At 36.7% G+C, this 72,089-nt stretch overlaps 2 protein-coding genes across 2 annotated transcripts in view; one reads left to right on the top strand and one right to left on the bottom strand.

Moving 5' to 3' along the window:
- Positions 1 to 23,669, top strand: part of LOC121368070 (inter-alpha-trypsin inhibitor heavy chain H3-like) — a 28,840-nt gene extending 5,171 nt beyond the window's left edge. Inside the window, exons 5-13 of the mRNA XM_041492599.1 lie at positions 1,813 to 1,976; positions 2,554 to 2,839; positions 4,868 to 5,065; positions 6,071 to 6,579; positions 9,026 to 9,137; positions 17,643 to 17,774; positions 18,807 to 18,920; positions 21,558 to 21,917; positions 23,005 to 23,669. Coding sequence (XP_041348533.1) covers positions 1,813 to 1,976; positions 2,554 to 2,839; positions 4,868 to 5,065; positions 6,071 to 6,579; positions 9,026 to 9,137; positions 17,643 to 17,774; positions 18,807 to 18,920; positions 21,558 to 21,917; positions 23,005 to 23,261 — 2,132 coding nt within the window. The 3' untranslated portion in view covers positions 23,262 to 23,669. The remainder of the gene's footprint in view (positions 1 to 1,812; positions 1,977 to 2,553; positions 2,840 to 4,867; positions 5,066 to 6,070; positions 6,580 to 9,025; positions 9,138 to 17,642; positions 17,775 to 18,806; positions 18,921 to 21,557; positions 21,918 to 23,004) is intronic.
- A 23,220-nt stretch (positions 23,670 to 46,889) lies between these two features.
- Positions 46,890 to 66,857, bottom strand: LOC121390333 (optineurin-like). Its single transcript, XM_041522126.1, has 13 exons — positions 66,710 to 66,857; positions 63,976 to 64,208; positions 62,588 to 62,787; positions 61,861 to 61,995; positions 60,691 to 61,155; positions 56,962 to 57,114; positions 56,315 to 56,451; positions 55,593 to 55,745; positions 54,714 to 54,801; positions 53,510 to 53,677; positions 52,341 to 52,508; positions 49,382 to 49,642; positions 46,890 to 47,947 (listed from the first exon to the last, which is right to left on the bottom strand). Exons 2-13 carry the CDS (start codon positions 64,184 to 64,186, stop codon positions 47,735 to 47,737), a joined length of 2,352 nt encoding a protein of 783 aa, XP_041378060.1. The 5' UTR covers positions 64,187 to 64,208; positions 66,710 to 66,857; the 3' UTR covers positions 46,890 to 47,734.
- Positions 66,858 to 72,089: the final 5,232 nt, after the last annotated feature.

The following is a 72,089-nucleotide window of genomic DNA, read 5'->3' as shown; positions in this document are numbered from 1 at the left end:
GATATTGTATATGCATCAAAGAAAGAAATGTTTTATTTAACGACGCACTCAACACATTTTATTTACGGTTATATGGCGTCAGACATATGGTTAAGGACCACACAGATTTTGAGAGGAAACCCGCTGTCGCCACATAGGCTACTCTTTTACGACAGGCAGCAAGGGATCTTTTATTTGCGCTTCCCACAGGCAGGATAGCACAAACCATGGCCTTTGTTAAACCAGTTATGGATCACTGGTCGGTGCAAGTGGTTTACACCTACCCATTGAGCCTTGCGGAGCACTCACTCAGGGTTTGGAGTTGGTATCTGGAATAAAAAAAACCATGCCTCGACTGGGATCCGAACCCAGTACCTACTAGTCTGTAGACCGATGGTCTGCCACGACGCCACCGAGGCCGGTGTGTATATGCATCATACCACAGACATGATAGCACATACCACGGCCGTTGATATACCAGTCGTGGTGCACTGGGTAGAGCGAAAAATAGTCAAATGGCCCACCGACGGGGATCGATCGCAGACTGACCGCGCATCAAGCGAGCGCTTTACCACTGGGCTATGTCCCACCCAGCAAACTTTAGTAGTCAAAAGGGGACTAAGCTACCTTTAGAACAATCTAAGGCTTATCTTCCAGGTCTGATTTCGGACTAAGCTACCTTTAGAACAATTTAAGGCTTATCTTCTAGGTCTGATTTCGGACTAAGCTACCTTTAGAACAATCTAAGGCTTATCTTCCAGGTCTGATTTCGGACTAAGCTACCTTTAGAACAATTTAAGGTTTATCTTCTAGGTCTGATTTCGGACTAAGCTACCTTTAGAACAATTTAAGGCTCATCTTCTAGGTCTGATTTCGGACTAAGCTACCTTTAGAACAATTTAAGGCTCATCTTCTAGGTCTGATTTCGGACTAAGCTACCTTTAGAACAATTTAAGGCTCATCTTCTAGGTCTGATTTCGGACTAAGCTACCTTTAGAACAATTTAAGGCTCATCTTCTAGGTCTGATTTCGGACTAAGCTACCTTTAGAACAATTTAAGGCTCATCTTCTAGGTCTGATTTCGGACTAAGCTACCTTTAGAACAATTTAAGGCTCATCTTCTAGGTCTGATTTCGGACTAAGCAACCTTTAGAACAATTTAAGGCTCATCTTCTAGGTCTGATTTCGGAATAAGCTACCTTTAGAACAATTTAAGGCGTATCTTCTAGGTCTGATTTCGGACTAAGCAACCTTTAGAACAATTTAAGGCTTATCTTCTAGGTCTGATTTCGGAATAAGCTACCTTTAGAACAATTTAAGGCTTATCTTCTAGGTCTGATTTCGGACTAAGCTACCTTTAGAACAATTTAAGGCTTATCTTCTAGGTCTTATTTCGGACTATATTCTTTACCACTTGATCACGATGATCAGTAGTCTTTCCGCTGTTAATTAACATGTTTCATTACATTTTTCTTTTATTTCTGTCAATTGTTCTATTAAACAGAAATCTTATCTATAGTCCGTCCCATCCTTTTACAAATATATATATATATAAATATAAAAAATAAATAAAAATTCGGTTTAGTTTGACATAAGAAGAAAAGTAAAAATGTTTTGGAAATAACAAAAAACAAAACAAAAAACCCAACCCCCCACAAAAAAAAAAAAAAAAAAAAAAAAAAAAACAAAAAAAAAAACAGAACCCCCCAACTATTTTTGATGTGCAGTTTAGAAAACAATCAGCTCAGAAATAAATAACTTGTATTAAATTCCATAGTACGAAAAAAGGCTTTCACTGTGGGATATACAAAATTGAGTTTGATTTGTTTTCAGCCTCCAATGATCTGGCACACGTGCAAAGGCCAGACTCGAAGTCTGCCTATATACGATTCCACCCTTCCCTGGACGAGCAGCTGGTCCGGTGGGCTGAGGGTATATCCGGGCTCTTCACCTTGGAATATGACTTGAATCGTGGATATGATGCCGGGGATGTCTTAGTAAGAAATATATTGCACGTCCTAATTTAAATGAGTAAAATCACACCTGAAGTCTATATTTATTGTTTTCCTTTGAGACAATTTCAAAAAGAAACAATCGAAGAAAATCACTTGCACTTCATAATATCTCCAGATAAAAGAACTAACAGCCATGGTATTCGTTACGTTTTTTAATGTCTGCGTTTGTTTTGTTGTGTACGTATGTGTGTGTGTGTGTGTGTGTGTGTGTGTGTGTGTGTGTGTGTGTGTGCGTGCGCGTGTGTGCGTGCGTGCGTTTTGTTTTTAACCAAGCCAAACATAAACATAATTAACTTTATAATTTACTGGTTCAGTTTCTTATAAAAAATATCAGAATCAATATGTAGCAGACGACACTTTGAAAGCAATTTCTATAGAAGATATTTGAAAACCCCCAACCCCAAACATATTGAAGATCTTGTGATAATGATATTTATCGCAATACGCAAATAGGATAACGTCCAACTTTCAAAAAGACCTTGAAGAGTCTATATACTAAATATAAAATGTCTAGTTCCTTTTCCAAACCTTTTTATTTACAATATGCACTGTTTTATAGATAAGCAATGGGTACTTCGTTCATTTCTTCGCTCCGAATGTATCTGAACCTATCCCAAGAGATGTCTTGTTTATCCTGGACACCAGCACATCAATGTACAACACAAAAATGGATCAGATGAAGGAGGCAATGAAGAATATTCTTGATGACCTTCAAGAAGGTGACACGTTTAACATCCAGGAGTTCAACTCCAGAGCTAAGATGTGGAAGGATACTCTTCAACCCGTAAACAGAAAAACTATCAGACAGGCACTGCAGTATATACAGAAGCTACGTGCTACAGGATGTAAGAATGTTATATGGAAAAACAACCAAACTATTATTATAGAAATAAAATTCATATCTAACATGTTACCGAAAAGCGTACCCGAAAAACACTGATCTATTTTATTAACAGTGTGTTTTTTTCTTTGAATCTAAATAAATGAACAGAAGTCTCAAGTTGGTGCTGTAGGTTCTTGTATTTTCTTTGCCAACATAAAACATGATTAACTAGTTAACAGATAATATAAGTCTAATATCTTAGGTGAACGATAGAGTTGACACTGCGACTGAGAACCCCCAAGGCAATGACAGCAGAGCTGCCGTCCTTGGGTCACCACTTCTGTTCTCTATATGGGTCTGTATCTTTCTGTTTTTCTTTTATACGACACGGCTCAAATAGTTACATATTAACGTTCCTTGGGAATTTATCTCCCGCCAACAGTGTTGCCCTAGGTAACACACCAGGCTAAGACTTCTTTGTGAATTGTGTCGTTAGTCGGCACCTACCCATTATTTTGTCACATGATAAATTGTAATCGCTAACTGCTGACATAATAATTGATAGGTATGTTTGTTGGCAGAACGGGTATTAGCTGGGAACATCAATTAAAATCCGCAGTGTTTTTGAATGCTGTGATTTAGTTTTACTCTAATTGGTCTGATTGCTAGCCCCTAAGTAACTAAAGTCTAAGTTATTGCATAATTGGCAGGTAACACCATAACAATTAATTCAATCGTATATGCATAGCTAAAATATAAATTACTTTTTGAATATAGTTGTATATGTTACACTGTGACATTATCAAGACGTTACATGCTACAGAATGTAAATATTTTATACAAGAACTGTTCCAAAATTGATAGCAAACGGGACGGGAGGAGGGACAGCAATTAATATGTTCTGCCTATTGGGTCTGCTGCAGTTTTCCCTTATACAAGGTTTCGATATAATGTTAGTTTCGTGTGTTGTGGGTATTTTTTTTTTTTTAAAGTACGATACATCCCTCTTTAGTTTTTAGAAGATATTCTACTGAGTAGTACTCCTAGGGCAATTCTAAGCTAAATTTAATAAAAGCTGATATGCGAACATGTACATTCTTCCTGAAAAGTTAACAAAACACACATTTAATACAGTACAAAATGCAGAGGAACATAATATTGTAGCTGCTGGGCTGAAAGTATTTATTCTTTTTACTTTACAGGATAGCATATACTACGGCCTTTGATACACCAGTCATGGTGCACTGGGTGAAACGAGAAATAGCCCAACAGGCCCACCGACGGGGATCGATCCCAAACTGACCGCGCATCAAACGGACGCTTTACCACGGGTCTACGTCCTGTCCCCGCATTAATAAGAATTATCCACACTGCATAGCGCGGTATAGCCCAGTGGGAGAACTCTTGCCATAGATGCGATGGTGCACACTGTATAGCGCGGTATAGCCCAGTGGGAGAACTCTTACCATAGATGCGATGGTGCACACTGCATAGCGCGGTATAGCCCAGTGGGAGAACTCTTGCCATAGATGCGATGGTGCACACTGCATAGCGCGGTATAGCCCAGTGGGAGAACTCTTGCCATAGATGCCATGGTGCACACTGCATAGCGCGGTATAGCCCAGTGGGAGAACTCTTACCATAGATGCGATGGTTCACACGATCAATCCCGTTAGTTGGCCGGGATTTTCTCCCGTCTCATCTAGTACCACATGGCTGGTACATACATATTATATTGCCTATAGGAAGATGTAAGTTTGTAACTGAAAGATCCTTTGCTGCGTTTTTGGTGTAGATGTTATAATGTCAAAATTGTCCCTCTTATTTAAGTATTTACTGTCCGACGCCCAGCCACTGTCCTTGCCAAAGACTGGGCGTGGGATGGACGTGCCTGAACCTCTTTTGGATATAGGCTCGCTAATAAAGTAAAAGAAACAAACAAAGAAGATGTTGTTAAAACAAACATTCCTGTCCTTTCCTTTAGTTAAACTACCATACCGCTAAATCATGACGTTTTATTTCTTACAAGTGTACATTTATGACATTTCAGGGACAAACATAAACCAAGCCTTAACGCAAGGTCTTGATTTTCTAAACAACAATGCCAGACATCCCGACAGCGGTTTGTTAATTTTTCTAACGGACGGCAAGGCGACGAAGGGCGAACAGGACAATGGCAGGATTCTTCAGAACGTGATGACGAAGAACAAGATGGAAACCCCAATCTACAGCTTGGCGTTTGGTAGAGGTAACAATACTAATTAAAATCAGTGTCGTGCAGGGTTGTTCCCTTGTGTGTGTGTGTGTGTGTGCGCGCGCGCGCATGTGTGCTCATGTGTGTGTATGTGCTCATGTGTGTGGAAGGGGGGTGGTGAGTGGTGTTGCCAGAAATTAAAATACGAAAAATTGCCTTTTAAGTCCAGTTTCCTTTTCGTTTAAAGGGACAGACCCTAGTTTTTAAACACTAAGGTATATTTTTTACGATTGGAGCTGTTTTTAATAACTGAAATCATACATAACTTAGATTTTATTGTTTATATTATCCATTTCCGTACATCCGAAGTGTTTCTGGTCATCTTTGTGTTTTTAAAATCACAAAATGCATTTGTCATATTTTTAAAAACGCACGTGCATCGGAAAAGTGACAGTTATATAACAGATCTAGTCTATTTTTAGAGGGTATTTCACCGTTTCAACGTCACAGACCCTTGTTTCAGTCTGTCGTAACTTTATCCAAATGTTTGTAGATTAAGAAAAACTTAGTGTCCATTTTCACGGGCTGAAACTAGGGTCTGCGCCTTTAACTGATGTTCTTATATTAGTGTGCCCCCTTTTCAATACTGCCTTTCTAGTTTTTAAGGCAAGGTATTGCCCTGGCGTGTTCAGTATGGCGAGTGCATTTCATCCTTTTGTGTTCATACAACACAGCCAGTTATCTAAATCCATTTATTTATTTATTTACTTAATGCGTAATCAGTAAGGCATGATCTATATTCTGATATATATACATGTATAAGCATTTTTCAAATTAATAAGCCACGTTACTAGTATATGCCGAAATGTATGTCTTTGTACAGTGGCGTAGCATGGGTTGCCAGCGCCCTGGGCAAGGCGAGTATTGCACCCCCTAAACAAGTGGACCGTTAGCACTCCCCGAGTCCCTTCCACCAGTTCAGAATGTTGCACCCGGGGCAACCGCCCCGCTGGCCCCGCTCACGCTACGCAACTGCTTTCATCTTATATTTGGCTGCAGGTGCTGACTGGGAGTTTGTTAAGAAGGTTGGCATCCAGAACAATGGTCTTGGAAAAAGAATATATGAGGACTCGGATGCAGATCTTCAAATTAGAGATTTCTACAAGGAGATATCCACAACTCTTCTAGAAGGAATCAACTTCCTCTATCCCGAAGATCTCGTGGATACTGATTCGCTGACAAAGTCTTCTTTCAAGAATTTCTTCGAAGGGTCAGAAATGATAATTGCAGGAAAGCTGGATGACATAACCTTGCAGAGTCTGACTATGAACGTGATAGCCAATGCAGTGGAAGGTCCAGTGGATCTTCAGTTACATTCTGATGTCCCCGACTTACAAAGCCAGTTTCGGGATATGACAGGGTTGACAGACCCGCAAAACCTGGCGAAGATCACAGAAAGAATGTGGGCCTACTTAACCATCAAGGAGATTCTGGAGAAACAAGTCGGCGAAAAAGACCGTGTACAAAAAGAACTTCTGAAGCAGAAAGCTATAGAGTTGTCATTAAAGGTATCCAATAATCACTATACATAGATATAATTATTTATCATCCATTAAAAACTTTTGTAGGAGATATCGCTGGCACTATAATTTGCGATATCTCCTGCGATATCTCCGCAGCAGATATCACTTCTTATACTCTTGACTGGTCAAATTTTAATAATAAATAGACAAAACTACATATATGTGGTTTTCTGATTTCTGTATTCCACGAGTGTATTTCCTGCAGGAAACCTCGATGCCGCAGGCAGAGGGGTTTCCGGCAGGAAATACACGAGTGGAATACAGAAATAAGAAAACCACATGTATGTAGTTTTTTATTTATTACACACCCTAAATTGGAATTTTGTTCCCAAATAATAGTTAAAAAATTGTAACACTGCTAGCTAATGATGGGAATTTCTCAATTTACACAATTAGGTCAGCTTTGTTACTACGCGGACCGATGAACTACCAATTATTACACATAGGAATATAGTTCTATTTAAACAATAAACAGAAATAAGAAAGAATGAGTGAAAAATACCTATAATTTTAATGATATTGTCTGAAATGCCTTTTAAAGACAATGTAATATTTAATTTGCTCATAATACGTCACAAAACCTTCAGCGCGCCAGTTTTATCAACGAAGAAAAATGTCAAGAATTATTCAGTCAATGTCTGTGTCGTCATCGGTGTGTTTTCTTTTATTGATGTTCATGGAATTACTTGTTGCTGAAAAGTTGAAGTTTATATTAAATGTGCCTTCATAAATCATCGCTCCACTGAATAATCCGGTTGTCAGTTCATCCAAATTTTCTACGTGAGGAGATGGTGCATGCGACGTCATTGTTGCTAAAGTCGACGACAGTTACTTTTTGCACCCTTGTTTTGGCTTCGTACACAATAAATATAGCATATCTTACCGTAATTTCACTAGAAATCCATATTTCGTAAAAGATACTTTTTTTTAATCACAAGATTTTGTTCAAACACATTCAGGTGCATTAAAAATATTTAAAAAAACAAAATCAACAGCAATTTTGCATTGGAATTTTTCCTTAAAAAAGAAACGTCATGTACCCAGTTTATGGTTATTGTAAGGAGATGCAAAGTCACGTCCTTGGAATACTGACGTCATTTAAATTCAAAATTAGCTATATTATTACAATGCTTCGCCACATTAAAATAAAAACTAGTCTACTAACCTTGACCCCTGTCAAATTCCTATAACAAGCAGACAACGCTGTTTACAGGTGGGTATAATTCATAATTCATAATTTTGGACAAAATATTAATTTTAAGTTTTAAAAGATGAAAAAAATAAAAAGTACCTTTTGTCAAATATATCATATCACAAAATTACCGTTGGATATGTTTTATTTATTGTGTATGAAGCCAAAACAAGGATCCAAAAACTGACTGTCGTCGACCTTATTCGTGGATTAAAAACTCGTTGGTGAGTAGTGTTCCCGTCTAGTTTTGGTAGCGCGCCCATTAAACTGTAAATAATCGTCACCGTTAACAGTTAACCGGTTTAATAGGCAATTCAAACCAAGCACCAACTTTGTTTACATATCGCTAAGGGCATTCCCGGTAACCATGTGCTATAAATAGTAGCGTTGAATACGGCATAGTTCCGGCAGTTGAGTTGAATACGGAAAAGTGTATTTCATTTTTGTATTCAGGGCTGTATTTATATAGTAAGATTTAATGGGTATGTAATAAGACAATATTTTGTTACGTCACTGTGTTTGTTTCAGCGCTACCATTAGTGACGTCACGCCACTGCCGTTCTGCTAGTTAACGAGTCTACCGCTGACATTCAACCCACATTACTGACATTGTTTACAACTGTCGCAAATAAAAAGAATGATAATGGATGATAAAAAGAATACCCCTCCTCGTGTCTTGTGATATCATAATTTGTCAGCACTCGTTGATAAAAGTATACTTTTATCAACTCGTGCTGATGAATTATATCACAAGACACTCTGGGAGTATCCTCTATGTACCTATTATAAACGGTCTACTTGTAATTAAAATCCGCTAAGACAAACATTTTAGCAATTTGGTAAATGTCCGTAAATACAAAAAAAAACCCTCCAAAAAACCTCGCGACTTTCAAAGTGAAATCACACGCACGCACGCACGCACGCACGCACACACACACAATATATATATATATATATATATATATATATATATATATATACACAGTGAAACCTTGGGACCAAGTAAAAAGTCCGGTTTAGAGTATTGTGGGTTGAATATCACTATATTTGGCAGCGGTAGACTCGTTACTTGGCAGCGTGACGTCACTAATGATAGGTTTAGCGCTGAAACATACACAGTGACGTAACAAAATAATGTCTTGTGATTGAGAGAGACATACATACATACATACATATAATACTATATGTTTATCACCATGAGTATATATATTTACCAGTAATCTGATATTTTGTTTGTAGTATCAGTTCGTGACACCAGTTACGTCAATGATTGTTACCAAACCCGAAGAAGACGAAGTCGGAGATTTGGATGACGACTCCAGTACATTGTCAGATTCGGGTTCTTATAGCGGTATTAAAACAGTATATCGGTGTCTAATGCTAGTCTCAGACTACCAACTGTCACGACGGAGTTGGCCAACTCGATGGGTGCGCTCAGATTAACAACTAATCTGTAGTAAGAGTTATATACGACGAGAATCGAGTTGTTAGACAAGGAACTGGACAGTCGTAGAAGTAGAGAGATGGGAGAGTTGGCCAACTCCGTCGTGACAGTTGGTAGTCTGATTCTAGTATTACACTACTGTGGGACAAAATGTATATATGTAAAAACTTTCATCTAAATATTACATGATCCTTCGAAACATGCAAGTGTCACTGAATCATGTAAAATCATTACACACGCGCAAGCAAGCACGCTAGCACGTACACATACACTATTAAACAGCATCATATTTAAAGTTGCAATCTAGAATGAAGAAACTCCATGGGAGTGGTTATCCTATAGACGAGGCAGTAGACAGATTCATGGAATCAACAACTATTTTGCCAAATACTCATTCGACTCTACATTGTATAGAAATACGGTTTTGATTATGGATAACTGTTTTGTCGTTCAGATATGTTTAATATTCAAACATTTTGAATAGATTATCTTTTGTTTTCTACCCGTGATGCACGTGAAGTAAATACAGGACATTTTGTCCATATCCGTTGATATCAAAAGCACATGATATTATTAAAACTGGCCAGTGCGCCACGACTGTTATATCAAAGACCGTGGTATATGCTATACTGTCTGTGGGGTGCATATAAAATATCCTTTGCTACTAATGGAAAAATGTAGGGGGGTTCGTCTCTAAGACTACATATGTATATGTGAAAATTACCAAATATTAGACATCTAATAGCCGATGATTAATAAATAATTAAATTTCCGTTACATTCATTACCACATAATGTCATTCCATTAGTCCAGACATAGCAACGGTAGTTTGTTCATTTCTCGATTAACGTAAAAATAACGTCGTCAGGGAACGTCATATCTGATGACGTCATTTAATATGTGCAAGTTGTCTTCTTAAGCGTTATTGTTTATGGACAAAAAATAATTCGAAGTAAAGAATGAACTTTCAATGTTATTATTAGCAAGTATGATTCGAATTTAATTATAAGTATTGTCTGTTATGTATTTTACGTTCATCTGGGTATGAACAAAAAAACATCATCCGCAAACTTATGTGAGAACGGCTTCGCCGATTCACAGTTTGAGGTTGATTTTTTTTTTTAATATCCCGATGAACGCAAAATAAATAACGGACACTCCTTAAATCAATGAGCTCTAGTGGTGTCATTAAACAAAACAAACTTGATTAAAACTGAAATTGTGTTTATGTTTTGCATTAGTGAACGATGTTGTAGAACTGAGAAGCGACACAGCATATTCAACCTGTGTTATATAAACAATATTACCAGTAGTTAATATTATATAATTAAATTTTCGTTATATTCATTTGAGGATCGTCTGTTATTTATTTTACTTTCATCGGGGTATAAACAAACAAACAAAGAAATCATTAGCAAATTGTGTGAATCAAGTTGCTAATAATAACACTAAAACGTCATACGGTACTTTATTTTGAATTATTTTTGATCCATAAACAATAATGCTCAATAAATAACTTGCAATATAAAATGACGTCATCAGACATGACGTTCCCTGACGACGAAATTTTTACATTCATCGAGAATTCTAATACAACTTTCATATAAGCCTTTTTTCCATTGGTTAATTTTCGTGATAAATCGGACGATAGATGTACGCTGTCATGGGCAACCAGGATTTATCTCAATAACAAAATTCCGAGAACTCGTCCAATATGCTGTCACTTAGTATATTAATTCCACGTCTTCCATTATATTTGAGCGTCGATATAAATAATTTTCAACAAAATTACTAATTTCAGATTAAAATGATGTTATTGTTTTGTTTTCTTATTATTTCGTGCCATTGTAACTTTTAACTCTTTTAACCCAACCACCCACCCCAAGTAAGGTCCGGTCACTGATCGATCGCAGCAGTCACCACCATGTGTCTTGTGGTCTGTTCTTCTAGTTTGTCTTCTCAAAAGGGTGCAGGTTCATCAAAAATAATTATATCACAATCTGAAGTACCTTATTTTTGTTTAGAACATACTTTTTGTGACAATGAAATTGATAAAGAAGTCCAGTCATATCCATATGTCTTGCAACAGAAATTAACAGCCAACGAAAATATTTCTTTTAGTGTATCCTGTATTACAATAAATCATGTTCAAAGGACAGACTACAATGCAGATAAGTTTGCCATTTGGTTCGCTCCTAAGTCAGTGACGTCATGTGAAAAGAACGAAAAAAAATATTACGTCATACTTTTACTTACTACAAGCGTTTTCAATGAATATCGTAAATAAGGAGAATAGAATTTTTTTATTTTTTATATATATATTTGTGGGATTTCTTTAATAAAAACACAATAAAATGTCTCACAGATACTCCTAATAGGTGTAGTATCACTGTGTTTCGTTGTTAAATATATAAGGATTTATTACAAAATGTTTGGTTTTAGGGACTCGACTTCGTCTCGTCCACCCCTGCGTGTACTGTAACCTCACCGTGGTGCAGGGGTGAAACATTCTCCCCTTTTGGGGCGCCTTGTTAAAGTTGTTTGCCGTGAGGTGCGACCCGTGAAAATGGATGATGGGATCCTGGTGATTGAGTTGGGGCATAGCTGCAGGTATGACTTCTGACAATACATCACTTTGGCCCGACCTAATCAATCGGCTGGTCACGCCAAGCTCGAGAGCATACAATCTTAGTTTTGTTTACATTAGTCAAGAGCAAACATTGTTTTATATACCATATGTATTTGTTGCTCTTGTAGCGATGGTTAGGGTGATTTTGTTTTCTTAATGCCCAAGTATATCAACCATGTATCCCTGGCATGGATGTCTGCTGGTTATCCGCAGCACCATGTCCCCTTGTTGGACCCGGTGGTGGGTGGGGGCATAGTTGATGAACATTTTTTTTCAAATCTAATATGGATCAACCAAAAATTATACCAAATACAGATGGGACTCTTAAAAGGGTCCACACCGATGTTTCGGAGTTCTTGTCTTCCGACGAGGAGTCCATGAAATCGAAAAATAGTTGAAGAAATCCAAAGTGATTTCTTCACAAAACTGGCCACGGTTTCTCGTCATCAGTTCCAATGATGACGGGGCCTTGAATAAACTTTCACCCTTTGCCATTCAAAAGGCAATTGTTGGCTTGGCTGGTGAGCCAAAATCTGTCAAATTTAAACAAATAAAACTGGCCTTTTAGTTGAATGTTTAACCGAAAGGCATTTCACTTGTCTTCTCAAGTGGACAGTTTTTTGCAACATACCAATTAAGGCTGCGCATACCTCCCTTAATTCGTCAAAGGGAGTTATGAGATGCAGAGATTTGGAATGTGTTAACGAGGAAGAAATATGCCAAAATTTACATTCACAAGGAGTTACTGCTGTGAGGACAATAAAGGTTTGTTGAAACAATTATTTGTTACCGACGAATACTTGCATCCTCACCTTTAACGTCCCTACCCTTCCTCAATCTATCAAAGGCGGTTACCTTAATATTCCTCTTGAACCCTTTATTCCAAACCCCTTGCGTTGCTTCAAATGCCAGCGGTTTGGCCATGGTCAGAACACATGCCGTGGAAAACTTGCATGTGCTCGTTGTGGTCTGTTTGACCATGACAGCAAGACATGTAAGAACGATATACTTTGTCTCAACTGCAATGGCAACCACTGTGTATACTCGCGAGAAGGTCCGTAGTGGAAGTTGGAAATACGAGTTCAACAGGTAAAGGTACAAAATAAACTGCCCTTCACGGATGCCAGGAGGTTAGTGGAGACAGCAACACCGACAGTGGCTAAGTCATATGCAGCTGCAGCTGCTGCCAGTCGCCACTAAAAGTGTTGCGGTCAACACAGACCTCACCTGGCATTGTGATGAAGCCAAGTACAAGAAACTGTCCGATATTGAGAAGGCGCAAAAACAGGTGCAAAAAACAGCACAAAAACAAAAATTACACCCCAGAAAAAGGAAATTGAAACACAAGTGTCATTGGATTTTAAAAATCCACCAAATAGGTCGAGCACTAGTCTCCCTAAGACAGGAAATGACACAAAGAAACCGCCAAAGAAATCTACAGAAATACTGTCTGGTAGGCTGAAAAAGATCGAACTACGTTCGGTCCCGATCAGCAACATTTATGAAACTTTGGCTGATATCGGTGATGACGATATGGAGATTTCATCCCCAGATCATTGCCGATCACAAAGACCACCAGTAAAGCCAAAGATAAAACCAATACTTCCTCCCGATGGAAAATAAAATTATTCAGTGGAACTTAGGCCCACTTTTGATGAATTAAGTCTTCTAATTCAAAAGTAGAATCCTCTTGCAGTATGTCTTCAGGAAACCTTCCTGAAGGATACTGACAGTATTAACATCAGAGGATTTAATCTCTACCATAAATGTCAAGAAACCGAAAATAGATCGTCTGGGGGCATTTCCATTATTGTAAATATAAACATTCCCCAGAGTGAAGTCATATTAAAATCAAATTTACAAGCTGTGGCTGTAAAGATCACGGCTCATAAAACTATTACTCTATGTTCAGTTTATTTACCGCCTTGAAACAATTACAATTTTAACCCTATGGACTTTCAATGTCTTCTTGATCAACTCCCTACTCCTTTTATTATCATGGGAGATTTTAATGCTCACCACACTTTGTGGGGATGCAATGATTTAAATAATAGAGGTAAACAATTAAAAGACTTAATTCTCAAAAATGACTTAATATTACTTAATGATAAAAGTCATACATACTTTCATCCTGCAAGTGGTTCTTTCACATCCATTGATTTAACCCTTTGTAGTCCGTCACTTTGTCTTGATTTCTCCTGGAAAGTTTGTCCAGACCCTTGTGGTAGTGACCACTTTCCAATTATTTTGGAGAATGATGGACCTCCATCACTTGAAAGGGCTCAGAGATGGAGGTTGACAGGGGCAAACTGGGATCAATTTCGGGATCTATTCAGCACTCGACTGCAACAAACTGCCATGCTTGGTGCCGATGATTCCATGCCTTTGTTCACCTCCATCTTGAAAGATATTGCAGAGGAAACTATTCCTAAGACTTCGGCAGTACTGAAGCGTTTCAATAAACAAAGGTTCAATGAAACATGCAAAGATGCAATCAAAGAGCGAAACGGGACCCTCGAGAGATACAAACGCGAATCTACCGGGGATAACCTGAATAGTTATCGGTCAAAGGCTCGTAAAGCTATCAGGCAGAGTAAGAAATCATCTTGGAGAAATTATGTCTCCAAGTTGACTTCTCAAACATCTGTGAAATCTGTCTGGAATAGGATACATAAAATCAAGGGAAAAGAATCCAATAATACAGTTCGCCATGTGTCTGTCAACGACACGGATGTGACGTCTCATCGTAACATTGCCAATGCATTGGCAGACAATTTCTCTCATAACTCTTCTTCTTCTTTCAGTACAGATACTTTTACATCTGTCAGAAATAAAGCTGAAAAGCAACCTATTACCTTTTCATCTCAAACTGCTGAAGTATACAACAGGCACTTCTCTTTGGAGGAGTTACAGGACGCTCTACGTAGAGCCCATGATACTTCGGTAGGACCAGATGAAATACATTATCAACTCTCAAAACACTTACCTGAATCATCCTTAATGGTTCTATTAAATATCTTTAACAAAATCTGGATTTTGGGTGACTTTCCTTCTGATTGGAGAAAAGCCATTGTCATTCCTATTCCTAAGCCTGGTAAGGATCCAACAAATCCTACCAGTTATCGCCCTATTGCTTTGACAAGTTGCATTTGTAAAACCTTAGGAAGAATGATCAACCTTAGACTTGTCTGGTATCTTGAGTCCCACAAATTGCTAACTAGCAGTGTGGGTTCAGGTCTAGATGTAGCGCGGTCGATCATCTTGATTGAAACGTTTTGTAGGGATGCTTTCATTCATAACCAACATTTGGTATCGGTCTTTTCTTACCTCGAGAAAACTTATGATACCACGTGGAAGTATGGGATTTTGAAAGACCTCCATGGCATGGGAGGCCGTATGACTGACTTTATCTCAAATGTCTTACAGAATAGGTCTTTCAAGGTACGAGTGGGATCTACGTTATCCGATTCTCACTCCCAAGAGATGGGTGTGCCTCAAGGTAGCATCCTGTCAGTAACTGTTTTCCTTGAAAATTAACAGCATCACCCAGTGTTTAAAACCTGGCGTTGATAGCTCGTTATATGTCGACGATTTTCAGATTTGTTACAGGTCGTCCAGTATGAGTCTCATTGAACGTCAGTTGCAGCTTTGTTTGAATAAACTTCAACAATGAGCAACTGACAATGGATTTCGATTTTCAAAGTCAAAAACCTTCTGTATGCATATCTGCCAGAAAAGAGGTCGCCATTTAGATCCTCAGCTATTTCTGGACAAAAATCTGGTTCCAGTTGTGGAGGAGACCACATTTCTGGGGGTTATTTTTGACAGGAGGTTATCTTTTGTTCCTCATTTACAGTATGTGAAAAAGAAGGGCTTAAAGGCCCTCAACATCTTAAAAGTTATTGGCAAGACTGAATGGGGAGCACATCGAAAGGTTATGCTCCAACTTTATAGATCTTTAGTTCGGTCTAAACTTGATTATGGATGCATTGTGTATGGCTCGGCACGTAAGTCTTACTTACAAATGCTAGATCCTATACACAACCAGGGACATAGGCTTTGTCTTGGTGCTTTCAAAACATCTCCTGTGGAGAGCTTGTACGTTGATGCACACGAACCTAGTTTGGGTGCTAGACGTGCAAAGCTTTCACTGCAGTATGCTACCAAGATAAAATCAATGCCAAAACATCCTGCACATAATGCGGTGTTTGATAACAAATATATGAAGTTATTTGATGCGAAACCGAATGCGATTCGAACATTTGGTCTTCGCATTAAGCAGTTTTTATGGGTTTCCAACATTGATTTAACAGACATTTTGGAAACGCCTTCATATTTTATTTTGCCACCTTGGTGTATCAAACCACCAAATATTGTATTCGATCTTGTGCATCTAAAGAAAGATCGCACATATTCAGTTATTTATAAACATTTCATGGAAATCTTTCGTGTCTCCAAGCTCTACAGTACATGAAATTGGAGCATCCCTTAGTTGGGATGGTGATACGAAAGTGTGTCTTTTTATCAATTGCCAATAAAGATGTCATATTTTGTTGGGTACCCAGCCATGTTGGCATTAGGGGTAACGAAAAGGCAGATGTTGCTGCCATGTCTGCTTTGAACTTGACCTGTGTCCATATTAGTGTCCCTTACAGTGATTTTAAATTTCATATTAACCAATATATCTTTTAGACTTGGCAAGACGATTGGGACGGTACGGTTGCGAACAAGCTTCATTCTGTCAAGGCAGTCCTGCGAGAGTGGCAGTCATCCTATAGGCGATGCAGGAAGGATAAAGTAGTCTTGTGCCGTGCCCGCATCGGCCATACATATTTGATGCATTCATTTATTTTAAAGAAGGACCCTCCCCCCTCAGTGTGAACACTGTCAGTGTACACGGACTGTGCACCACATCTTGGTGGAATGTGATCATCTCAAGCCGACGAGAAATGATATATTTGGCAACAGAAATGTTTTGAAATCTTTTAAATTCCATCCAGAATTAATTGTAACGTTTTTGAAGCACTTTGACTTCTATACAAAGTTTTAAAATATACTTACCTTGAATTTATGTGTTGTATTGTGCTTTTCACCCACAGCTCCTTGCGCTGTGGTTTTGCATAGGTATATATGAGTAATATTTTCATATACTTACCATTTGTGACACCCGGTGGCCGATGTGTATTTTTGTGCTGGGGTGTCGTTAAACATTCATTCATTCATTCATTCATTCATTCATTCGTCTCGTCCATAAATCCAATTTTTTTTATAAATCTTACAGTTAACGACGAAACACAGTGATTTTATCCCCTAAATTAACAAACTGCTGTTGTAACGTCTGGACCAATGGGACGACGTTATGTTGTGATGAATGTAACAGAAATTTAATTGTTACAATATAACGTTGTCCCATTGGTCCAACCGTAGCCGTCAATGAATGTAAAAATTACGTCGTCAAGGAACGTCATTTTATATTGGTAATTTGTCTTACTGAGCGTTATTGTTTTAACCACAAAAATTATATAAAATAAAATATGAACTTTTAATGTTATTATTAGTAAGTATGTTTCAAATTTAATTATAAGTAGCCGATTGTCTGTTATTTGTTTTACGTGCATCGATTCACCGATTCACACAGTTTGTAGAAGATTTTTTTTTTCTTACCCCGATGAACGTAAATGAATTAACAGACAATCCTTAATCAGATTTCCTTGGGTGTTTGTTTTTTTAATTAGTATTTTAAAAAAGTATTTTTGATAACCATAATTTATTTCTTACATTAGGCCTACCTCGCACAAGCAGTAGCAGCAGCAGCAGCAGCAGAAGCAGCAGCAGCAGCAGCAGTGGCAGCAGCAGCAGCAGCAGTGGCAGTCCCGGTCTTGGCTGGGGTGGGAGAGGCGCCAGTCGTGGGGGAGGTTGTATAACTGACTTTTGCATTTTCTGATTGTATACTTGGTCAGTATAAAATGGTTTGTTTGGCTTATTATTAATTAATAGATAGACATACAATTAGTTGCTTCGTTAAGGATTCTCGTCTGTTGTTGAGAATATCATAAATAAAACGTGTAACTACTACTAAGTTTATAATTTGTATAGCTATAATCCGTCCCACGGAGGACGCATTTACCACAAGTTATGCAAAAATAACGAACGGATGTGTAAGAAAATACATTATTTCACATCCGTCGAAGAGAACACTGTGTGATATCTGTAGTATCACAGGTCGGTATCCCACATATATGTTAGAAATATATTAAGACATTTCCCTGACTACTCCATGGTGGTAACATAGACACCAAAACGACATAGACGATAAACGAGTAAATACAAATGCCGTAACTCGCGTTCGCTGTTTATGGTAGTACTAAAGCAAATAACTTCAGGCTGGGTCAAAGTTCCAGGTGTACCCAGCGTTTGATAAAGCAGTTAATACCACGAGTCCTGTGACTGGTGATAAATGTGAGTGTGTTGGTTGTATGAAAACAATTGCTTCATCTGGGCAATTTTTTTTACTGTAAAACAAAGTACTCAAATTCTGTGCTGAACTAGGGTAGACATGGACGCTAGCCGTTATTTCTGAAATGAGCAATTTGACCCCCAATTTATTCTGATTCACTTGAAGGGTGAGGGATGGTAGTATTTATATCCGTGGTGTATATATGTCATTTGATACGCTGGAGGTAGAAGATCTAGCCACATGTTACTATTGTCGTCTATAGGATTTGATTTGGTAAGATAAAAGCGAGATGGATACGTTTTAAGACAACTCGTTGTAAAATAGATGTGCTATCTAAGGGTAATGTGTACTAAAACTTTAAAAGCAAAACGTGAGTATTCAACAGCAGTTAATTTTGAACACTATTGATGTTGTTATATACCCCTTTATAATGCTTTACTTCTTCTTTTTTATATCTTTATCACAAGGCTGTAATTTGTTATAATTTCAGGAGGCGGTGATCCACACTTCATGGTTAAAATGGAAGGTCTAACTTACCCTATCTGCTTTGATGTGAGAGGGCACGATGGCGAGATTTACCAGCTCGTACGAGACCCAATAACAGGTATGTCTTTAAAATGGACTGTCCTGAGTTTGCAGTCATTGTAAGATGTTTTCGACTAACAGTCTTTTTGAAGACTAAAATTACAAAATAAATACACTTTCTTCTTCAAATACCAATTTAGTATATCCAGTCTTTCTGTAGTCGAGTGTTTTTAACAGTCAGTGTTTATATTCTTTATGATATAATATTATATGATGTCTATTTTTTCGTACGTACAAAATTGCCGGAAGTTAATATCTTTAATATTTAAGTTTAGTTAACAAAAAGGCTATAAGCGTACGAGTCAGAGGGAAAGGGGGAGCAACTGCCCCCCTAGTGTTAGAGCAAAACCTCAAATTCGGGCAAACATTATACAGATATTCGGTGGAAATGTGCTAAGCTGATAGTTTCCATCATTCTACCCTCAAATTTAGTTGTAATTCATGTAAAAATGCATAGTGATTCGTGTGTGACCTTATATAACTGTTTGGCAGTAATGCTAATATGAATAAATGTTGTTATCCTGATTCGGGCCTTTTCGATTAATTGGGCAATAGCCAATCTGGCCCCTTACAAAAATGGGAGCTCGCACGCCTATGAAAAAGGTTGTGTTTGTCGAAAACGTCTTTGAATGGGACAGTGGCGTAGCGTGGGTTGCCAGCGCCCGGGGCAAGGCAAGTATTGTGCCCCCTAACCCGTGGACCGTCAGTACTCCCTGAGTCCCTTCCACCAGTCCAGAATTTTGCGCTACTGCAATGGGAGCAAACTTAGGATTGTCCCTTTAAAGGGACCTCACGGACTTTATAGTCATCGTATGCTCCAACATGCTTTTGGCTGCTAGAGCCTTTTTAGTTATTTCAATTACATATTCATTTGAACGACAAAACCGTAATACATCATCTATAGGAGGACAGCCACTCATGAGGAAATCCTTTACCGCCACTCCCAGAATAATTTACGAAATATTAATTATCATCCATAGCCCTGTTTCGATCAGGGACCTGTAAATTCGATGGTAGCGTCGTTTGTAGCCCTACTTTAGAAGATTTCTGACATAGTTGACTTTTGCATGGGAAAATAAAAAATGTTTGTCACATTCATAAAAATGTGCGTAAAAATAAATTTAAAACGAGCAAAGAAAGCAAGATTGAACTTAACACAGGGTTTTTTTTTTTAATTAATGGGTTTTTTTTCAAAGGAATTAAGAAATGTTCCATGTTTATGGCTGTGTTAAGTTCAAAGACTAATTTGAAAAAAAAACCCATTAATTAAAGGGACATTCCTGAGTTTGCTGCATTGTAAGATGTATCCGACTGATAAAATATTTCTACTATTAAACTTACATGTTAAATATATTTTCTTGTTTAGAATATCAGTGGCTGTATATTCATAGAAAAAAAAAGGAATTAAGAAATGTGCCATGTTTATGGCTGTGTTAATTTCAAAGACTGTAATTTGAAACAACCCCATTAATTACCCCCCACCCCCTATTTTTGTCTGTTCTCAACTGTACTGCTATCTAGTTGTTGAAGTCACATGATTGTCACGTCGTCTGCTGGCAAAACTCTCTTTACAGATATTTACCAAAAATATATGGTCCTTATTTGTTCTAGCATAAATATTTTTTGGGATGTCTGTTTGTATATTTATTAAAACCCAGAATGCATCTTATATTTTTTAACCAAATTTTTTTACCATTATACTCATTCATTTGCTCAACTTATAACACGATTTCAAGACATCGGAATTGCTATATTCGTTTTTCAAAAAAATGTCTGTTGAAGTGACATTCCTGAGTTTGCTGCAATGTTTAAGATGTTATCGACTAACAGAAACTTTTTAACGATTGTAATTAAATATCAAATATATTTTTCTGCATAAAATATTAGTGGCTGTATATCACACATGTTTCTGATTGTTCTAATATTTGTACTAGGTTAAATTTCGTTTTATTTCCGAAAAAAAAAATGTTTTCGTACATACGAAATTATTTGAAGACAAAATCCATTTTGGGCTTCTTACAAATATTAAGATGACCAGAAACACATTGAATATACAGACACTGATATTCTAAACTAGAAAATATATTTAATATGTAAGTTTAATCTTAGAAATATTTTATTAGTAGGAAACATCTTACAATGCAGCAAACTCAGGAATGTCCCTTTAACATTTGTTCTTGAAGACTCCATTGTATAATTTGCTTTTTATAAATTATTATAAGTACATGTTTTGTTTAACAATATACATGTTTTGATAAAACACTGAAAAGTTTTATGTTGGAAAGTTTTGCCTGTAAGCTTAAACGTTTCACTCACCGAACCAGGTAACGTAGTTAACAATATATTTATGGCTGGTGCTGCGTGGTGCATGCTAGATTTGTTATTTTACGCACGTGCGGTAAACGTTGCTACATCGCGGTCAGTTTAGCGCTCATTTGAAGCTAATAAAAATATAGCTATTTGTATAATAACTGTCTGTTTATAAATATGTACTAGTATATGTTTTATAACCGAATGCTTACCTTACCGAACTGGTCTCTCTATGATACATTTGTCTTTGTTTAGAATATCAATGCCTACAGGTGAGGTTTTTTTTTATACTTTAGGTTGTATTAAATGAGTATGAACATTAATGTAATACGTGTAACATTTTCAGATCTCACAATCAACACCAAATTAAAAAAAGGTAAAAAACATACACATGACGGTGGTTATCGTGTCTACATGCAGACGATAGCAGTCAGGTTGCAAGACACACTGCTATTGGCTACAACTGACAAGATCACCTTGAACAAGGAGACTCTTGATTGGCAGCACAGTGCAGCCGTCAGAATTCCAGGGGCGTGGCTTATCGTAAATCAAACTACACTGTCATTTCGGCTGGTGTTTGATTTTGGATTAGAAGTGGATGTAACAAAGCACGTGCATCCAAGCAAATATACTCTGGGAGAAGATTTTCTAAACATAGAGGTAGAAAATGAAGGGAAACTATCGCAAGATACAGATGGCATACTTGGTAAGCAATATAAATTTGTACATGAGTGATGCTTTACATAATTATTATTACAAAGTTAAGCCCAATGAAATAGAGAATACTTCAGTAGCTGTTAGATACTATTTATTGATGTTTTTTTAAAAGTAATTGTAAGATAAAATAGTATCAGACACGAATGTAGTATTCTAGTTTTACAGAGGCTCAAAAAACCATGTTTAAAATAAACTAAGCAAACAAATTAACACGTATTTACAGCGCTTGCGAATGCAGTTAACTTCCCAGAACAGTTTCATGTTAACTTATTGGACGTCACATAGGAAACTGTTTCGATCGTGCTTATTTAATTTGATGTTATGGCTGTGGTGACCAGGTCATCACTTAGGAGCAGCCAATCGTATGTCTTTTAATCGATAACAGGCGTAAATTATGTGCTTATTAAGATCACAATTACCACATAGTATTAAGTAAAAAGTAGAATTTTGCTCGCAAAGTAATTTCAATATTTAGATGTCAACCATTTAATAATTCTAAGTCTTCAGAGAAAACCTGCTACATTTTCTTTTTCATTAGCAGCAATGGATATTTTGTATGTTCACTTTTTCATTGACATGGCAGGACATACTGCGGCCTTTGATATACTAGAAATATACTGCAACAATAGTCCTTTTTTATTAATCATAATATATATATATATATATATATATATATATATATATATATATAAATGATAAAAGAAAACAAGTGTACAGTATATATGTATTTTAAAAAACAATTTAAAGAAATAATTGTCCTTTTACATGTTTCAATGTTATCTTCCATATATATATGCCTCATGCGAGGTCCAAATGAAGTCACTTCTCTCTCAAACTTTAGAGAGGGCGAAGTCACAGTTTCTTAATTGATACACTATGGAGTTGTCAGACTCAATAAGTACTAGTATCCGTGAAGGTGTGAAAATTGCTTGTCAATGTTGTTTTAAAAAATATATTTTTTTATAGTATTTACGGTGGGCACTCTAGCCACTTGGGGATCCAGTATATATATATATATATATATATATATATATATATATATATATATATATATATATATATATATTGTTCTGCAGGTCAGTTTGTTCACAAGATAATCCACCTGAGAAGTGTAAACTACAGAAATGACGGCAAAGAAGACAGAATAATGGGACATCTGAAATCCAGACCAAAATCTGGGAAGGACGTGAGACGTGGTCGTGCATGGCTCGTACAACGTCGCGACTACGCCTCAAAACAGATCTCCACTTGTTGGATGTTGAGGTATCCAGCATCAAAATTATTCGACCACCGGCATGAGTTCTACTTGATTGATGACATACTGCACCACTGAAAAGAAGGCAATAACCCAATGAAGGACGTCAAAGAGATGCACGACGAACTGATCAATAACATGCATAAGCATTTAATCAACACAAATGTGTGTGAGCGTGACGAGAAGTCTTTAAAGAAAGCCTTTGTTTTCATAATGAAGTAGAACATTTTATGGCTAATATTTAATTGTTCAAGGGCATGAAAGATGAACAAGAAAAGCAAATTGCTTCCACCCGTCGTCAAACAGCTGGCGTGCACTAGTTTTAGAGTCTGGCACATAGTTGTATACAGAGAAGAATATGTTTAAAGTTACATTCTCTGGTTACCATATTATAACATCATGTACAAATATGAAATACAAGCTCAAATGCACTTTTTAAAAACTCGTGTGTGTTCGCTATGAACGGAGATCGTCAAACGTATACGCTTGATTCGTCACCTGTGCCGCCATAGCTCGGCAAAGCACAAACGACAGCCTGTTGTCAGTTTCAGTTAACACGTACGTTTGCCGATTTCAAATTGTAGGGTTCGTCTCAAAAAATTAAAAGGGAAATCTTGCGCTGTACAAAGAACGTTCGGTTGAGGATACGGTACTGGAGTCTTTCGTTAAAACCGGTTTGATCTTGACAACGTATTATCGACAATCGTACCTTCCTATTTCAGAATTAATATTTTATAAAGTGTTAGTAGAACTTTCAAAGTTTAGTTTGTATACTAGTAACACATTAATCATGTATATATTTTTTTAAATAAAATATACTAAAGTAGACAATGAACGTTTTCACTTCTTAATTTTACGTGTTAAAATCGACAAATTCAAATAAATATTCTTTCGTTTGGAAAGGGTAAAGTTAGGGGAGGGGTGTGTAACGACATCAAAGTTAGAGCATATTGATTTAATAATCATCCGACGCCATACAACCGTAAATAAAATGTGTTGAGTGCGTCGTTAAATAAAACATATCCTATCCTTCCTTCCATCTGCTGTTGGATGTCTAACATTAGGTAATTTTGACATATAATCTTAGAAAGGAATCGGGTGCATGTGCAGGGGGAGGGTATTGGAGGTCGAAACCCTTACTTGCCCAAGCTTAAAAAAAATTGAAATGTATTTTCTGGGGGAGCATGGCCCCATATAAACTTCGCTCAACACAGTCTATAACCCAAACCCCACTGAAATCCCTGCACACGCGCCTTGGAAACTCGCTACATTTTTTTTAGCAAGGGATCGTTTATGTGTACCATCCCACAGACAGGATATCTTATACCATGGTCTTTTATATACCCGCCGATGGGGATCGATCCTAGACTGACCGCGCATTTCCAAAAAACACCTGAATGAATAAAAATAACATATAGTCTTGAAAAATGTTAAGTAAATCGAGTACAGTAAATCTTCCTCTACCCCTAGAGCGTTACGTAATTAGTAACACCCCCTTACATGTAACGCGTATGCCAACAGCTGGCCACTGTCAAAATTTCAAGGCAAATTCCCCACCCACCGACCCCTGGAAAGGCGTTGTACCATACCTCTATGGATATAAATATGTTTTGGAGATATGAGACGACCCCTCAATCAAGACCGTTAAATTTGTTCAAAAATTGCGAAATCTCACGTGATCTCTTGTTAGGGAATTCCACACTTGTGATAAGCCAATGAAAACCGAGATCGGTAGGAGCCCGTCAAAACTGTCCCACTTTCGAAATACTGGCTTTGTTTTTGACCTGGATAAGCCAGCGTAGTGAAACCAATGCGAAGTGCAGCGTCATATATGCACCAAACGTAATTGGATTTTCTGTTCTATATGCTTAAATAATAAAAATATTCCGGATACTGCTGCTTTTAACTTTACAGTGTATTTTTGTATGAATAAATATTGTGTAAAACAAATTAATAATAAATCTTCATCTAGAATCTTCAGGACACATAACACCGATGGTAAGCCAGACCCGTTGTTCTTTTTTTCAGAGACGAGGAGAACGTTCCAGACCTTCTACAAGTAGTCTAGCCACTAGGCCTACTAAATCTTTGAAAATGTGTATTATTTTATGTAGACTAGAGCTATGTATTTCAAGATGTGCATTGTTTTATAAATGATTCATATACAGAGAAATAAAGATATTAAAGATTTTATTCAGAGAGTTAAAGATGTTTATAAGAATATTTCATTAATATTGAATGAGGAAACCTATTTGACTTTCTCCCTGCGAACCATGGAATACTCTTCGACTGGTCAGACTAAACCCAGTGCAGAAACTGATGGAAAATAGTTGTTACACCGATGGCCGTATAACATAAGCACCTGTTGCGGATGGGTGTGTGTGTGTGGTGTCGAAAATGAGGGCATTACATACATATATACATGTATATAACAGGAAGTAAATGATAAAACGATCGTTGATGTATTTTGCAGATGTCAAAACCTGACGCAATGTAATTAACAAATAAAACACCGAATGCCGAATAACACTCAGTTCTTTTGTTTTTTTCACCTGAGTGTCTATATCTGCTGCCAATCAAAACATCGAAAATTGCTATAAGCACACACACACACACACACCAAAAAATTAATAAAAAAGAAAAAGACAAAAAAAAGAAGACAATAATAAATAATAATAATAATAATAATAACAGGTATTTATCCAGACATTGTGTGGGTCTGAACATATGCCCCTTACCAAAAGAAAGTAGCACTGAAAATTCCCAATTTCTATGTTAAAAATTCGCAATATAGGAGCCTATATACGTAATTAATTAATTAATTATATGTCTGTTCAGTGTTTCTGCCAGAAATTATCTGAAATTTTTGGGTATTGAATGCAACCAGTCAAAAGGGGGTGGGGGGGTCGGAGCTTTTTCTGAAAGAAAACGGGTTAAGTTTAGAGTTAGGGTTAAAAAAAATCATACAGTAATGATAACAGTAATTAATTCTGTCAAAAAGTTAATTAAAAAAATATATAATCTGCAAAATTAAATTGGGTATCGCGCCAGGTACCCGTTTTACTCTCTGGCAGAAACCCTGCTGTTCTAATAAATTAATTTAACAGTGGTGTACTGCATCATTCTGTATCTCAAGTATGATTTACTAGCGCTAATTTTCCTAATCCCATCAAACATGGAACCATGGCAAAAAAAAAAAAAACCTGGACAAATCCCTGAATAAATATCTAACCAGATTCTGGTCAAACCGAAGTTGCAAAACTGATGCGCCAACGCAGTTTGAGTTTTGGGTTAAAAGCATGGATTGAACAGAAAAGGTGGGTATATACTTTTCTTTCCTTTTTTTTTTAATGTCCTCTCCTGTTGTGCTGTCGGCATGTGCTTTGGATGAATGTTTATTATAAACTACCCAGGTATATATATATTAATGACCATTCCTCGTGGCCTAATGTTGAGAGTGATATATATGAATATCTTACAAATATTCCTGAGGAGTATCTATAGTTGGGAAACCATGACAAATCGCAAGTCACTCGAAGCGTACACCCAGTTTGTACACGTGTGTGTGTGTGTGTGTGCGTGTGAAAATATGTATACAACAAGGTAAAATATAACTTGTGCATTTCCACCCACCCACCCTCACTCACTAGAGGAAGGGAACCCCAAGAGATTGTGCCCCCATACACAGACACACTCCAGATACCGTTCCCAAGGGCATATACTGACTACTACATTACGAAACCCACAATTCCGACGTTATCATGTTCACAGCTGAAGTAATAACATTACTAAAGTTAAAGGATGCCCCACATCGTCTCTGGGTTACAGTGGACAAGAAAACTGGATATGGTATTGCCTTTTTTGTAAACTGTCCGTTTTTATAAGGATCTTCGTTTTAATTTGTTCCAACATGCTCAGTTGTGTTGTAAATTTTGTTTATGTCTTTACCTAATTTAGAGAAGTTATGTATTTTAATGTCGGAGCCTAACCTTGCATTTGTAACAGCCCAAACCGGTGTTTATATTATACAACATCGTAGAGACACAATAGTGTTATTATTATTTTAATGGTACATACTTCTGTTATTTAACTATACTGTCTTTCATAATCCCACAAGGAATGGCTTATGTACTTTTGTGTTTGTTTTATTTTGTAACTGTGTGATGGCATGTTTGCCAATCCATTTCCTTTGTGAAATAAATATTGTTTAAACCATGTACATAAGGTGAGACGTTAATAAATTACCTATTAATAAATTATCTGTCTATATTGTGACAGCACACTGCACCTGTATGGCTGGGTTAAGTTAATACCAACGACTTTTAAATAAAAACTAAATAAGTCTATTTTTACTACGCCAGTTATATGTATACTACTAGTATATTACAATAATTATAAGCATGAAATTTAAGTAACCATATTTTAACCGATTCTGTATTAATATGCTAACATTTATAGACCTGTGGCTTTTATATTGTTCCAAAAATTATCAATGTTTTGCAAATGCTCCGGTTGACTAAATAAAACTATTGGGAGACTTTCCAAGCGCACGTTTGTATTTACTTATCAATAAACTGATTAGTATTTTACATAATCACCTAAACGCATTAAAAAAACAAAAAACAAAAACGCGCTAATTCAATACCACATTTTACTTACAAAAATGTACAAAATATATAATCATATTATATTTACAAAAATTAAAAAAAATATATAAGTAAAAAGTGTGACATGTTAATGCAATAGAATTTTTTTTACATATATAGTACGTCCTTCCCACAGGGGAACGTTGTTTTTGGGTGTGTGTTTTTTTTTTTTTTTTTTTTAAATACTATGAAATTTACTACAAATTATTTATTTCACACAATTGCACACAATAATAGTTTTTATTTTATTTTGTTATTTACAAAACACTTTTACTTTTCTTCTTAAACCAAACTGAATTTATTTACAAAATAGGTGGATATGACGACGGACTATATAGGCCTATGTTAAGTTAAATGTGCCACCGTTATATAATCACCGATTCCTTAGAAATCCATTTTCATATTCACACCATCATGTCAAATGTCTGTTTGTTTTAATTACACTCCTACATCCTCACTGATATAAACTGTTGACTACAGAGGTAGGTAAATTTGGATCGTTGCACCCATGGTTTCCCACTGCCCTTTTGCAAGCATATGCCCACGGGAAATATGAAAACTTTTAACTTGCTGTCTATCATAATATATAGACAGAGGGAGAGACACAGAGCATGGGAGCGCGCGCATGCACGCACGCACACACACACACACACTGACACACAGACGCACGTACGTACGCAAACACACACACACACACATGTATATTGTGCCATACCCTGCCTAAGAAATAGCTTATTAATACACAATGACATTGTGCGGACTGGGTTGTTTATTTTTTTGGTGGTGGTGGTGGTGGTGGTGGTGGTGGGGTGGGGTGGGGTGTTTAAAATATAAGCACCTGTTGCGAATGAAGGATGGGTGGGGAGGGTGGGCGGGCGTAGCCCAATGGTAAAGCGCTCGCCTGTATGGGATCGATCCCCGTCTCTGGGCCCATTGGGCTATTTCTCGTTCCAGCTAGTGCCCCACGACTGGTATATCAAAAGCCGTGGTATGAGCTATCCTGTCTGTGGGGTGGTGCATATAAAAGATCCATTGCTACTAATGAAAAAATGTGGAAAAGAGCATATAAACTATCACATGTTGTTAACTAAAAAATAAATATATTGGGTTTCCTCTGAACACTGTATGGATTAACACACGTCTGACATGCAACAATCGGTGATTAATAAATCAATGTGCTCTAGTGGTTACATAAAACAAAACAAACTTTGTTTTACAATATCGAACGATGAAACAAATCCTAAAATTCGGGCAAAAACGATCTCGATATTCGAGCAAAATTAGCTCTGGACTGAATCCTTTTCACCGTGTGTTTTATAATTCTAACCTGAACCACAACACATTCCTATTGCGTAGCCTCCCAATGTCTATACCAATTCAAATCCCATAGGCGACCATGTTAACGTTTGTGTTTAAAAACACTATATGCAATATATCAACCAAACTATGACCCATAAATATCAGTACTACAACCCCTACCTCAAAGTATTAACTGCAGAAAATGGTACCTTTCATGGCTCATTTTCGGTATAACCAGATGTTTCTACAACACCCCTAGTTTCGCACAAAATTTGAGTACTTTTTTTTTACAGGTACCCCATACATGTTCCAAGCACAAGGCTACTTGACACGGTGGTACTACATCAAATACAATTGCATAAATTTTTAGCCCAGATGAAACCAATGTTTTTTTTTTACAACCAACGCACTCACATTTATAACCAATCACAGGACTTGTGGTGTTAACTTCTCTATCAAAAGTTCGGTGCACCTCGAACTTCGACCCAGCCGGAAATTAATTGGTATAGTGCAACCTATACTGATAACATACATGTTTCAAAGGTGCAACCTATACCCTCCAACTTGTCGACAGGTCTATTTTTGTGAGATCTCGCGTGAGTTTGCGGTTTGCATCCTCTAGTTACCCCGCAACGGGCACATGCGCAGTGGAATGTGAAAGAGGTCTATTAATTTGAATTAAATTTAAAATAGCATTTGCAAACTATGATAATGGACCTTTAAATCCGACAATAGGAATGTGAATATCTCCATGATTAATTATTCTATCAGTAGGGAACCCGAAAATTCTGTCGACATCCAACAAGACTTATTGGAGACATTTGTGAATTATTGCTTATCACGAAATAAAAAATATTTAGTTGTTAACGCCTGACACCGCATCGGTTCGCATTCGTACGCAATAAATATCGGATATGGGCTGAAATAATATTAATGTGTGCGCACGTGTATGTATGCAGATATTTATTGTATTTAACATGATTTAAACATTTATAAAGCATTAGACAGATAAATACATTCAGGATTCTTGTCGGGATTTCTTTTCACCAAGTTATTTAAAATTTTGTTCAGTGTTTGGAATAAAATTAAAAGATACATATGAAATTTGAGCTATGGTACTATAAAGCATTAGAATCACGCCCGTAGGAATGATATCTGGAGTTGGGGGAGGGGAGGGGGCACAATCTGTAGTGGAAGGACACAGTCTAGTTGGTGGGGGGGGGGGGGGGGGGTGGTGGTGGCAAAAGCCATATTTTAAACTGGGTTTATAAAAGTGGGGCTACAATCCCCCCTCCAACTTCTCAGGTGCTACCGACCTGAGAATGGTCAGAAATGTAATTGTATTGCATATACAGCTATTTAAATTCGAAGCAAGATTATGTAACCTAAGAAACATGTAAGTTTTATTTATAACAGATTAGACTAGCCGACAGGTTGATAATATAGCTACAAACTCAGGATGGTCTCTTTATTATAAACTCATGAAGGTTTATTATGTGCAGTCATAAGGTACTTCGTTTGAATGTTTGAAGCAAACATATTAAGTACCATGCCTCAGATGATGGATAATCAACAAAAGTAAACAGACCAAGTCTGAATTTAAGCCGAAATAATTAAAACGGTGAATGAAAAAGAAGAAATAGCGCTTAATAAATAAATAAATAAATAAATAGTTTTAAAGCTTCGTAAATACCAGATATTTTATATGAAATTGTCGTACATGACTAATATAACTGATGGTGAAGTGAAAATAAAGAAAGAATCAAACAAACAAATAAAATAAATAAATAAATACATGTAAATAATAATTTTAAAATGTAACTTTCGTAAATACCAGATATTTCAAATGAAGTTGTATGTGACTGATATAAGTGATAGTGAAAAGTAAATAAAAGAAAGAAAGAAAGAAATATAATCAAATAAGATAAATAAAATAATAAATAAGGTCACGGCGCTACACACACACACACACACACACGTTTTAAAACTTCGTAAATATCAGATATTATTTCAAGTGAAGTTGTATCTATCTGATATAAATGATAGTGAAAATAAAATAAAATAAGATAAGATAAATAAATAAGTAAATAAATACATACATAAATAATTTGTGGATATACATGTAACATTGATTAGTAGTTGTACGACTGTCTTTTTTTAATGAAACAATAAGGGGAAAGTAAAGCTGTGATAAAGGTATATGTGAGTTAGGAGTTTTGTCGTCTTTTTAGGGGGAAGGGGAGACATATTTTATTAAATTTTAAATACTGATACATGTGGAGAATTAAACATCACTGGAAATCCGCGTGAATATTTAACTATAATTCTAACTGTTAAAAGTAGCAAACACATTCCACTAACGTTAATTTTATTGTATGAATCTTTTAATTTTGCGTTGTTAAAATACCCTTGACAGGCGGCTCCAGTGACTTCGTCTAAGTTAATGTTTCACTGCTTTTGGTCTTAAACCATTCCGATATAAACTTTAGTAGACCGTTTTTCTCAGCCATTTTAACATCTTATACGAAATATGTACGTTAGGTACTAGGGATTCACAGCTCCTACGAAGCTACTCACGACGCTCATGACAACTGTCGATCATGCCCCCCCCCCCCCCCCCAATTTGTATATAGCCTCGATACCGTCCAATTCAGCAAGGGACGGTACTCTTCGCGCACATGCGCAATGGGAATGTGAAAGAGGTCTATTGCGTTACGTAATTACAAATTTATCAAAGCTAAACAATATTTCAATCTTTGCATAATTAACTAGAAGACAGTATTAAAGTTATAATGTGCCGTCACTGCGCCTGAATCCAGGCTAGTTCAAGATTAACCTCGAGGTTAAGTGGCGCTTGATTTTAAAGGTCCACAATCATGGCACATTATTAGTACACAGTATATAAAACAAATACATAAACATTACAGTATTAAAAATAAAAAAACAAAAATACCATCCCAGTTATTAATAAAGTGACTTTTTGTAAAACACTTGTGGAAAACCCCCACTGCTCAGTCGATTTGACCCACATCAGACCTGTGATGTAGCATCTGGCCTTCTGTTAGTAGGTCAACATGCCGACAGCAGAGAATGATTTTTTCGAAAAACAGCCGATTCTTAACGGACGCTAGTTTGGACATTTTGGTCTCATAACTTTTGTACATCTACTCGAATTGGTTAGGAAGTGGTATATAAGCACGTTAACTTAGTTACCTACATACCTGTGAGAAGCAAGACACAAGTTCAGTCCTGACTTTTGAAAGTGGGATATTAACATTTGACTGTAATAAGAATGTGTGTTCAGATCAGAACGCATTTAAAACAACAAGCAGAATAAATAACATTATTTTATTGATTAATATCACATACAATAGGGATCTGAATTTATTGTTTTAGACAGATCGGTATGATGCAATGCAGGTATGAACACATACAAATAATAATACGATTTATCTTGCTACCTACATCCGTTACTACAGGTGTTGTTAACTGTTTATTAAGCTTTCAAAGAGGCGCGATTATTTCATAACACTTTCTGTGGTATCCTAATTACTGGGGTAATGCCGTCATTGTATAAAAGGTGACCATTGGCTGACAGTAGAGGTATGATCGCATTCATTCATTCATTCAATATTTTATTCCCGTCTCACCTTTTAAAAAATTACATACATGTTATATAAAAATATAAAACAATATACATAATATTTTAAAAGCCACTCAATACAGTTATGAGAAACGATAATATTATACAAATAAAAGAACATTAAAATGTCGGTATAAGACAGTAGGGGAAAGATCGCGCGCCTGTGTAAACAGAGCTAATTACTACATGATCCGTTTATTTGTTCTTGAATTTGCATCCGAAGTCTGGAATAGGCGTGCGTGCGTGTGTGTATATATATAGAAACTGTGTGTGTGTGTGTGTGTGTGTACACACATACACACACACATGCACGCACGCACAAAAAGTTTGTATTTAATTATGAAATACAAGCCCCATATTTTTCATCGTTCTATATACATGTGTATTTAAAATTTTATAAAATTTAATAGTTTAAAAAAAAACAAAGTTTGATGGGAGTGGGGGCGTGTTCCCCCTCCCTACGCAACGGTGCATGGCCGTAACACTTTTCAAAGAGGCACTTTTGTGGTTATATTTGTTGTATCTGTGAAAATGTTCTTCTCAACTGAATTTGAAAGAAGAGTCTGCCAACCTCGAGCCGTACCGCTATATTTTACACTGCCGCCCCTGCGTGATTTAGCGCTTTGATTCGACAGGCGTTTTGGCAAGCGATGGGGGAAAACGTGACTTTATATTGCGAATATATTAAAAACGGGTAAATTTTTATTTTTTTATTTTATTGATACTTCATATACATGTATATTGTAAAAGGTATACGTAAATACCAAACAATAGTGAATTACATTTTTGATAATCGTAGACCTTTAATCTTGATGAACTACGAATCTCTAGCTTGAGTCACCTCCAGCCCTACCCCTTAATGATATTGATATGCGGGGTAATCTCATATCAATATCAATAAGGGGTAGGTCTGGAGGTGACTCTAGCTACCGAATCCCTGGCTAAAACTATAAGCTACAAAAAAAAAAAAAAATACACACATACATACATAACACTGATGTCAAGCATTTAATCTGTTGGTCACATATTTTACAGATACATGTGCTTATGTTTCTATCAAATTGCAGCTGGTTGAATTATTATTATTATTATTTTATTACATATTACATGTATTATCTTTTTTTTTCTTCTTTTTTTTTTTGTGGGGGTGGGGGGTGTTTGATATAGTTGGAAGGTAACCTTTACATTAAAAAACAAAACACAAACTTTTGGCAGGAAACCCCCATTATTATCTTTTTGAGGGAAAAGGTCTACAATGAAAATAAATATTTATTTGATATTAATTAATCCAAAACGCTGTGTTAGCAACTTGTAACAGTGAATCATGCCAAAGACTATCGGATAAAATCCTGGCATAAACATACATGTATATATGTAGGCCTAGTGTTTAATAACTGATGCAATTATGCTGCAAGTGGAGAATTTTTAAATATGAATTTGGTGCTGTTATGCTTGCATCTAATGTTGTTAATGTTATCATACACAATAAAGATCAAGAACTCCATTTGGCTCAGTTTTATGAAGATGGGATGTTGCCTTGTGGTAACGCGTCTAGTATCAATGGGCTCTTTGGGATATTTGTTGTTCCCAAACATTCTCCACTTCTGGTGTAACAAAGGCTGTGATATGTACTATCCTGTCTGCATGTAAAAGATCCCTAGCTGCTAATTGAAAAAAATTAGTCAATGGTGTGGCAACAGGTTTTCTCTTTCATTATGTGTGGTTCTTAACCATACATACATGTATGTCTGATACCATATATAACCATAGTTAAAATGTGATAAATGCATCATTAAGTAAAACATTTCTTTCTTTCTCTCAGAATTTTAAAATAAAACATCAACATAATTTGTGAAAATATCAAATTCTTACATAAACCACTTTCATACAAACTGTCCCTCCAATTTTATTTTAAAAGGTATACTCAACAAAATATGGTAGTTGAACATATATACCCCAACACACCATATCCCACACACAATCCCCCCAAACAACAACAAACTATTAGGCCCCTAATGAAAAACCTAAACACTGTATTTATTTTGGATGAACATGTCAGTGGACAAAAATACTGAAAGATTTTGAAAAGTAAATTATTATGAGCTTTTTGTCAAACAACAACAGGAATAGTTCTCAGGTAGTGTTAAAATCTGGCATTATGAGAAAATCCATAGGATTTTAATTTCTGTTTAATTCAAAACTACAGCTGCTACTTTAATATGCATACATTCTAAACGATACAGTTATGCAAACACCATGGCAATATAAATGCATATTTATGAAGGAGTCTAACAGCTTTGGCATAAAACTAACAAATGTTTATAAAATTAAACATTTTATTAACTTTGTGACATACATTAATTAGCAAATAAGAATTTAAACATTCTTGTGTAAAGCACAGAGAGAAGCCAGCGATGTCATAAAGCACAATAAAAGACTTTTCTGATGATAAAACTTTCATAATACCTAGTGTCATAATTATAATGCAATTCATAAATAAAATATCAAAAAAAATTATTACTAATAACGTACGTATCATTACTAATATAGTTTATTTACGTAAGATATCCAAATATAACGCTGACAAATACTGAAATATTCTAATTACACTAAAGAAAAAACCCACCGTAAAATATACAAAAGAACATTATTCAGTGAAACTGGTCCACATTACAACATGTTTTGTACACATTAAATTTGATTAATCATCGGTTGAAAAACAGAAAAAACACCCATACAAATTATTTATCTGCCTTTATCATCAGTTAACAAAACAATTTATTCAAGAAAGTAAACTGATTTTTACGTCGATTTAATAGTTAAATTTTTGTTTTTTAGCAAAATGAGATATATTTCTGGGTGGTGTTTTTTTGTCAAACATGATTTATATCTCCTCAAAGCTGCATTCCAAAAATTAAAAGTGCCATATTTTGCTGTTTACATTTATTTGTAACACGTAACAATATTAACTAATTGATCCCACACATACCCGGTAACCTTTGCACAAATAACTTAGGAACATCGAAATTATAATGTACTTGCGTGACATGTATGTGTTCAGCATAACTAGATTATCATGCCATAAAAAATCTTATGAAATAGACAAATTCACAAAATCTGGCAAGTTGAGTGTCAGCAGCTAGATAGATACAGATGAGTTGCACAAAGACAGAAAACTTATCGGCAACATTCACATGGCAAAACATCACAGAGAGTTGGTTGGCCTCAACTGAATGCACCCATTTCATTGTCATTCTCTAATGATTCTCCAATAATTTGTTTTCCTGCTAATAATATTAAACTACTTGATTGTATTTTTTTTATGAGCATATAATTGAAAATTTAACATTTTCATTTTAAATCAGAAGTTAATAAATAATTTTGAAAGGAAGCTACCATTATACAATATTGCCATTTCACCTTTGTGTGTCATCAATGTTATGAGTCACGCTTGTTTGACAAGTCTGATATGAAACAACAAACTTCACATGATGAAAGATAAACCATATTTTGTTTATTATATAACTTTTGTAAATTTAACTTTATTAGTAATGTAGTGACACCCAATAGCCGATGTGTATTTTTGTGCTGGGGTGTTGTTAAACATTCATTCATCATCATTATTAGTAGTGTAAATCAGGTAACTGTCGATGATGTCATATGATTAAGTCATTTCAGTGATAACACAAAAAAACGTAACAGTGATTGATAATAGGATTATTTTACTGATATTTTCAGACAGTTCCCTAAATGTTCTGTAATAAATGTTTGACTTTCATAACTGCAGAATATGTGTCGCAAAAGCATATGGTACAAAAATCTGCATTACTCACCCCACTAAAACCACATCTGCCTCAACATGCATAATTCTAACAACTACAAAAACTGGCTTTTTATATATACTGATGGAAAGAAATCGGGGAACACATGGTATTTAAAGGGACATTCCTGAGTTTGCTACATTGTAAGATGTTTCTGACATAATAAAATACTTCTACGATTAAACTTACATATTAAATATATTTTCTTGTTTATAATATCAGTGTCTGTATATTCAATCAGGATTCGTACGGGTCCTTAAAATCCATAAATTTCAGGAAACTGTTCAAAAGTCAATAAAAGTCCTTATAAAATCGTGTTTTGTTGTTTATAAAATTTCTGTTTTTGATTTTGCTTGTCTTTCCTACAAAATATTTTGTCAAAACATTTTTGCGGCGGCATGCGTATTAAAGTCATATTCCCGTCAACCGGTCGATCGTCTAGACATGCTGGTGAGCACAGCCCGAAGTTGGTCACGTGTCTGCATTCGGGTCATCTCGAGGAACCTCGGCCACCATGAATACTGTTAGTAACGTAGCCCGTGTTCTGCTTATGAAAACCCCATTGCTTATGACGTAGTTTGGCCACGCTGGATGACAGGCTAAAATTAAAAGAAATTCGGACAATAAGCAGCGATGCCTGGACAGTGCCATTTTCAGGATGCGTGACTTGTCCATGATGATTACAAAAATTGGTTGAAAAAAGGTAGCTCCCGTTCTGAGGCTGGATGCCGTGTATGTCACAAGGAATTTTCGGTCAAGAGCTTGGGTATCTCTGCTGTATCAAGTCACGCCAAAGGAAAAAAACATCTCAAAGGTGGGTGTCATTTCTCTTCTACGCTATGAGTATGAACGATATTTTAAGAATCAGAATCGCCCCGCTACCAACCCGATAGTTTGTCAGACGCACCAATGTATTTAACTCTATAATTATATATTTTATTATTAAAAGCACAGGCATGTGAAATGTCCGCGGAAAGGCGGAAATTCGCGGTTTTTAAAATACGTTTCCAAGCCAAAAAATATGTTTCCGCTCTTTTTTTTTTTTTTTTTTTTTTTTTTATTACCGTGGAATTATAAAGATCTGGACAAACCGGAAACGGAAACGGAAATACATAGTGTTACTATTTTCCCTCCATTATATGCTTGTTTTTATGCGTGAGTACTTTTTATAATTTAGATTTTCCTCTTTTTTTTTCAAATTCTTGCTCACATCCCTGAAAGCAACAGACAAAATAAATTTAAAATAACAGTAAATAAATTACCCATTTTAAAAATAGGTGTTTAAAATTTTTGGGACAGAAAAGTTGTAGGACGCAATTGACAAGATGTATCTTCCTACAGTCGGTAAACAAATAACAGACGCATCGCAAAAAAATGTAGGTGACTTTTATATTGTCTTGCTTGTTACTTTTACAAAATGTCCGACAACACTAAACGGCTCATAAAAAGAGTACGGTAGTGTATTTTTTTAAATAAAATTATTCCAGCCAATCTGAACTGCTAAAGTTGAAAGCGCGCCAATTGAGAGTGACGTCATGTGTGAAACGTGTCACTGTAACAAGAAGTCTTATTGTAGATGTGTTCGGAAACAGGAAATTTTCGACTTGTCAAACCGTAATTGCTACGACTAATAATTATACTGTTCATGTATAGCTCGTGAAATTCTTCGTTAACTGTGGTTTCGAATTTCAGTTTATAAATAAATAAATAAATAAAAAGAAAAAACACAAACTTTTCGACACTTCCATTTTCGACTTTTTATCCACATGGGTGTTTTAATTACACTCTCTTCCTCCCCTCCTTCAACAGGTTATTCGTTTAGGGAGAAGTGATTAAATTTTAAGATGGTCCCTAACTCAAATCTTAATGAAAATGCGAGTGTCCAATGTAAACGTTGATTGTAAAAGGCGGGAAAAATTGTAACATTGAAACACTAGTAGGCTACTGCTAATCATTAACATAAATGATGTGTTGCGTTCACTGAGTGTGATTCGTGGTTGTGATGTTCAAAATATTTTTGTTCAGTTTATGTGATCATATTCAGGGTTAGCGACATTAATTAGAATGTCACTGACTAGTAAACACATGCTTGCCCAATCGCAAAAATAATAATATTACAAGTTGGAGCTGACCCACTTTTATGACCCAATGACCTACTTAAAGACTGTTAGAGTTAAGGTAGTCATGTTTGGTATCAAACCAAAGCTTATGAAGTGTAGGTTTGAGCTGACCCACTTTTATGACCTACATGCTTATTACGTACTTCTTTATTTTTTAGTTATGAGGTCAACTTTGGCTAGAATTGGAGACTATTTGGTTCCTGGAGCTGATCCATCCTCAGATGCAGAACCAAAGCCAGCACCTGGCCCTGCCCCTCGACCTAGCCCTGCTGCTCATCCAGCGCCAGCTTCCTCTAGACCTGGATGTGGTGGAAAGGAAACTCTTACGGCAGAAGTGTTGTGGTCCATGAAATGCGTTGAATCACATTATTCTTTTAGTTCATGTGAGGGAATTGCTGCTCTTTCAGCAGGTGTTTCAAGGGCATCCTGTAGTTGACACGTTCTCCTGTGGTGAAACAAAATGCAGGTATCTCTGCCAATTTGGACTTGCTCCCCACTTCGCTTCTCTTCTAAAGAGTCGCATAAATAAAGACAGTGAATATGTTTTGCTGTTTGATGAAAGCATGAACAACAAGACTAAAAATAAACAATTAGACATTCATGTAAGACTTTGGCACCATGACCAAGTCCACACTAGATACCTAATATCACAATTCATTGGTCATGCTGCTGCAACTGATTTATTGGAACACTTCAATGCATCAACTTCTGATCTATGTAGAAATGGTTTGTTGCAGGTATCTATGGATGGCCCGTCAGTGAATTGGTCTTTTTATGACAAATTGGGGAAAGAAATAAAGAATGAGTGTGGTATGGGACTGTTGAATATTGGGAGCTGTGGCCTCCATGTCATTCATGGAGGGTTCCAGACCGGTGCTCGTGAGACTGGTTGGGGTCTTGATGATCTTCTCTCCTGTCCATACTGTAATATATTGACAGAGGTTAAATAACAAACTGTGGTGTGAGACCAGCGAAGCCGGGGTTTAACAGCACCGGAAGTGTTTGTGAAATGTTCCTCTTGTTGCAGTTAGTAAAAGCGCCATGTTTGAAACCCTACGATTTAGTTATTTCTTGTTAAGATATAACATCCTGGTGACGAGGATTGTGGATCAAATGGAGACAATTGGTAAAATAGGAGAATTTGTAGAGGCAAGGGAATCATTCACATGTTATGTGGAGCGTTTGGGACAGTATTTCGAAGCAAACGAAATTCTGGATGGGAAGAAAGTTCCGATATTTCTAACCGTCGTGGGTCCTGAAGTATACGGGTTGTTGAAGCACCTGTTGTCCCCAGAATTGCCAGGTACAAAAACGTACCGTCAGTTGATAGACGTGTTGACGAACTATTTTACTCCAGCACCACTGGTAATTGCCGAAAGTGTCAAATTTCACCGCAGAAATCAGCGAGAAGGCGAAACTGTTTCTGGCTTTTTGATGGAACTGAAAAAGTTGGCTGTCACATGTGAGTTTGGAAACTTTCTTACAAGAGATTTAAGAGATCGTTTTGTTGGTGGTTGGTGCGAAATGAGGCCACGCAAAAAAACCTTTTGACAGTAGCAAATTTGACGTTAGAACAAGCAACTGAAATTGCACAGGCAATGGAAATGGCTGATAAAAATGCACACGAAATAGGTTTGAAGCCTGCATTTAATGGTAGAGAGCAACCTGTTAATGCGATTTCTCAGGTCAACAGAAAAAGTTCTTATTCTTTAGGGCGAAACAAAAACAATTCCAACAAGAAGGGAATTCCGTGTTTTCGTTGTGGGGGAAGTCATGCACCACATTCGTGCCGGTTCAAGGATGAAGAATGTTTTTCGTGTCTAAAAAAGGGTCATATCGCTAAAATGTGTCGTTCAAAAAAGAAAAATTCCAGAACTTTGGCGACAAAATATGTCACAGAAGAATCTGACGACGCAGAACTGGAAGAGTTTAGTCTTCAGATGTTTACATTGCTGGATCAAGTGGATCAGCATACAAAGTTCAGGTACAAGTTTCAGATGAAACTATTGTGATGGAAGTCGATACAGGAGCAGCTGTTTCTGTAATTCCAGAGAAGTTGTACCAGACAAAGTTTAAAAACATACCACTGGAAAAAGCACCAGTACGGTTGAAGACATATTCAGGAGAATATCTTCAATTAGTGGGACAGTTTCATGCGAAAGTGAAATATGAGCAACAAGAAGTTACTTTGCCGGTAATTGTTGTCAAGGGAGATAATCCTGTACTGTTGGGAAGAAATTGGTTGGACAAGTTGAAACTGAACTGGAAAAATATCTTCAGTGTCAGTGTGGCAGAGGATACACTGATCGACGAGCTAGTTCATCAGTATCCGTCGGTGTTTCAGGAGGGATTTGGAACTATTAAACATTTTCGAGCAGGAATTAGGCTTCAGGAAAATACTCAACCGATTTACTGCAAAGCCTGAACAGTACCATATGCACTGAGAGAGGTTGTGGAAGAACTTGATCGACTAGAAAAAAGTGGTATTGTTACCAAAATTGATTACAGCAAGTGGGCAACACCGATTGTTCTTGTGCCAAAAGCGGATAAAACTATTCGTATTTGTGGGGACTATAAAGTCACAGTGAATAGATGCATTGAAATTCAGAAGTACCCACTTCCAAGTGCGGGGGATATTTTTGCAACACTTGCAGGAGGTAAGGTGTTCAGCAAGTTGGACTTGACCAGTGCGTATCAACAATTAGAATTGGATGAAAAGTCAAAAGGATTGTTGACTATAAATACTCATCGTGGTTTGTATTGTTTCAACAGGCTGGCATTTGGCGTGTCGTCTGCACCAGCTATCTTTCAGTCTGTGTTAGAGCAGATACTTCAAGGGTTGGATAATGTGAAATGTCGACTGGATGACATTTTGCTGTCTACAGCAACACGGTTGGAACATAGAGAACTCTTGAGTAAGGTGTTAGAGCGGTTGGAACTACACAGAGTTCGCTTAAAGCGGTCGAAGTGTGTGTTCATGAAGCCAAGTGTTACATACTTAGGGCATGTGGTGGATCATCAGGGAATTCATCCACTTGCAGACAAAGTGTCAGCAATAGAAAATGCACCTGCTCCAACCAGTGTAACAGAGTTGAAATCCTTTTTGGGCGTGATCAACTACTATGGGAAGTTCGTGACCGACGTTTCAACCACGCTGCAGCCAATGCATGAATTGTTGAAAAAAAACGTACCGTGGAAATGGTCGAACAAGGAGATAAAACTGGCTTGTGACGCATCATCTTACGGACTAGGAGCCGTAATCTCGCACGTAGATGAAGACGGCCAAGAAAGACTGATTGCGTTTGCATCGAGAACTTTGAGTAATAGTGAAAAGAATTATTCACAGTTGGAGAAAGAAGCGCTTTCAATAATCTTCGGAGTGAAAAAATTCCATCAGTACTTATATGGGAAACCATTCACCTAGAGACAGATCATAAACCTCTGACAACAATACTGGGTCCGCATTCAGCAGTCCCGACACTAGCAGCAGCCCGACTGCAGCACTGGGCATTACTATTGTCAGCATACCAATACAAAATCGTTTATAGGAAGTCGGTAGACCACGGCAATGCAGATGCACTTTCTCGATGTCCAATGAGTACTTCGGAGGAAGGTGAGGCAGACATCTTTTACTTTACCTACTTGGATGAGTTACCGATAACCGCACAGGATATCAGTGAGGCAACCAGGAAAGATCCAATACTATCACGAGTTTGGACATATACCATGAATGGTTGGCCAGCATTCATTTCGGATAAAGGTTTACAGCCGTATTTCATTAGAAAAAATGAACTGTCGAATGAACAAGGTTGTGTATTGTGGGGAATGAGAGTGATTATTCCGCCAAAATATCGTGAGCGACTTTTGGATGACCTCCATGAAATGCATCCAGGCATGTGCCGAATGAAAATGTTAGCAAGCAGCTATCTCTGGTGGCCTGGACTGGATCAGAACATTGAATCAAAAGTGAGAGGTTGCACAGTATGTTTATCAGTGCGAAAAATGCCTCCACTGGCACCTTTGCGACCATGGAATTGGCCGAAACGCATCTGGCAGAGAGTGCATATAGACTATGCAGAATACAAAAACAGAACTATCTGATAGTGATAGACAGTCACTCGAAATGGTTGGAAGTATTCCAAATGACAACAACAACCTCGACAAAAACGATTGAAACTTTACGAACATTGTTTGCATCCTATGGCATACCTGAAGATCTGGTATCCGATAATGGTCCTCAGTTTACAAGTGTAGAATTTGATGACTTTATGCAGAAAAATAGCATACGTCACATTCATACACCACCATATCACCCAGCTTCGAATGGAGCAGCAGAACGTTCGGTTCAGATTGTGAAACAAGCGCTTGTCAAACAAGTGTTACAAGCAGCAAATCGAGATTACAGAATTAGTCTACAGCATCGACTGGATAATTTCTTGTTGATGTATCGATCGACACCACATAGTGTGACAGGTCGACCACCAGCAGAACTGTTTCTCAAGAGACAGCTTCGCACTCATTTCAGTTTGATTAACCAGATACTGAAAAAATTGTTCATGCTAAACAAGAATTACAAGTGAAACACCATGATGAAAGCCATGTGAAACTTCGTGAATTTCAGGAAGGACAATTTGTGCGAGTGAAAAATTTCAGAGAGGGCAAGGAGAGGTGGATACCAGCTGTTGTAGTCAAGAAATTTGGTTCCAGAACATACCTAGTAAGAGCAGGTGGTCGTGTTCGTTACGTGCATATTGACCACTTACTACCTTCAGCCTTGGTCAATAGGGAGACCATTGATTCAGACTCTGAATCAAAAGAGATGGTAGAAACTGTTGGACAATCGGGACAATATTATGATGTTGGTATACCGGTTCCCAGAGATGGTAACTTATCTTCATCATTGTCTTCGAGCAACCAGGAGATGGCAACTGGTTCGACACCCAGAACCAGTGACGCCCAGGTGAGGGATACTCCACCCAGGTGATATCCACAGCGTGAGCATAGACGACCAAAGATTCTGGATCTGTGAAATCACTGATGTGAACTTTAAAGTTTATTGTTCAAACTTAAGTGGATTCGTTAAAGTATTACCGTTTTCTTTAAATGATTTTATTCTTTGAATGCATCAGTGGTTAAACTTTGAACTTTTAAAGTAGTCAATAAGTTATTATAAGCTTTAAGTTTTAAAAGCTAAAATTCAGTTAATTGGTAGACCCTTAAGTCAAGGATTGGTTAACAGACATTACAGTTATGATGGTGACATTTTTGGTGTTCATAAACTGTTGACTTTACATCCTTAAGAAGGGGAGGAGAGTAATATATTGACAGAGGTTAAATAACAAACTGTGGTGTGAGACCAGCGAAGCCGGGGTTTAACAGCACCGGACGTGTTTGTGAAATGTTCCTCATGTTCCAGTTAGTAAAAGCGCCATGTTGAAACCCTACGATTTAGTTATTTCTTGTTAAGATATAACACATACAACCTGTTTAAAGATACCTCAGCCAGGCAAGATGATTTTACTGATATAACTGGGTGTAAAGAATTTCCATTGAAATTTTGTAAACACAGGTGGGTTGAGAATGGTTCTGTGTGCAGCAGAGTTCTTCTACTGTGGCCTCACCTGAAGTTATTTGTTGAGGCATGTGAAAGCAACAAGAAGCCAAAACCCACCAGCAACTCTTATAAAACTCTGCGTGATGCAATGAAGGATAAGCTGACTGTGGCAAAACTGTCTTTTTTCAGGTCATTAGCCAGTGCAGTTGAGCCATTTTTAGCCTTGTACCAAACGGATAAGCCAATGGGTCCCTTTCTTGTTCATGATATTGAGAGACCAGTCCGAAATCTGTTAGAGAGGTGTGTTAGGTCAGATGCATTACAGAAGGCTTCTACTGTATATGACTTGTTAAAGCTGGATCTTGAAAAGGAAAGGGTAGAAAACAAAAAGATAGAAGTTGGTTTCAAGGCTGAAAGTGAACTGAAGTCCCTCCTGAAAACCAAGGCCATCAGTGAATGCCAGGTGTTTGAGTTCAGAGAAGACTGTAGACAATTTGTGATGAAATGTGTCAACAAAATCTTTGAAAGGTCTCCTCTAAAGTATGGCTTAGCAGTAAATATGGCTTGTCTGGATCCCAGGTTGATGGTGAGTAATCAAGAACACTCAAAGTCAAAATTCAAATGTCTGTTGGAAAACTTGGTGAATCTAAACAGGGTTGATGGTGAAGATGTAGATATGTTGGTTGCAAGTTACAAAGAACTACTGCATGATGTAGCAGGGTGTGAACTAAAGTCTAGATTCAAGGACTTTAAGGTTGAAGATGACAGGGTAGATGTGTTACTCTATGAATGTATGGGTAAGAACAAAAAGTTTGAGAAGTTGTGGAGAGTAGTTCGTAAGTTGTTGCTAGTTTCCCATGGTCAGGCATCTGTTGAGAGGGGTTTTTCTCTCAACAGACAGAGAAGGACAACTTGGGTGAATTCATGCTTGTGGCACTGGGGCAGATTATTGATTATTTTGTACTGGTAGGTGGAATCCTCAAAGTTGAAATCATAAAGGAACTGCTACTCTCAGCCTCCACTGCCCGGCATAAATACCATCAATATCTTGAAGAAGAGAAAAGAAAGAAAGGACAAGAAGCCATCCAAAGAAAACGAAAAATGGTTGAAGATGAAGTGGATAATTTGAAAAAGAGAAAGAAGGTGTTAGAATCTGACATAGAAAATCTGACCACACTGTCAGAAAAATATGCAGATGAGGCTGAGGCAACAAGTGGAAAAGTAACTAGCCACAGTATTCTTGTGAAATCAAATGCTCTCAGGCACTCTGCCAAGGAAAAAAAAAGGGGAACACAAGCTTCTAGAAAGAGAAATTGAGGAGAAGGCTAAATCCTTGCCTGCTATGTCCTAAATGGTAATTAGCCTAACTGAAGTGAATTGACTAAGACATAGAAGAGACTAGTGCAAACCCTGACTGTTGAACATTGTGTTAAATTTCACATAAAGTGTAACCTATTGTCTTGTGCTGTTTACGCAAAGTTGTGTGTCATTGACTCAAAGCACCTGGTAAGTTCTGTTACATTATTAAAATTCATTTGTTACATGCAAACTAGCTTGTAGTTGTGATTTCCTATCTTGTTTAAAGGGACACTAACCCCATGGCCAGAACAGCAACCAAACACAATTTCTACACCTCCCAACAGGTATCCCTCTAAACTGATTTTGAGTGGAGGGTCTACTATGAATTCTGTTTGGCTGTGGTTTGGTCATGAAGTTAGTGTCCCTTTAATCTACTTGGCTACACCTTAAAAATGAAAATATTTGAACAAACAAAAACTTGTGTATGATCAAACTTTCAATAAAAGTATGACAAGATGGGGAAGTATGGTGATGGTAATGTAGGTGTCTTGCCTAATTTGTTAAAACTTGCTGCCTTTTGAATAAGTCCAGTTTGTTTGAAAATGTTCATTTTGGGGTATGTATCACTTGTCCACAGAAGACCACAGACTGAGTAATATCTGATTTTGCCACGTGTGGTTACCTTAGTTTACCTATGGAATTTCTAGGATGTGGTCCTTAAAAAAGATTATATTAGACCTTAAAAGTCCGTAAAAAAAAAGACATCTCAAAAAGAGTGGAAATCCTGTCAATGTGTTTCTGGTCGTCTTAATATTTGTAAGAAGCCCAAACTGGATTTTGTCTTCAAATAATTTCGTACGTACAAAAAAAATCTTTTTTTAGGAAATAAAATGAAAAATATATTTGATATGTAATTACAATGGTTAGAAAGTCTGTTAGTCGATAACATCTTAAAAATTGCAGCAAACTCAGTCCCTTTAAGACCAAATTTAATTCACTACTAGAGTAATTATGCCTATATAAAATATTAACTGTCTATTAACTGTCAGTAGCATGGTTAACTTCCTTATACTGTGGATAAGGTTTTTGGTTACAGTTAATATTGGCTTTTACTATTTATATGGTCCCTCGTTTCTTTCCATCAGTAAAATTCAAGTAAGCTGTCCTAGTCACACATTTTATTTCATTTTAACTTATTTTCGTGCTTATATCCAATTAAGGTTCAAGCACCTGGGCACACATCTCAGCTATACAGTAGGTTAGTTGTTAGTTGGGTTAGTGGTTAGTAAGAAAGAAGAAGGTGTAGTGGCCTTACACCTACCCACGGAGTCCTTAAGAACTCGCTCTGGGTTGGAGCCGGTACCAGGCTGTTAACCAAGTACCTACCAGCCTGTAGTCTGATGGCATAACCACTACGCCACCGAGGCTGGGTTTTTTTATTGTTGAGAACTAACGTAGAGCCCTGTGTTATCTTAACAATACGTCCTATAAAATAGTGTAACTCTAAACAATTAGACAAATTTGGACAAAATCCCATTAATATATTCGTTACTTACAAAGCCAAAATCATGACATGAATATGTTTCAGAATATCTTGATTCACATCAAAGTGACACATCCCACTAGGAACCCCTTTCTCTTTAATGTAATGCAAGCTCATCTCATTTAAACGGACACTGTATAAAATGACCACTTGTATCCTCATCTCTTCACTGTTTAACTGGAATGTTCTCTCACTGCTACAATAAAAATCTGATTTAAAAAGTAGTTTTTTCTTAGTGATGATCTTTTCCCATGCTTATAAATCTTTTCAAGTCAAGACTTAAGCATTGACAAATTTGCAAGACTTTAACATAATGACTATGTCATATCTAAACTGCAGACAGCAACTGCGACTTCAGTTAAGTCTGGACTTGGGTATCCAAAAATGTGCGAGACTTTAACATAATGACTACACCATATCTAAACTGCAGACAGCAACTGCGACTTCAGTTAAGTCTGGACTTGGGCATCCAAAAATGTGCGAGACTTTAACATGATGACTATGCCATATCAAAACTGCAGACAGCAACTGCGACTTCAGTTAAGTCTGGACTTTTAAAGGTTTTATAAGCATGGGGGAACAAGTGTCAAGAGTCTTGAAGGTAATAATATCAGTGACTCGCGTTATCACGACCTCTGGTTGTTGAATTCGTACTTGTCAAGACACTCTAAGACATGTATCTGGAGCAAGTCCATATTGGGGAGCTCTATGTTACACTGTGGACACACCAGGGGTTCATCTTCATCATGCTGGTGGTGGTCGCCAGTGGGCGGATAAATGGGCCCGGTCTGATAGGCATTCGGAGGTCTCTCAGGGGGCTGGTGGCCTTGTGAAGGGTTCTGTGAGGAATAAAGAAAAAAAAATCACGGTCCTGCATGGTGTTTAACAGTCAAAATAAATACATTATAATAAAAAAAAATGTATCATTCAAATGATATCTTAGCACATTATTAGATACATTTTGTAAGGGTGGATTTTGAGGAGAACCCATGCTGGTTTTTGGAAAGCTATTTCACTCTAATATTCTACAGTGAATACATCACATGAAAACACAGAGTCGAAAATGTCAGTGTGCATTGATGAAAATAAACCAAGAAAATAAGGACGTGGGCACATATTTTCGAAGCTATTTTAGCAATACAATATCACAAAACTATCTTAAGTTATGACATCACTATGTCATGTGCTGTGGTGACATCACAGCCTATGATGGTTTTACAATACGTGGCACATATAGGTGGCATGGTTACCATCTAGTACATGGAATCTGTGACACTATAATTGTTTTCTTCACTATGAATTCTGTCTGGGCAAAATGTGTCGGAAATTTAACAGTAATTAAAGGTAGGACAGTAATTTATCATAGTTGTCAACAATGTTGTTCAGACTTTAGGCATCATAAATTATGTCCAAAATGATACAAATCAATAGCAGAGCTAGAGGTGAGATGAGTCTTAGAATCGAGATGGGTCTTAGAATCGAGATGAGTCTTAGAATCGAGATGGGTCTTAGAATCGAGATGGGTCTTAGAATCGAGATGGGTCTTAGAATCGAATCGAGATGGGTCTTAGAATCGAGATGGGTCTTAGAATCTTAATTGTCTCAGTGAAATTGTTGGGTTATCCATTTAGGTCTAGCTCTGGTACTCGCGAAATTCGCCAATTGTGAATTTTAAAAACAATTGGTGAATTTTATTTTAATTTAGTGAAATAATTTCAAGTATTAACTGATATTTTGTTATAAAATAACTGGGTTTCTGTAAGTTTAATAGATAATTAGGCGAAATTGTCTGTTGACCCAGAGCTAGCCCTGCCATTACAACCATTGCTGCACAAACTGTGTTCTTCATCACTGAGGTACAATGAACTGATTGCTGCACAAACTGTGTTCTTCATCACTGAGGTACAGTGAACTGATTGCTGCACAAACTGTGTTCTTCATCACTGAGGTACAGTGAACTGATTGCTGCACAAACTGTGTTCTTCATCACTGAGGTACAGTGAACTGATTGCTGCACAAACTGTGTTCTTCATCACTGAGGTACAATGAACTGATTGCTGCACAAACTGTGTTCTTCATCACTGAGGTACAATGAACTGATTGCTGCACAAACTGTGTTCTTCATCACTGAGGTACCATGAACTGATTTATGACGATCATTTGTTTTCTTCAAAATATTTCCACAGGATACTAAATAAAAGTAATGTTTTTTGGTACAGTTCGCCCAGTTTTATCAACTCAACGTGAAGCACAACAGTGAGTGACAAACTAACCTGGTACGGTATAGGTGGTGGTTGTCCAGTCACTGCTCCCACCGTAGCCTGATCGGGTGGTCTGAACACAGGTGGATGTCCGGTTGAAGCGGGGCCTCGCTGCATGTCGGTCACCTGTCGCTGTGACGACTTGAGCTTGTCCATCAGCTGCTGGTTGTTCACCTGTAGCTCCTGCATGTCCTGAAGAATCTGCTCCTTCTCGCACACTTGTTGTTCCCGCGCCTGCCTCTCCGCCTCAAAGTCAGTCTTGTAAACCTCAGCCTGCAAATAAAAATGTAAACACTTTGAACCAAGGGCTTGAATTTAATAATTTGTTTTCTGTGGCAAAATGCTCACCTATGGCAATTTTGAGCCTGTCTATGACTGTTTCAAAACAATAACTTTTGTAACAAATAAAAACTAAATTAAAAACCAAAAATGATCTCTTCAACTGACAGCAATACTTGGTATAAAGGCAAACAACTACTATCAGTAATGCCCCTTGACCTACAGCAATTCATATCGCAGCCATGGCAACCGCCACTGATGCTGCTGCTTTATTCGAGCCTCATGATTTACATCTTCCTAGGATTAAACTCAATCTTGCAAACCTCAGTCTGTAATTAAAAATGTAAACAGTCTGCATCATGTCTTTCTCTCCACAATCTGACACCATATAACCGTAAATAAAATGTGTTGAATGCATCGTTAAATAAAACATTTTCTTTTTTCTGCACCAAAATGTATTCTGTAAACCTCTGTTTGCAATTAAAATTGTAAACATTGAACCATGTTCTCACTCTCTCTTTTTTCCCTGATCTCAATTTGGTAAACCTTTGGCTACATTAAAAATTGTAAATGCACTACTGTGCATCAATATCTTGTAAACCCCACCCTGCAATAAAAATTGGAAATATTCTGAGGTTTAATGGGTCAGTAAGGCTATGGAACCATTGAAATTCACTCTGGGTGGGAGCTGGTAGGCAACCTACCAGGCCTCTGCCTGATGACCTAATCACAACACCACACCACCAAGGCCAGTCAGTTAAATACTATACTCCTGTTGATACTACAGGGTTTAAGCTGACACTCACCAAATCGCTAAATGCAAATTAAAGTTGTAATATGGCGAATATATTTCATTCCTATTTTGTCAAAAGCTAATTCGAAAATCATCTATTGTTTGTACATGGACCACCACTGTCTAAGCAAATTCACCAAATTTCTAACAATGCAAGGGTTTCAGCCTAAATCTCACTATTAACATTTATTACCTTTTAGATAAATTTCATGCGTTTTGATTGGTCAATAGGCAATGCATACGACAAGTACACCGTCTCATTTGTGGGAAAATACAGGATTTGCAGAAAAATACAGAATTTGCCAGAGTGTACAAAATGTCACATGACTTGCTCTACTGGTTGTACAAAAATACAAACTGCGAATGAGACCAACAAAATTTTCTCCAACACACCTCACTGATTAAATTTGTTAAAAGACTTGAATTCATTATGAATGGAAATACCACAATTCGGTAAATTTAATTTTTACTGTTTATTTGAAGATTTCTTGAGCATGTTTGGCAAAAAATTTGCTAGTTTGTAGTTTTTCGCGTATTAAAATCTAATGCTAGAATATAGCACTGCGTAATCAGTTACAGTGGTATAACTTGGGCTAATTATCACGAATCTATTTTAAGTAATAACTCAACATACTTTTTTTACAGGGTCTACAAGTTAGTATGACACGACAAATATTTTTGTTTGGCTGCGGGTGTTCAATTTTGTTTTCGCGATACGATTTCAACATAATCGTAAACGTTTAAAACACGTAAGATAATAAGGTGCTGAAAGTTGTCTCCCTTAGCGAGACACACATGTACAATAGACCAAATCAATTCCTATTGCCGATAATGTAACATTTACTAAAAAAACTGAGATAAGCAGAGTTTCAACATACCCGGGAAGTACAGCAATAAAAAGTGTGACACCTCACATCTAATATACCTGCAAGAAAATAGGGGGTCACATACCATTTAAGAGATTTGATTAATGTTTTTAATAGCAACCGTCATTTTTGCTGAAAATTGCAGTTCCATTTTTGGGGGTACCTCACATTAGTTTCAACCTCTGGTATATACTGAATAACAACTGTATAACAAATAAAAGAGTATTTATTTATTGTCAGTGGATAATAGTATTTGCACAAATAATGTCACATATTACTACCAATCACACCCATAGCTGTTTTTACTCCGTAAATATTTGACGGTGCACCTCGAACTTTGACACGGAATTATCTTCTTTGGTACCATGCAACCTGGAAATGGTTTCGGGGTAAAACCACCTGGAATCCTTGTTGACACTCTTAATACCCAAACAGCTAACAAAAACGCTGTAAATACCTTGCATAGAAACTAAGTTATTTGTTTACAAAAAAATCCAATATATTTTGAGGAATTTGATGTTATGTTATTATTAAACTCAAACTCAAAATGTGTTTGTACTTTATTTAAAAGTTTGACTGTTGTGTAATTTTAGTTTACTTACAAAAAGAAGATCTAAAAGGTAATAAATTCGTTACGTGGGTTTTTGACAGGGCGTACGGGATTGTACGGCTGCGTCTCAGGAAATACAGATTTTGGAGGGGCGTACAATCCCGTATGCCCTGTCAAAAACCCACGTAACTAATAGTATTTTGTAAACAAATTACATCTCATTTATGGTCTACACAGTAAAATACTACATTCCACATCATACTAACCTGTGCTTTGTAAACTAATTCCATCTCATTTAGGGTCTACACAGTTAAATACTACATTCCACGTCATACTAACCTGTGCTTTGTAAACACATTCTATCTCATATAGTGTCTACAGTTAAATACTCTATTCAACATCATATTAACTTGTGCTTTGTAAACACATTCTATCTCATTTAGTGTCTACACAGTTAAATACTATATTCCATGAAATACTAACCTGTGCTTTGTAAACACATTCCATCTCCTGGAATTCGTCTATCAGTCGCTGCTTCTCAGCATTATGGTTTTCTATCTGTTCCTGACGAGCGCAGATTGTTTCGTTGGCAGCCATCACTTGTGCGGCTAATTCACTGAGGCGATCAGATTGGCTTCGTTGATTCTCATCCTAACATAAAAAAATTATATAATTTTATAACAATACGAAAAATATATTATTGTATCACTTTTATAATTATTTATTAGTGTCAAACACAAAATAAGTTTTTAACTTTCAGACTACTGGATTAATTTTAGGCACAAAATAAAACCATGTTGAGAGGGAACAACTTTATAACTTTTACTTAAATATTTTCATTTTAAAATGTCACAAACATAAAATAATGTTGATTATGCGGAAGGGTAAATATTGTTTCCATGGGTTTGTCTCATTTGATGTTATGTTATTATTAAACTCAAACTCAAAATGTGTTTGTACTTTATTTAAAAGTTTGACTGTTAGTGTAATTTTAGTTTACTTACAAAAAGAAGATCTAACAGGTAATAAATTCGTTATGTGGGTTTTTGACAGGGCGTACGGGATTGTACGGCTGCGCCTCAGGAAATACAGATTTTGGAGGGGCGTACAATCCCGTATGCCCTGGTAAAAACCCACGTAACTAATAGTATTTTGCAAACAAATTACATCTCATTTATGGTCTACACAGTAAAATACTACATTCCACATCATAAGAACCTGTGCTTTGTAAACACATTCTATCTCATTTAGTGTCTATACAGTTAAATACTCTATTCAACATCATACTAACCTGTGCTTTGTAAACAAATTCCATCTCATTTAGTGTCTACACAGTTGAATACTACATTCCATGTCATACTAACCTGTGCTTTGTAAACACATTCCATCTCATTTAGTGTCTACACAGTTAAATACTCTATTCAGCGTCATACTAACCTGTGCTTTGTAAACACATTCTATCTCATATAGTGTCTACAGTTAAATACTCTATTCAGCGTCATACTAACCTGTGCTTTGTAAACACATTCTATCTCATATAGTGTCTACAGTTAAATACTCTATTCAACGACATACAAACTTGTGCTTTGTAAACACATTCTATCTCATTTAGTGTCTACACAGTTAAATACTATATTCCATGTCATACTAACCTGTGCTTTGTAAACACATTCCATCTCCTGGAATTCGTCTATCAGTAGCTGCTTCTCAACATTAAGGTTTTCTATCTGTTCCTGACGAGTGCAGATTGTTTCGTTGGCAGCCATCACTTGTGCGGCTAATTCACTGAGGCGATCAGATTGGCTTCGTTGATTCTCATCCTACCATAAAAAATTTATATAATTTTATAACAATACGAAAAATATATTATTGTATCACTTTTATAATTATTTATTAGTGTCAAACACAAAATAAGTTTTTAACTTTCAGACTACTGGATTAATTTTAGGCACAAAATAAAACCATGTTGAGAGGGAACAACTTTATAACTTTCACTTGTCACAAACATATAAAATAATGTTGATTATGCGGAAGGGTAAATATTATTTCCATGGATCTCTCTCATTTTAACTCTTTTTTTTTTTTTTAGAGCAGTTAATGTTATTTACCATTACACAAAAACTTTATAAAGTTACATTTATTTTTGTGCATTTGTGGCCAGGTGTTCAGTATTTATGGACATTATTCTTAATCACTGTGCTTTACAGACTTCCTTTTTTTTTTTTCGAAACAAACTAAGATTCATATCCCAATATTTGTAATTTTGTTTATTAGGCCTAAAATATATACCGGGTAATATATGTCGAGCTACCCTAATTTTATGTAGTGACCCTGAAATTTTTTGAAGCAAAAAAAAAAAAAAAAAATATAATGATCCATGATTTTTTGCTATCAGCAACCTGATTAAGGTTTTTTGGTTTGATACAATTTAAAAAAAAGAAAAAAGTTCTCACCTATCTACCCTATTTTTTTCAAGGACAAAACCTGAAACACGTATTTCTTTTTTAAGCCTTAGTAAAACTGTCAAAACCACTTTTTGAGCTAAAATATCCAAATATTTCTCAAAATTTATTTAAAAAAAAAAAGTAAATAAGTCTCAAAATATTTCTTGTTGTTTTATAATTTTTAACCTTTCATATGTGCAAAACACTTGCAAATATGAATGCACTGCATGTGATATACAGTGTGTCAGCTTGTGTGACGTCTACAGAAGGTTAAGTTTATTATTTGTTATTATAAGGTAAACATCTTGAAGACAAATCTACACATCTGCCATGCAAGTATGATATTTGAATTTTTCTCTCTCATAAATCATACTGTTTTTTAACTGAATATTTTTGTGTTGTTATGGCATACCTGATTGTATTGCTCAAATGTATCTAACAGTTCCTTGTAGTCATCAACAAGCTGGTTGAAAGATTTCTGTAGCTCTTGAAAGTGATATCTGAAACAACCGAACTAGTGGTCAATCCTAACAAAATTATACACATCCACAACCAATGCTTAATTGATTATGGGCACCTCAGCACCTTGTTTTATCATCAGCCGTTAAGAAAAGGAAGGAAGGAAATGTTTTATTTAACGACACACTCCACACATTTTATTTACCGTTATATGGCGTCAGACATATGGTTAAGGACCACACAGATATTGAGGGAGGAAAGCTGCTGTCGCCACTTCATGGGCTACTCTTTTCGATTAGCAGCAAGAGATCTTTTATATGCACCATCCCATAGACCGGATAGCACAAACTACGGCCTTTGATGTACCAGTCATGGTGCACTGACTGGAGTGAGAAATAGCCCAATGGGCCCACTGACGGGCATCCCAAACCGACCACGCATCAAGCGATTAGGAAAAGGAAACCATTTTAAACTATAACTATCACTGTATGTGGTCTAACATATATTACTTGCGACACTTTTTCTTTATGTACGTAACAAGAAACTTGTTGCCACCATGCAGAATATGCTCAAGTGGTGGGATTAGTAATTTAGAATTACCAAATGTCTGACATCCAATAGCTGAAGATTAATTAATCAGTGCTCTAATGTTGCCGTTAAACAAAACGAACTTTATTTAATAAGCTCAGTGATTTACCAGATAAAGTTTTCCATGAACAAATGATCATAAATTCATTAAAAAAACAAGTTACTATATTAAAAGTAGTAAAAATACAAAAAGCAAACACACAACACACACACACAACCAGCATTCCATCTAATTAACCCATACTTTGTCCTTTGGTGTTCTGCCCGTTCCTGTTCCCAGTTCTTCTTGGTGTTTTCAAGAGCTATTTCTAGATTTGCAACAATGCGATCAGATTCCTGCTTTTGATAATTTAGCTCTTCCCAAAGTTTTGTTATCTTCTGTTCGCCATCTTTGATTCTGAATGCAATATTAATGAAGAGAATTAGTACATGTATTACAAAATAATTACAATAGCTACTAGAAAGGAATGCACTATATGTGCCAACAGTAAGGACTTAGGGGTGGGTGGGGTGGGGGTGGGGGTGGGGGGGGGGGTTGGGAAGCAAGAGTCATAGATTCCCTTAAAGTGACAGATCTAGTCTGTAAACACTATGGCATATTTTTCACTATTAAAGCAATTTTTGATAACTGAAATCAGACATCAATTTCTGTACATCCAAAGTGTTTCTGGTCATCCTGGTGTTTCTCTTACCACAAAATGCATTTCATCATATATTGAAAAACACATGTACCTCAGAGAAGTACTGGTAACAGCTATGGAGACGAGCTCTAGTCTATTTATAAGTGCATTTCCTCTTTTCAATGTCACAGACTTGTTTCAGTCCATTATCACTTTATCCAAATGTGTTACAGGTTTGCAGGTTAAACAAACTTAGTATTAATTTTCACAGGTTGAAACTAGGGTCTCTGACTTTTAACAGTGAGGTCCGATTACTATTAAATAACTGTGAAATGTTCTCACTAACCTGACGTCTTTCTTCTCGAGTGTGCTGGTAGCCACTGCCAGTTTCGTCTGAGTCTCGTGCACCTCGCTGATCAGTGTCAACACTTGAGCTCGCAGTGACTGAACGTCGTTGTCGTGTGACGAGGACACTGACTGCAGCTGTCAACACAATTAATAACACATCTCAGATTTTACATACAACTAAACTGTGAGCAAAAGTTCACAATCTCGTTGCACCACAATCTGAGTTACAGACAAGACATTGTTTAGTATCTCTTCATGATTCGCTATGCAAGGTTCAGACATTCCTACACCATTAAATTTTTTAAAAATAAAATGTTCCCCAGGTTATATATTTTTTCAGAATTGATCACATGGGTGATATACATGTACATCACCAAATCAGAAAACAGTAGGGTTATCCTGAATTAAATAAACAATGAAGTACATAGCTATTTAAATTATAATCCCCGCCACCCCCCCCCCCCTCCCCCCAAAACAACCCAAACCTACCCATGGTTAAGCAACTGCAAAATATTTTGAAATATTATTTGCACTGCTAAATGATCTTTTTTCTCAAAAGGAAAGGCTTATTCTTCACTTCAGGATTTTAAAGTTTTAGATCTGTTTATGTCTTTCTACAAACAAAAGTTTAAAAGTACCAATAACCTGTTGTTCTTTTTCTGTGTTGTGCTGTCTGATAAACTCCATTATCTTCTGGTCATGTTCTTTGTTGATCTTCGTGATTTCATTCTCATGTCGTTGAATCAGGTTTGCTTTTTCCTGTTCACAGCACTTCAACTGTTCAGTGACTGATTTCTCCTGCAATTCAGAGTCGGTGAAACAATGCACATTAATGCAGGTTTAATGAAACAAAGTATTTCTTTTAGCCTGGACAAAGTTAGTCTTTACCTTGATGAAATATAGTCTTTAACTTTAACCAAATGTAGACTTTAACTTGATCAAACGTACACTTTAAAAGACATAATTTCAATCTGGCGAGTGTGAAAAATAATGCATGTTACACTGAACAAACAGCGCACGTAAAATAATTTTGTATATTGATTGCCACTATTTACCTTATATAGCTGATAGAAAAATCCATTTAATAATACCAGAAAAAAAGTTACAAGAACGGTAGCGTCCATGCAAGATTTTAATATATGACTGATACTTATCTTTGCTATACAAATCGGAAAACACGGGTTTAATAGACATCTTCAAAGACGTACCAATCTGATCAAAACTTCTTTGCCTATTTAATGTATTATTAGTTAGAAACAGTCCACTTTTGTAAGGTAATAGATCACAACGTCTTATAAGGATAACTCATTTATACTGTTCATATAGTTATGACAAAAAGAGAAACGGGATTGAATTAAATAGTGGCTTCTGTAGCCTACACAAGGGAACTCGTTATGGAAATCAGCAAAGTCGGTAAAATTGTCTCGATTAGTTCATAACTGTTAGCATACAAAACTTACATGAGGTCCCGAAAAGGGCAGTCGTGTACTTTTTTACTTTCTTTAAAAAAAGAAAGAAATGAAATTTAGACAGAATAATAAAAAGAAGGAAAAGAAATGATAATAGGTACATGTATGTAGGAATAAGCCTAGGTATATTTTTTTAAACGTCTATTATTTTTCTTTTTTATCTTTAAAAATAATCAAATAAAACTTCATTTAAATATTTGTATTTCAGCCAGAGGTTAATGAATGTGCATATGTTATGTATATATGTACACACTATGGTAACAGTAATCAATGATCATTGCCTACTATTTAATTTTTGTTTCGTTTGTTAGAAAGTCACAGACCATGTGACTGGAACATGATTTGATGCGCAGTACTCTGTGGCATATTGACCAATCAGAGCTATCGGGGTCAGATTATTTTTACTCTTGGAATTCTGCACGCACACGCTGGTCTACTTGACAACTTATTATACCTTGATGATGGTGTCTAAAATTATGTTGGTTTTTTATTATCTTTTATTATCTCACGTTTGGAATAAAATCCTTTGTAATGACAGAGTTTGTAAATTTTTTTAATCAACAACATTCTAGATCAATGACGTAACGCTGTCATAGCCGTTCGTAACTTGTAGCAGTAGGTCAAATGACGTGTTACAAAATGTTGAGGGAGAATGGTTGCGTAATTGTTGAATTAAAAATGCCTGGTGAATGTCAATATCCCAACCAACACTATCAATTAAAGTAATTGTAGGACTATGTTTCATGAGTTATTATTTTTTTTTTAATAATATGGGTTCGTAGTGCACACCTGAGATGCTTGGGTCATAGTCATGAACCACCTCCTCGGTACCAGTGGGTTTTTTTCCATTCCATCTATCCTAATCATATTCGTTGTACATAATAATGAAATTCAAGACAAGTTGATTCCTATATATGTTTAGCTACACTGAAAAGGTATATATATAATTGTGTGCATCAAATTATCTGAATAGTACATATTGCAATTAAAAAATCAAATTGTCTGCATCAATGTATACATGTCATAATTATATTTCCATAGTACTACTCCTGAAACGTTTTAATAAATTACAACTCCATTCCTGAAAAGGAAAAGAAGTCAGACTACACTAATGAACCAAACAACATAAAATTAGAAGAAAACATTATTGGTTTATTGGTTCATTTTTGCAACGTATGTCTCTGCATTTACTTCATAAATTAATAATGCTTGGTTTTCACTCGCCTTAGCATTTTGATGAGTGCGATTATTCACTCGCCTAAGCGTTTTGAGGTGTGCGATTATACACTCGCCTTTGTTTTTCAAAAGCCAAGGACTCCTTTAACATGACCAAATGTACACTTTAACTTGACTAAATGTACACTTTAACGTGACCAAATGTACACTTTAACTTGATCGAATGTACGCTTTAACTTGACTGAATGTACGCTTTAACTTGATCAAATGTACGCTTTAACTTGACTGAATGTACACTTTAACTTGATCAAATGTACACTTTAACTTGACTAAATGTACACTTTAACTTGACTGAATGTGCGTTTTAACTTGATCAAATGTACGCTTTAACATGACCAAATGTACACTTTAACTTGACCAAATGTACACTTTAACATGACCGAATGTACACTTTAACTTGACCGAATGTACACTTTAACTTGACTGAATGTACGCTTTAACTTGACTGAATGAACGCTTTAACTTGATCAAATGTACGCTTTAACATGACCAAATGTATGCTTTAACTTGACTAAATGTACACTTTAACTTGATCAAATGTACACTTTAACTTGACTGAATGTACACTTTAACTTGATCAAATGTACACTTTAACTTGATCAAATGTACGCTTTAACATGACCAAATGTACACTTTAACATGACCAAATGTACACTTTAACTTGACCAAATGTACACTTTAACTTGACCGAATGAACGCTTTAACTTGACTGAATGTACGCTTTAACTTGACCAAATGTACGCTTTAACTTGACCGAATGTACGCTTTAACTTGATCAAATGCAAGCATTAACTTGACCAAATGTATACTTTAAACTAACCAAATGTATACTTTAAATTGACCAAATGTAGACTTTAAATTGACCAAATGTAGACTTTAAATTGACAAAATGTACACTTAAACTTGACAAAATGTTGCCTGTGACTGCACTGCTCAATAATGTGAACAAACAGCACTTAACATGGCCACATGCAAACTAATTAGTAACAGTTCAAAACACCATCAATATATGAAAAGCAATAACATTCCTTTCTGGATCATTAGTTAAAAATAATAAAAGTTTAAAAATGAAATTAGTGTACATGATAAATGTAATTAAAACAAGTATATTGACAAATACATGTATCAAAATCCTATTCTTTTTAAAATGCCAAGTACAATAAAACACCAAACAAAGTAACAGGAGTAGGCGTGCGCTACAACAGCTTGCTCTGAATGTGCACGTTAAACCCTATGACATGACAACAGGAGTAAGGGGCTGTTCACAACTTTAAAAATGTTCATGACCATAAAAATTGTATGTTGGGAAAGGGAAGGTTAATACCAACATGTTTTTTAACCCCCAAAAGTTATTTTAAAATATCAAAAAAAATTTATGTACTATCTACAAAGGAGGGTAGAACCCCCCCCCCCCCCCCCCCCCCCAAGCCTCTGAGAATTAAAAATCTGCATAAACAATTTATGTATGATGCAAAAACAAATTTAGGTAACCCATTTCATTTTTGTGTAACCCATCATGACCATGATGTTCTAAATTTGTTAGATTTGCACAAGTGACGGGTTAACAAAATGATCATTACTGCAATATTTTCAGAAGCCGTAAAAAGTACACTTTGTAGCTTGTAAATATTTCAACAATGGCTAACAACTCTAAATCGTAATATATCACCTTTTCATGTTTTTCTTGCATTTCCTGCTTGAGATGCGACACTTCTTGTTCGTGCTGTTTCTGAGCTCTCTGTAACTGGTCAATAAGCTGAGTCACCTCCACTGGTTCCGACTCGGCATTCCCCATCAGTCTATCACCCTCCACGTTGGGATGTCCCAACCTCTGACCTCTCTCGACGAGCCGGAGAGAGGTGGTGGTGTCGGAAATCAAGCTGTGCAGTCGCTGTTGGAGTCTGAACTTCTCCTCGCTGAGTTGGGCATTTTCTTTCTGCATTTCGTCCTTGATGGCCTGCGCCGACTCCAGGTCTTTCAGCAGCTGGTCGGCATTCGCTCGGAACTGCTGCACTTTGAGTTCCCGTCGCGCTATCGTGTCGTTCAGGTCGGAAACGTTGCTTTCCAGCATTCTCACCTTGTCCTCAAGATCCTGGATCATTTCTTCTTTCTCGGCACTCATGGCAACCATGACCTAGATGAAAATAGAAACAAAAAATTAAAAAGGAAAGTTGTGTAACAACACGCCAGACATTTTAAACTGTGACTTTAAAGTGTCTGAACATATGATAGACTTTGACACATAATGAGTGTAAGGATAAGTGATGGAAAATAAAAAGAGCACACTGATTTATTAATCATGGGCTATTGGATGTCAGTTCTGGCATACAGACTTAGTGGAAACCCACTATATTCTTCCATGAGGAAGAAAGGAAGGAAAACTCCATCCACTGAAAGTTCAGGCATGTCCATCCTGGGCACGAGTTTTTATTTGCACCAGATCTCCTGTCCAAGACAGAATTTTCATTAGCAACAAAGGATGTTTTATATGCACTTTCCGACAGATGGGTCAGTCAGCACAAACCACTTTGATATACCAGTTGTGTTGGCACTGGCTGGGATGTGAAAAAACCCCTTAATATGAACTTAAGATGATCTAAGTGCTAAGATCGCTTCATAGAACGGGGCTCTGGAAAACAGCTGACACTAAACACAAAAACATAAAAATAAATGTTGAGCTGAACAAAAACTAATGCTTATATTTCACCTATTCAAATTCCACATAAGATTTAAAAAATTAAAATTAAAATAAAGATATAAAATAAATGGGCCGAAACTAATATTTATCTTTTTAAAAAATCTTTTAGATGTGAAGAGTCGCACAAGAAGAACAACTGACCGTTTCTTGGATGTTAATGTCTGGTTCCGTCATGGACATCCCCTGTTCTTCTGCCTGTCGCTTCAAACTAATGGCAACCTGCTGGCTGGTGGCCTTCGCCGTCTCCATGGTGCGAAGGCGAGTTAGGAAGTCATTCTGAAAAAGAGTTTTTAAAGGAAAGAAATGTTATCTTAATGACAGTCAAAAGCAAGCTGTTGTAGAGCATCCATTTACAGTTACATGGCGTCGGACATACGGTTAAGGACCACACAGATAATGAGGGAGAAAACTTGCTGTTGCCACTTCATGAGCTACTCTTTTCAATTAGCAACAAGGGATCTATTATATGCACCATCCCATAGACAGGATAGCACATACCATGGCATTTGATGTACCAGTTATGGTGCATTGACTGGAGCGAGAAATGACGTCTCGGACACCCGCTACATTTTACCATTAGTAGTAAGGGATCTTTTATATACACCATCCCACAGACATGAAATAGTCCAATGGGCCCACCGATGGGGATCGATGCTTGTGCTTGACCGACCATGCATTCGGGGAGTACTTTACCACTAGGCTATGTCTCACCCCAATGTTTGAGACAGTCACTAGCCCTCACAGAATCTTTAGCTAGTGCCCTATGTATTATAATTTGATAATATCCACTAGCCCAGACCAAACATTCACTAGCCGGGACGGAGGATTGGTGGATTTGTTGAACTCTGCCATTAAAATGTGAACTCACCTCTCTCTCCCTCATCGTCTGTTCCAGTTCATCGATGCGTTCCTGTAGTTCATCCTTGTTCTTTCTCAAACTGATGATGAGAGATTTTGTCTGGTCAAACTTCTCTCGGTTCGTCTGGTTAGCCTCGTGGACTTTCTGCTTCCACTTTGAAAGAGTTTCAAACTGACGCTTCATCATCTCATTATTTTCCCGCAAGTAACCTATAAAATTAACAAGTGAACTCACTGCCTTCGTTTTACTAACATCATGATTGAATAACCACATAGAGATTTTGCGTGACAATCACTTTGTTTTACTAACATCATGATTGAATAATATGTCTAACAAAATGTCTAAAGACAATTATCTTCATTTAACTAACAGTTATGATATGTAATGGTACTCACAAAATGTCAGTTTTGTGTGACCATCAATATTGTTTTACAACACACACACACACACACACACACACACACACACAGTGGACTCTGTCTAAACGGAATCACTTGGTTGTCGAAATAGTCCTAACATAGATGATCGGTTTAGACAGAGTTCATCCAGAGTTATGGTTCTTGAATGATGACAACTCGCGATTTGTTTTACATTTAACATCATGATTGAATAACCATACACACTTGCAATCGATTATTGCACAGACATAAAAATATACTTAAAGGGTTCCTGACTTGCAGCATTTTTAAGAGTTTAACGACAACAGAGATTTTAACGATTGTAATTACAATCAATATTTTTTTACATAAACATTATGATTGAATATTAACGTGTTTCTGGATGTTGCTTGACAATCACTTTGTTTTAGCATTATTTACATCATGATTGAATAAACCACTGCAATAGAGAGTAAACTTCACACGAGTGTGATTACATTTTGTATTTGATCTTGACGGCATCCTTTACTAACTGACGACCATTGTTGAATAACCACAACAAGATGTTGCGTGACAATCACTTCGTTTTACTAACATCATGATTGAATAACCACAAAGAGATTTTGTGTGACAATCACTTTGTTTTACTAACAGCATGATTGAATAACCACAAAAAGATTTTGTGTGACAATCACTTTGTTTTACTAACATCATGATTGAATAACTACACAAGATGTTGCTTGACAATCACTTTGTTTTACTAACATCATGATTGAATAACCATAAAGAGATGTTGCTTGACAATCACTTTGTTTCAGTGATTGCACAACACCAATTTTATTGAATAAAATTTCTAAAGCTATTTATCTTCATAAAAAGACTTTGTTTTTTCATATTAAATATTTTATTATATGTACTGGTACTCATTAAAATAATGTCAGTTTTGTATATACCATAGATATGTAATCTTTTTATTGCTTATGTACATTACTTAGTTTTAAGATTAGCAAGACTTCTCACTTTGGAGTTCTGCATTTTCCTTCGACAGATCACGGACTCTGGCCAGAGCTTGTTCTAGTGTGATATCTGTTATTGACCCTGGCCCCTGTGACCCAGTCATTGGGTTAATGTGGCTCAGGCTGACAGGAGTTGTTGCCTCGGACGCTGGACCACACAGCACTTCGAAATCTGAGGTGGGTCCATTGGTCAGTCCAACGGCTCCCTCAGCCATGATGATTGGTCAGAAATGAAACCTGTCAAAATACAACAACAATCAGATCCGTATTTATGTTTACACAGGTTTAAAACGCACACGTAGATATGAAAATTGAACTATATATATATTTATACACACATGCACAGTAAAAACCCTCTTAACCAGACACCCACAGGACCAAGTAAACAGTCAGGTTTTAAGGGCCATCTGATTTAGGGAAGTTCTCTTCTGTACTTAAGCAAATTGTCTTCTTTTTTCAATACATTTTCCAGTGGAGCATGTTTCGACCCTCCTATAAACTTTGCTTTCCATATTTTAACCCCCCCCCATTAAAATTCCTGCACACGTCTGATACATGTAATTACTTGTTGTTTTTAAGTAAGAATTCTAATGGATAATAAAAGTCTGTAATTTTTAAACCTTTTTCAAACATACTAACTTTACTTTTAATCAAATTAGTCTAGTAACAGACATCACTAGGATACCATCGACGTCCCAAACTGCGTTCACCTGACAACAATAACACGAATACGATATTTACGGAAATAGTGTTCTACATTTTTCAGCTACAATACGTGAAACAAAATAGATTGCAATCAGTTAACGTAAAACATCAACAATGTTGACGTAAAACGAATTCATTCTAGTAAATAAAAGTGAAACACCATCCGGTAAACAGGAAAGAGTGCAATGTTTCTAACTGCGTTCAGGTGCATGCGTTTGCAAAGAGTATTGTACAGCACATGTGCGGTTCGTCATTTTCCACTTTTAAGGCCACTATATGAAAAAATATATGTTTCTTAACTATACACAGTTGACGAACACTTTAATATTTTTTAAAATCAAAAATGCAATTTCTCAAGCGTTCTGGTCCACCAACACCCATCACTAACACTTGTTGTCAGTACTGATAGGCATTACGTTCATACCAGTGAATAGTTTGTAAAATATAATTTTTTAATGAACTGATTCTTAATTAACACAATTTGTAAACTCAAAATTATTTATCATTGTTATGAATGGATTATGAATACTATTCACTACAGTAGTGGCACAAAACTGTTGCATACCTTTTGCAGATCGAATATAACAGTTGAAAACAAATTCTAACAGGGGTGTTAAAAATTACAAAAATTAAATGCTTTGAACTTGTTGATCTGGCATGTCTGAGGCTATGTGACACGCACCGAATGTGAATTCATCTTCCTCCATTTTAAGTCAATTTCTACGAATCATGTGAACCCGATATAGGTAATTTTAAGGAATAAACAAAAACGACTTAGTAAAATTAATGGTTTTAGGGATTTGTAAAGTTTTGTATTTAGATACTTACTTGTTTAAACTTTATTGTTAATGTAAATATTCTAGAACTGTGAAGAAAAACTTCACAAATGAATGACAAGCAGACAACAACAAATCGGATGTTAAGTGCACAAATCGTGCATGAGAAAACAAAGTGAACATAGTTGGAAGCATAACGCAGTTAGGGACGTTGACGATACATAGTCTATAGTTTAGAAATCATGTTTATCAATTACAAATCTTATTTATCCCATGTATTTAGCAGGGCTAGCTCTGCCATTCGCCAATTGCAAACTTTAAGAACAACTGACACATTTTATTTTAATTTAGCAAATATATTTCAAGTAATAATTGATATTTTATTGGAAAATAACTGGTTTTACATTTTTCAAAATAAAATGTCAAATTTTTCAGTTCACCCAGAGCTAGCACTGTTTAGGTATGTATTGAGCTGGTATTCAGCATCAGGCTATGGTACAATGAAAAGTAAATTGTAATGATACATGGTGCTTAAAATTATTATTATCTGGGTGTTTTTTCTCAATTATATATTTCGTTAATCTTTCAAAAAGTGTTCCATAAACAAATATTTGTCATGTCAATGATCTAGATTAAGCAGTTTCATTTTTAAATCCCCCAAATTAAAATAATATGCCAATATGTGGTCTTTCTGTTACGACAGTTTTCAAAAAGTAGACATACAATACTAAAGTCTGAACCACATTAACAACTACGATAAATAATTATTCTCCTACCATACAAAAATCATGAAAAAAACATATTACACATACTAGATGATAAACATGTCACCTATCTCGACTTTGCTATGATCTCTTAGGACAAAAAGCATGCAGTTTTTTGTCATCTGCCATTTTACTTCTTTTTTTTATGGAATACTCTTCAAAAGGGGTGGAAGCCCCCGAAGTATGTGACATCATCACAAGTGTTTTTATATTACAACTCACATTATGACATTGTTAGATTACATCACATCTTTTCACCTCTCTTGGAGAATATTTCATAAAAAGGCAAAATGGCAGCCCGCACAAAATTACATTTAAAAAAAATTTTTTTTTTTAAACTGTATTGAGGACGATCCAAACAGTAAATTCTTACCAGAAATAAAGTAATCCTTGACAACTACTTCTTGTTCAATCGAAAGTAAGAAGTTTTAAAAGACAAAAGTAAACACTAAAATAATATATATTATATTTTTATTATATATATATATGGTACCTTTTAATTTGATCCTTTTAATACTAACTGAGATGGTAAATGTCACATCAAAACCACCTGACTTGAGACCAATCACAATAATACCGTTCCGTCTTGCCATTTCGTGGAACTCACCAATCGGGGTATTTCCCAAAAACGTGATATCTCGCAACAGTTCATGTGTACTGCGCCACCTAGCGAACGTTTCTGAAGAGAAAGCGTCCCTGGATACCGGAAAACAAAATGTTCAAGATTGCATCAATTAATGTAAGTATTATTAAACTACATTGTCAAACAAGTAAAATACACTGTTCTTACCAAAATGCATTTTATATCATTGAGCAAAATAAAGTACCGAAGTTAGTACAAGACCTGTAACATAAAAATGTATGCATCAGGTCAGGTCATAGGGTTTTACGTGCACATTCAGAACAAGCTGTTGTAGCGCACGCCTGTCGTGGGCACAAGAGCCGGCCTTGGCCGGCTCCTCCGTCCATGACAGAAAAGGTGGGGAGAGGAGGGACCGCCTGCACTGGCAGGTGCAAGGGAGCACCAGCAGCCTGATCGAATCGGTAGCAGGCGGGTGGGGGTGGTGGTGGTGCTATGGAATTTTGAATGGAGCCGTTAATGCCAAAGAGAAAGTGGTGCGCAATTTTGATTGAGGAAGTTTGGCGCAATTTTGAACGGTCAGTCGAAAGGTAAATGGTTGAGCTAGCATAAGTTTTGATATTAGTGAATCGAGAGTAGCTCGTTAATTATAGACCTTTATGTCGCTGGTTGTCTCCCTAGGTTGCCCATAGGGCCCTTATAAGGACCTGACCGCTTCTGGTCGCATCGTCTGCTCTACCTTTTTATTGTAAATTGTAATCACGTGACAAATGTGACGTGGCTTTCGCCAAATTTCTAAAACTATGGAATCGCACAAGGGCTATCTCTTATATCTGATTCCTGGGTTTTTTGTAGGATTTCACGTCACGTCATAAAAAGCGCTATCGATCATATAGTCCTACTGAACTTAAAAATGCATATGCATATGTCACTGAAAAGGGAACTTCGGTATACATATAAGGCTGCCAGGCTGTATTCCGTTCATGAACAAATTAACACTCAGAAAGAAAGAAAGAAAGAAATGTTTTATTTAACGACGCACTCAACACATTTTATTTACGGTTATATGGCGTTAGACATATGGTTAAAGACCACACAGATTTTGAGAGGAAACCCGCTGTCGCCACTACATGGGCTACTCTTCCGATTAGCAGCAAGGGATCTTTTATTTGCGCTTCCCGCAGGCAGGATAGCACAAACCATGGCCTTTGTTGAACCAGTTATGGATCACTGGTCGGTGCAAGTGGTTTACACCTACCCATTGAGCCTTGCGGAGCACTCACTAAAGGTTTGGAGTCGGTATCTGGATTAAAAATCCCATGCCTCGACTGGGATCCAAAACCAGTACCTACCAGCCTGTAGACCGATGGCCTACCACGACGCCACCGAGGCCGGTAAATTAACACTCAGAGACAGAATATGCGGGATTATTTCCCCAGACACGACAAGGTCCGGACCTGGTCCAATGTTTTCCTTGGAAGAAGAAAACAAACTGGCAGACCATTTGAAGTTGATGGCGTCTGTTGGCTATGGCTACACAAGAGCGCAGGTTTTAAATCTTGGAACCGACTATGCCACCCACTTAAACAAACGGCCACACGATTGCAACGCTCTTTCTCTACAGTGGTTTTATGGGTTCATATGAAGATGGCCAGAATTAAAGTTGAGACGACCCAAATCCTTGTCAGAGCTTCGAGTCTACGCTACTTCAGAGGAAAGCATAACGAAATAGTTTGATGAACTGGAGACAATTCTCGAAAAGTATGACGTCAAATCATCTCCTGAAAACATATATAACGTGGATGAGAAGGGAATTAGTATAACTCACGCACCTCCGTATGTTGTAGGGTCCACAGAGGTTCCATTTGAAATATCGCCAGAAAGATCATCTACAGTCACTATGATAAGGTTTGGCAATGCACTGGGTCAATAAATCCCACCATATTTCATTTTTCCTGGAGCTCGAATGCGCCAAGAGCTATTAGAAGGAGCCACCATTGGTACGAACGGCACTGTTAGTAACTCAGGATGGTCCAATTCAGACATATTTGAAATATGGCTTGTAGATCATTTTGCGAAGTACGCAAAAGTTGGTGAAGATAAGAAGACATTATTGTTGTATGATGGTCACAGATCCCATATTTCACCTTATTTGGTTGGCTTTGCAGTGCGGAATGGAATCATCCTTTTTGTTCTACCATCTCATACAAGCCATATCCTTCAGCCGATGGATGTGGGGTGTTTTGGACCGTTTTCTAAAGTTTTCAGTGATGAATCTCGAAAATGGCAACGTTCTCATTCTGAAACTCTCAGCCGCTACAATGTCTGCTCTACTGCATGTCGAGCTTCGAAATCTCGCTGACTCCCAGGAATCTTCAGAGTGCTTTCAGGAAGAGTGGGATTTATCCATTTAACCCAACAGCAATTGATTCATCTCTGTTGAAACCTGCCCAGTATGCCAAAAAGAGAAGAGCTGAACAGTCTACAGAAACTGCCGATATTTCTCAACCACAAGACGGAAACACTGTTGACAATTTCTTTTCAAGTCACCTGCCAGTTGTACACCACGATAAACCCAATCAGTCTAAACCCAGGCGTTCAGTTCACAAGGTTGTTGGTGGAAATCCAATTACAGAGCCAGATGTATCATCCCAACTGTATGAATAGGTCTCTTCCTCTAAAAAACCCAAAGTTGTTTCTTCAAGAAAAACAAAAGCTGTAGTACCAAGCAAAAAGTCAAATTCACCGCAGCCAGGGCCCTCGGGAGTTAACAACGCGCTGATATCAAGTGACAATTGCTCAGAATCGGAAACTGAAGATGACGAAAAGTGTTGTGTTTGTGGGCTTTTTCAACCAGTTGAATTAAAAATATGACTTCTCTGGTATTTACTCTGTGGGGACAGCGCATGTTCCAAAATTGTAATCACTGGGTTCATTTAAAGTACTGCTGTGATGTACGATGTCTACGACGACATGACATGTTTTTTCTGCCCGTGCAAGCAGGAAGAATAAACATATATGTATCTTCGAGCAGTTGTGAAGAAACCAGCCCTGTAAATATGTTACATTTACGTTGGAGGTTTGTGTGTTTGGATACATGTTAAATATAAGTTATATTATAATAATGACTAACATATTTTGTGCTTCGAATCTTTACGGAAATTCCCACTTTACGTTCGCCTGCTATAGATTGACTGAATGACGTATAGGAGAGATTCGGGTAATTGCGGACACTCTGGCTTCCGCTGTATTTGCCACATCGAAACCCGTTCTGCTAGTTAACCGCCAACATTCAATCCAGAGCCCTCAAAAGTACCCGGTCTCCGGCGGCAAATCGCCGCCTGAAACAGCTTTTGCCGCCGCCTACTTTTCGTAGTGACTGATTTGCGCTAACAGAGGCCATGAGAATGCATCTCAGAGGTTCGATTTTTCAAATGTTTCTTGGAGAGGGCCCCCAGACACCCCGCTTTGCCCCCTGCTATCATCACTGTTGTAGTCTGCTACTTCTTAAACTATTGAGGGCGCTGTCAATCCACATTCTGACATTGTTTACAACTGTCACAAATGAAAAGAATGATAATGGATGATACAAAGAATACCCTCCCTCGTGTCTTGTGATATAATTTATCAGCACTCGTTGATAAAAGTATAAAATCCTCTGCAAGCCTCGGATTTCATACTTTTATCAACTTGTGCTGATAAATTATGATATCACAAGACACTCGGGGAGTATCCTCTATATACGACAATTTGCACTTATAAAATTACGTCATCAGACATGACGTTCCCTGACGACGTAATTTTTACATTCATCGAGAAATGAACAAACTGCTGTTGCAACGTCTGGACCAATGAGATGACGTTATGTTGTGATGGATGTAACGGAAATTACAATATAACGTCGTCCCATTGGTCCAACTGTAGCCGTCAGTGAATGTAAAAATTACGTCGTCAAGGAACGTCATTTTATATTGGTAATTTGTCTTACTGAGCGTTATTGTTTTAACCACAAAAATACATCAAAATAAAATATGAACTTTTAATGTTATTATTAGTAAGTATGTTTCAAATTTAATTATAAGTAGCCTATTGTCCGTTATTTCTTTTACGTTCATCGATTCACTCAAGTTTACAGATGATTTTTTTTCTCTTAATGTTTAGATAAATGATAGTAAAAGAACTGCTGTTTATAAATGGTCATAAAAAGTAAAGTTTGTTTTATTTAACGACGCCACTAGAGCACATTGATTTTTAATCTTATCATCGGCTATTGGACGTCAAACATATGGTCATTCTGACACTGTTTTTAGAGGAAACCCGCTGTCGCCACATAGGCTACTCTTCTTTACGACAGGCAGCAAAGGATCTTTTATTTGCGCTTCCCACAGGCAGGATAGCACAAACCATGGCCTTTGTTGAACCAGTTATGGATCACTGGTCGGTGCAAGTGGTTTACACCTACCCATTGAGCCTTGCGGAGCACTCACTCAGGGTTTGGAGTCGGTATCTGGATTAAAAATCCCATGCCTCGACTGGGATCCGAACCCAGTACCTACCAGCCTGTAGACCGATGGCCTGCCACGACGCCACCGAGGCCGGTATAAATGGTCATGTGCTTGAAATGTAATGTCCTAACCCTAATTTCAAAAGATTTCAAACCCATAACCACCTAGATGAGGCACTTACATCTGTTTTGTTTTTATTACCTACCCTAAATATGATTTTCTTTTGGAGACAGTAGTTTTTTTTTCATCATTATTTTATACCCCAAATTTTAGCAAAGCATAGGCATTTTCTTCTTCCACATGTCATCTTATATACATGTAGCTTTGTGCATCATCATCAAAGTTAAATACATTGTTTACTACTGCTATACTTTTTAATTTGATACTTTGTTTAGTCACACTGATTTTGTTTCCTGTTAAAAAAAAATGTTTTCCTAAAATTAAATTAAACTTTAAATTAATACAATGGTATGTAATTAAGTTACAGACTAATGTACTTCTTCAAATGGATGTGAAATATGTAACATGTTTGTTTTTATATATTTCAGCAACTGGACCAATGGATGTGGAGTCATTGATTAGATGTTGAAAATGAGATTCTGAAGACAAACGATTAAACAAATTACATTGCATCTTGATATTGAGAACAGAATGATAGAAATAATAGAACAGATTCATCTGATATGTGAAAGAAAAACTGGGGCAGGGGGTGAAATTGCTGCTGAAAATGAAACACTTTCAACAATTTCATTTAATACAATATTTTATTGTTTTTTGTGTTTGACATA

Source organism: Gigantopelta aegis, chromosome 3 (genome assembly GCF_016097555.1).
Source record: "Gigantopelta aegis isolate Gae_Host chromosome 3, Gae_host_genome, whole genome shotgun sequence".
NCBI classification, from domain to species: Eukaryota; Metazoa; Mollusca; class Gastropoda; order Neomphalida; family Peltospiridae; genus Gigantopelta; species Gigantopelta aegis.
Note: the sequence above shows the minus strand (reverse complement) of the source record. Positions and strands in the feature narration are given on the sequence as shown.

Coding starts and splice junctions, on each gene's coding strand:
- LOC121390333 (XM_041522126.1), bottom strand. CDS start 64,186: ATGGCTGAGGGAGCCGTTGGACTGACCAATGGACCCACCTCAGATTTC. Junction 61,156..61,860: donor ACATTAACATCCAAGAAACG/GTCAGTTGTTCT, acceptor ATTTTCATCTAG/GTCATGGTTGCCATGAGTGC. Junction 57,115..60,690: donor TGCAAGAAAAACATGAAAAG/GTGATATATTAC, acceptor TCTGAATTGCAG/GAGAAATCAGTCACTGAACA.